The following is a 72,089-nucleotide window of genomic DNA, read 5'->3' as shown; positions in this document are numbered from 1 at the left end:
TCTCCGAAGACTCGGGGCAACTCACAACAAACGATAAAAAACAATATTATACAGGCACAAATCTAATATTAAGAAAAAACTAAAATCCCTACCATAATTAAAAACCAAACAGCACATACGTACCAAACATAAATTATAATAAACCTGGGGGAAAGGTGTCTCAAATCCCCCATGCCTGGTGGTATAAGTGGGTCTTAAGTAGTTTACGGAAGACAAGGAGGGTGGGAGCAGTTCTAATCTCCGGGGGGAGTTGATTCCAGAGGGCCAGGGCCGCCACAGAGAAGGCTCTTCCCCTGGGGCTCGCCAGACGACATTGTTTAGTCGACGGGACCCGGAGAAGGCCAACTCTGTGGGACCTTATTGGCCGCTGGGATTCTTGCGGTAGCAGGCGGTTCCGGAGGTATTCTGGTCCAATGCCATGTAGGGCTTTAAAGGTCATGACCAATACTTTGAATTGTGACCGGAAACTGATCGGCAGCCAATGCAGACCACGGAGTGTTGTAGATACGTGGGCGAATCTGGGAAGCCCCACGATGGCTCTCGCGACTGCGTTCTGCACGATCTGGAGTTTCCGAACACTTTTCAAAGGTAGCCCCATGTAGAGAGCGTTGCCGTAATCGAACCTCAAGGTAATAAGGGCATGAGTGACTGTGAGCAATGACTCCCTGTCCAAATAGGGCCGCAACTGGTGCACCAGGCGAACCTGGGCAAACGCCCTCCTCGCCACAGCCGAAAGATGATGTTCCAAAGTCAGCTGTGGATCGAGGAGGACGCCCAAGTTGCGCACCCTCTCTGAGGGGGTCAATAGTTCCCCCCATGGGCCCAGTAGGCTCATGTTTTGCCCTCCCTAGGCTCCAAAGGTTTCCCCACCCCCCTGGAGGCTCTCAGATTTTCATGGAACTCTTATTTCAATTGTGTTGGGAGGTTTATATTTAAACCATCGTAATAAAAATTGGTTTCAGGTTGATATTCCAAGATTGCAATTGAGTCATTTGCATTTGGTGGCTCCCTATACATAATTGCATCTCTGAAGTAATTTGAGTAGGGTTTTTTAAACATCCTTGGAACATAGCTGGTCTGTAAACTGATTGATTTTTTTAAAAAATCAAATACAACTTTAACAATTTGTTCCTCCGTCTTCTCAACTCCATCTTTGGTCAAAGATTTTTGGCAGATCATTTAAGAATTACTGACTAGTCAGGATTCATAAAAATCAGAGCGTTTTAGCCACCCACAGCTAAGCACACCAAGCTACAAATTACTTTTTAAAAAATAAACTATAACCACAACTTTCTATTTCTACCCTTATATTTCTCCTTCAAAGTTGGAACAAAATATATACCATACTTACTTATTCTAGCTTGCCTTCAGCAGTCTTCTTCCTTGTTGTTTAACAATAAAGAAACTGCCAAAAATGGCACAGATCTTCAACAAAGAATAACAAGCTGTGACTAAAGAGAACTTCCCTTAGCTTAATATTTATTTATTTGTTTGTTTGTTTGCTTGTTTGTTTGTTTATTTATTTTATTTATTAATCAGATTTGTATGCCGCCCCTCTCAGTAGACTTGGAGCGGCTAACAGCAGTAATAATACAATATAAACAAATCTAATATTTAAGTTAATTTTTTTTTTAAAAGAGCCCCAATTTAAGAAACCAATCATACATACTGACATACCATGTATAAATTTTATAAGCCTAGGGGGAAGGGAAAATCTCAATTCCCCCATGCCTGACGACAGAGGTGGGTTTTAAGGAGCTTACGAAAGGCAAGGAGGGTGGGGAAAACTCTGATATACTGATAATAAAGATTAATAGTCCTTAAAAATGATAAAGAAATAAAAAGCACAACTTAATATCCGTTTGAAACATAAATTCCATAATGGCTACTTTTTTAACAACATAGTTTATGGCCCCAATTTACTGGCTCGCCAGCTTGCTCCAATGGACATCTGAAGCTGCTTGTTGTATGGAAGATCTTGTGTGATGATTTTAGGGTTCTCCCTAACCCAGGGGAGTCATATAAACTAAAAGAATGCCAGTTCCTTCTGATGGTAAGTTGAAAAAGTGACAGTCCAGACCAGAGAATAATCCTTCAGAGGGCCCCAGGGATCTGTCCCTGGGCGTGCCATCAGTTGGCCATCTTCACCAGAGGCCAAGAAACTTAATTTTCTTTTGGAATATTTATTTATTTATTTATTTATTGGATTTGTATGCCGCCCCTCTCCGTAGACTCAGGGCGGATAACAACAGTGGTAAAAACAACATGCGACAATCCAATACTAAAACAGCTAAAAACCCTTATTTTAAAAACCAATCACACATACAAACATACCATACATAAATTGTAGAAGCCTAGGGAGAAAGAATATTTCAGTTCCCCCATGCCTGACGGCAGAGGTGGGTTTTAAGAAGCTTACGAAAGGCAAGAAGGGTGGGGGCTATTCTAATATCTGGGGGGGAGTTGGTTCCAGAGGGCTGGGGCCGCCACAGAGAAGGCTCTTCCCCTGGGTCCCGCCAAACGACATTGTTTAGTTGACGGGACCTGGAGAAGGCCCACTCTGTGGGACCTAACTGGTCGCTGAGATTCGTGTGGCAGAAGGCGGTCCCAGAGATAATCTGGTCCGGTGCCATGAAGGGCTTTAGAGGTTATAACCAACACTTTGAATTGTGACCGAAAACTGATCGGCAACCAATGCAGATTGCGGAGTGTTGGTGTAACATGGGCATATTTAGGGAATATTTTCCCACTCATTCTTATATAACTTTTCTAGTTTAGAAATATTCCTAGGTGTCATTGCATATATTATATCACCCTACAATTTCTCAATAATATCCAAGTCACAGGACTGAAAAAATTATTTCCAAACCTGTATCTATTTTTTCTGCAAGCACTAAATGGTTATTCCAGAGTGTTGTCTTATTAAATTATCAAGCTACTTTCCAGCTTCCATTATATAAGAATATTTCTGAGCCAGAAAAATTCTGCAAGGAAGAGTAGAAAAATGAAACCTGATGGTTGCTTAATTTTTTCCATACACCTATATTCGTTTATTGTAAAATAGTCTGCCTCTCAAAGATTCATACACTACGTTAAATCATAAATTATGGTTTATAAACTGCAGTGGCTAGGTTTATTGCATGCAAAAAAATGAAGCAAAATATTCAACCAATACTTTTCTGTGTTAATAAATTGTTTGCGTTTATATTGCACACATACACCATATTAGCACAAACATATATACACATATAGTTCATGCAAACAGTTAATTAAAAGATCTAAGAAAGATTATTTTTTAAAAACCACATCCCATAAATAAAAATTATGTGTTTATTTTTAATACTAAATCGTATGATTTGTTTCCTAGGAAAATGTGTTGATCCAATGTTTAAAAAATATGATTAATAATATATATTAAGTATAATATATCATATTAAATATGATATATTGATTAAGTTATTCCAAATTCTGTCTTTATAGTGTGGGTGAACACATAACAAGACTTTTGAATGTGATGCTTCAAATTACAGATTTTTTTAAAAAAAGTAATAAAATAATTTTAAAGCAATCCAAAAAAGTTATTAAAATCATGTTCTAAAATTATTAAAATTATACATTAAATTATATATTAAAATTGTACTTGTAAGAAAAAAAACACCCCAGCCTTTTCAGTCCAATCAAATCCAAGAAAATATGATTATAATTCTGAAATAAAATCCAAATCAGATGCTTTGTTTTTGAATATGTCACTTATTTTCCAAATAACATTTAGCATATAAAATGATATTAAATATTCATGGTTTGGTCTCCGGTGCTCTTTGAAAATTTATTAACATTTCTGCTGTTAAAATTTTGCATGCAATATATATTTCAACTTGTAAAAATCTGCAATGAAGTGACAGGGATCCACTTACGTGTGTTACATGGAAATTTTTAAATTTAAGCTATTAAAAAAGGAAAAAAAGTAATAGCATTGATAAGAATTGTTCCAGAATAATTAAATATTCCAATATTCCAGTTAAATATTGCACTGAAAGTAATTGGTGTTTTCTTTTTCCCCCTCGCAGATAATCCTGAAATAGTGAACAGGAATGGAATGGAATGTCAAGAGGCCTTGTTGAGAACAGCAAAGCATTGTTACTGTATATACAACCCCGTCTCTTCCTTAACAGAATTGCCACAAACTGCATGCTAAGAGTTCATTCATCTGGACAAACACACATATAAGAGCTAGTGCTGCTATATCGTATATGAATATTAAGATGGTATGCTTAGTATATTCAAAACTAATCTAGTTAACTACCTGATGCCAGCTGTGATGGTTCAAGACATAAAAAGGGTAATATTTTACTTTTAAAAGTTTTATATAACACTGTTTACTTCTTAGGAATATTGTCTTACCACCATAAAATAGTGAATGTAAGTAGTCCCATTTATGTACCGCAGGGTTCACCGTTTTACGACTCTTTCAATGTTAGCAATAACTGGTTTACATTGGCCACTAAATCCAGGATCTAACTACACAAATAGTTTCCCAGGAGAGCTGTGTCTTGGGTTGCGTGTTTCTTCAACTGACCTCCCTGCACCCCCAGTTTGCACAGAGAAATTCTACTTTCAAAAGTGCTTTGTAATGCTGCAAAGGAGAATCTGATGTAGGTCAAGGGGATTTAAAAGCAAAATACTTCGGGATATCATGGCCACTAGTTGCACTGGGATGATTGTTTGGTGACGAAATCAGTGATGCAGTGGTGGAATCACCACTAGAAGTTGCAAACAGAGTAGATTTCCTAGCTTGGTGTCCTTCAGATAAGTAGGAATTCTTCTTCCAGCATAAGCAACCAGCATAGGCAATGGTTATACTCTGGGTAGGTGGGTGATTGGGGAATCCGGGGAGTCATAAGAAATCTAGGTTGAGGCACAGTCAATTGGATGAAGCTGAAACAGAAGATCTAAACCAGGGATGTCAAACTTGTGGTGTCACGTCATCACATGATGTATTGTGACTTCTCCCCCCCCCTTTGCTGAACCGGGGTGAGCATGACCAGCGCATGACACATCCAACCAGTGGCCCATGAGTTTGACACCCCTGATCTAAAGCAAAGGTGGCAAATTGTGGCCCCTTTATGACTTGTGGACTTCAACTCACAAAATTCCTAAGCCAACATGGCTAGCTCAACAATTCTGGGAGTTGGAAGTCCACAAGTCATAGAAGGGCCATAGTTTCTCACCCTGATCTAAGGTAAAGCACAAATTGCAGCAATGCACACAAACTGCTTTGGGATATGTATGGAGATGTTATATGGAATCACAACATTCTAGAATTAAATCAAACCTTTGCACAGTATGATTTTCATACCCCTAACAAAAATCTTGACTATGTTATTTTACAAAGAGAGAATATTTTTTAAAGAAGTCTTTGCAGAAGTGCCTAAATTTTGTCACATAAAACTTGAAACTTAAGTGACACTGCAGTCTACAATTGAATTATGCCAAGTGATTCAGCTTTCAGATTTGCAATCAAATTACCAAAAATCATTTGTTATAAAATAACTTCTTCCCAATTAAATAAATGGGGCTTCAGATTATATAAGATTATATGAAATTCTATTTCAACTCAAAACTCAGTGCAGTCACTGTAAAAGCTAATAAGTGACTTTAATATAAATGATTATAAACAAAATATAGAAAAGGATATATAAAAGAGCTTCATTTTAATTCACACTGCCATATTTTTAAAATAAAACTTAAAAAGATTACAACAAAGAGAAACGAATTCTTTTAATTTTTTATTTAGAGTTTACTTTATGTCACAGAAATGCAAAGTTATGTATGATACAACTGTATTAAATACAGAATGTATTGTATAGAGCTGTGTATTGTTTCATATACAGCACACATATGGGCAAAACATACATATTTTAATATTTACTTTTTCAAAGCTGCATTGATTTTCAAAACAGTTATACACAAATTTGTTTGTTTGGAAGGTTGTACCAAATACATTTAATGTTTTGTATATTGCACATATATCACATAAATATATAGTTTTTAAATCAATGTTTCTAAGCAAAAATTTGTCTAAAATATGCATAATTATTGGAAACAATTTCCCTTATGAAAATTATAAATGATTGCAGTATTTTAACTTAGGCTTTTCAGATTGATATGGGTTTGGCAGCATTGCCTATTCTAAGAGACAGATCTACTAATTTATTTTTAATAACTTTATTTTTCAGTATTAATTTTGCGTTTCAAATGTCTAAATGTTGTTTATATTAACAGTAGTTAAATCATTTAAAAAGGAACACATACCATACACCCAAAAATCTTATGGAAAACATGTTGTAATCTTGCATTTATTTTCAACTCAATTGTGAGAAGAATGTATGCAATTTTTGTTTTTACTTATAAATTTGTCATTATAAATTGTTGGTTGACTTGGCTGTTTACTTAACCTCTGTACTAGTTAATAATTTTTTAATGATCCATTTAAATATTTGGTAGATTATTCAAAAGTACAAAATGGCAAATTATGTATGCTTAAAATATTTAAACTGTAGAAAAAATATATGAACATAATGCATTTAAACAATTATTTTCTTAGAATCAGTCTCATATTATTTACTCTATTAAGAAATAGACTTTTAAGACATTTGTGAGTTTTCTTCCTGGATAAAGATTGAACAAAAGAAAATGTATTTTTTAAAAATCAGAGAGATCCCCTCCGTTGGATTGAAGTTTGCTCTGTTTCTACATTAACCAATATATTAAATATTAAATTATTTCTTCCAGATAAAGATCAAGTTGATCTCTTTGGGGATATGTTGGAATAAATGGTTTAGGTCAGTGGTGGGATCCTACCGATGCAGTCCAGAGCAGATGCTCCGGTAGCAGCCGCTGATGATGCAATTTAGGCTGACAGCTCTGGTGCCATCTTTCCCGATCTGTGTGCGCTGCCATCTTTTTTCGGCTTCAAATGTCCTTCTGCACATGTGAAAAGTAGAATAGGTGCTTTTTTGCTGGTTTGGATGGCTTCTCAGCTGTATTTCGGCTTGAAATTTCCTTATGCGCATACGTGGAAGTAGAATCATGCGGCGGGATGCGCACTGGTGGAACCCACCCCTTGCTTAGGTAGCTTAAAAGTACAGTGATACCTTGTCTTACAAATGCCTCATCATACAAACTTTTCATGATAAAAAACCCGGGGTTTAAGATTTTTTTGCCTCTTCTTACAAACTATTGTCACCTTACAAACCCACCGCTGCCGCTGGGATGCCCCGCCTCTAGACTTCTGTTGCCAGCAAAGCACCCGTTTTTGTGCTGCTGGGATTTCCCTGAGGCTCCCCTCCATGGGAAACCCCACCTCCGGACTTCCGTGTTTTTGTGATGCTGGAGGGGAATCCCAGGAGGGGAATCCCAGCAGTGCAAAAACGGGTGCTTCACTGGCAATGGGAGTCCGGAGGTGGGGTTTCCCAGCGAGGGGAGCCTCAGTGAAATCGCAGCGTCACAAAAACACAGAGGTCCAGAAGTGGGGTTTCGAGGACTTCAGTGTTTTTGTGATGCTGCGATTTCACTGATGCTCCCTTCACCAGGAAACCCCACCTCTGGACCTCTGTTGCCAGCGAAGCGCTCGTTTTTACAATGCTGGTATTCCCCTGCTGGTATTCCCCTGCAGCATTGCAAATACACAGAAATCCGGAGGTGTGGTTTCCCATGGAGGGGAGCCTCAGGGGAATCCCAGCAGCACAAAAACGGGCACTTCAGCTGGCAAAAGGGGTGAATTTTGGGCTTGCACGCATTAATTGCTTTTCCATTGATTCCTATGGGAAACATTGCTTCGTCTTACAAACTTTTCACCTTAAGAACCTTGTCCCGGAACCAATTAAGTTTGTAAGATGAGGTATCACTGTATGTGTTACAGAGAATGTACAAATGGTAAAAATGATGTTGAGCATGACTGATACATATACAGTCCACTTTTGAAAATACAGTGGTACCTCATGATACGAACTTAATTGGTTCCAGGAGGAGGTTCATAAGGTGAAAAGTTCGTAAGATGAAACAATGTTTCCCATAGGAATCAATGTAAAAGCAAATAATACGTGCAAATCCTTCAGGAAAATCCCAAACTTTAGAAGGGAGGCGAACAGAGGGCAGGGAGGAGCAGCTAAAGGGGGCGGGTGGAAGAAGCAAGGCTAGGCTAAAGGGTGAGTGGGAAGGAAGAAAGGCAAGGGGGGCGCCCCTCCCTTTTCTTTCTTCAAAAGACACCGTTTCAGTGCCTGTAAACACGCTGTTCTCCTAGTTATTTAAATGCAGTCTTTTCCCCCTCCAAGCCGCCCCTCCCTTTTCTTTCTTCAAAAAAAGGGGGGGAAAAGAAACCCCTTCATCCCAGCAGCAGCGGCTTGGGTTCGTAAGGTGAAAATAGTTTGGAAGAAGAGGCAAAAAAATCTTAAACACCGGGTTCGTATCTTGAAAAGTTCGTTAGAAGAGGCGTTCATAAGATGAGGTACCACTGTATAGCCCTTAAATCAGGGGCGAGTTCCTATTTGCCTCACTGCTGGTTCGCTTCCTCCCACACCCTGCACATGTGTTTTGCGCATGCAAGAGTGCACAGTGGCAAAAAAAATCCCCCCAAAAGCCCAAAACAGATGGTGCGCAGTGCTGGAAACTGTGCTTCTTCACATGCTCAGAAGAGAAAATAAATTTTAAAAAAGATGGCGGCACCCGAGGATTGGCACCGACAGAAATGGGTTAGTGATGTCATCAGGCCGTCACCAGCAGGTCACTACCAATTCGTTCAAACCAGGAGGAATCCACCCCTGTCTTAAATTGTCTCTCACTTACCCCGTTACAGATTTTTAAGGAAATTTTGCTCCATTTGTCTCTGCCACATTATGGTCAACAATTCCATTTTATCCTGCTCTGATTCCACCTTCAGGAACAGGTTGTTTTCTTTTTTTATATAAGCCCATTAACACTCCTCTGCTTTAAAGAGGACAATATTACTTGATTTCTAGGTTATTTTAATCTTCAAGCGTTTGCATGGAAGGACTGTACCCACTTTAACAAGTTTCTTAATTTTACCAGTTTCTAAATTTTGACACTTAAACAAAACCAAATTAAACTTCATTCCAACATAATCTTTATATGAGATCACAAAACAAGTTCTGACCCTGTCCTACATTTGTATGTATTAGTGGGTATACATGTACACACACTTATGTACATATACATGTGTATATGCTAAACTAACTGTAAATGTGTATGTCAAATGTAATGTCCACTGGCAAAAGTAACCTTATTTCTATTAGTTTCAGCAAGACTATCTAGAACAGCAGAAATCATGAAAGTATAGACTTGCCCCATATGTATAGCTTTTCCAAAGAAACAATTACTAGTCTGAGTTCTATTCTGCTCATATTCACCATAATTTATTTAATCCCTAAACTTCTTGTTTGGGTCTGTATTAAGTAACAGCCTAATAACGAAATATTAAGGGCATAGTTTTATTTATTATGGATTAATTTTGTAGAATATATTGACTTGGGGACAGCATAAAACTTTTTTGGGGGTATAAATGTTATTTGCAAAAAATTCACTTATATTTTGAAAAAGAATGCATAATGATAGAAAATGGAGGGCGTGAAGCATCCCAGGCAAATGAGCAGAGCCTCCCGTCGCTACCATATATGCAAATTGACCGATATGCTAACCTAGAAATTGGAGCATAATTTCATATTATTTGAGGTATACCTATACTTTTTTTTTAAGGTCTTCACCAAACTATCTTAATCCATCTACTTTATACAAAATTATTTACACTGCTAACAGTTAAATAAATCCTTCCAATTGATTCATGTCATTAACTATTTAGTAGCATACATACCCATTTATAAATGTGTTGAGGTATAATTTAATTACCTATGTACAACATATTAAAATAAAAACAAGCCTTTTAAAATCATTCCAGTATATCAGTGTTCTCTATGAGACAGAGAAGCAAAATGCTTGAATGGAAAAATACATCCTTTTTTTGTGCGTTAAATAAACAGAAAGAAATTTAGTGGGCTTTCAGATAATAGTGCCATGCATATGTCACATTTTCAGTTCACAATGGACCAACACCATATAGTATCAAACTTTTGTAGGACCTTTTTCCCTCATTTTTGTTCCTTGATACCAGCTATCTTAAAGTACAGTAGTACCTCGTCTTATGAACTTAATTGGTTCCCGGAGGAGGTTCGTAAGGTGAAAAGTTCGTAAGATGAAACATTGTTTCCCATAGAAAACAATGTAAAATGAATTAATGCGTGCAAGGGAAAAAAAATGCCGCCGCCCGGCTGTCACCTTTTGAAGCAGCCGGGCGCTTCTCAGCATTCTCCCAATGCCGAACCCGGAAGTTCGGCAAAAGTTCGGGTTCGGGTGGCTGCCAAGAAGCCCCGCCGCCCGGCTGTCCCCTTTTGAAACAGCCAGGGGGGCTTCTCGGCGTTCTCCTGAACGCCGAACCCGGAAATTCGGCAAAAGTTCAGGGTCGGCATTCGGGTTCAGGAGGACGCTGAGAAGCCCCGCCGCCTGGCTGTCAGCTTTTCAAAAGAGCTGCGGAGCTGTTGGAAGGCTCAAACGGAGGTGGGGAATCCCAACAGGGAATTCCATGGGCGGAGCTTTAACGTCACGAAGACGTCTTTCCTGGAGTCCATGTTTCGGCCAGCGGGTTCATAAGACGGAAAAAGTTTGGAAGAAGAGGAAAAATTTTTCCGAACCCCGGGTTCGTATCTCGGATTGTTCATATAGCGAGGGGTTTGTATCACGAGGTACCACTGTACTTTAAAATTGATGATGCGACTATTTCAAAAATTGTGGACATTATTGGAATCAACGGACATTGAATGTTGAATGCAGGGGGATCAAACTCAAGGCTCATTGGCTGGATCTGGCCCATGGGATGCTTAGATCTGGCCGCAAGGTCATCCTGGAAACAGTGAAGGACCAGCCCACGGTGCCCTTGTCAGCAAACAAGGAGCTTGGGAGGGCTGCGCACGGTCCTCTCAAGCTCCGGAGGAGGATTGCAGGAGACTGTTGCAACCAAAAATGGAGTTCGGGAGCCTCTTTTAATTGGCAGAGCGCTCGAGCCACCACAGGTGCCCCCAACACGAGTGATGTCAAGCTGGCCATGCCCACTCTGGACCCCCAAGGTCAAACACAACCCCGATGTGGCCCTAAATAAAATTGTGTTTGACACCCCTGGTTCAATTTATGCCCAGCATCTGTTGCATATCTATCGCAGTGCTGAAATTTTAATGAGTCTTCCCTTTGGCCAAGATGGATGCATTGTCCTCTGCTGTCTTGCTGGAGCACTATAAAAATATTTTACTTCATTAATGCATGTATAAAACCTGGGTGTGAGTCAAGGATGAAATTCAAAACTTCCCCACCAGTTCTTTGGGCATGGCTTGGTGGGCATGACAAGGGAAGGATACTTGCATAATCTCCATTCCCACCCTCTCTGGAACCAGCCAGAGGTGGTATTTGCCAGTTTTCCGAACTACTGAAAATCTCTGCTACCTGTTCTCCAGAACCTGTCAGAACCTGCTGAATTTCACCCTGATGTGAGGAGGAGGAACAACCCATTGGAATGGTTTTTGCATTGTTCACTCTACAGGACGTACGCTATTTTAACCCAGATGTTTTATTTTTCTAGCTTGTTAATGTGTGTTTCCTGGCTCGTTACTTCTATTTGTCTTCTGATCCTTTTTCAAAATCTACTTCAAGTCTAGTAATCTGATCTATATTTTGCTGATCTATAAAGATGAAAGCAAAAAATGCATTCATGTTCTCTGCTCTTCCCCTAGCTTTCTTTGGCATACCTTTAATGGTTTCATCACGCAGGGATGACAGTGATAATAATCATAATAAAAGCAGTGCTGAACTTTAACAATGCAAGCTCAGTTCAAACACAGAATAATTAACAAATATGGTTAACATAGAACTTCCACGGAAGCTCTTCTGGAGAAAAGCAAAGTTTCAATCAATATGTTTTAAATTATGGTTATTATTTATTTATATATATATATATATATATATATATATATATATATATATATATATATATATATATATATATATTATTTATTTACTTACTTACTTATTTACTTATTTACTTATTTACTTACTAACTCACTCATTAATTAATGAATTCATTCATTCATTCACTCATTCATTCATTCGATTTTTATGCCGCCCTTCTCCTTAGACTCAGGCCGACTTACAACATGTTAGCAATAGTACTTTTTAACAGAGCCAGCATATTACCCCTACAATCAGGGTCCTCATTTTACCCACCTCGGAAGGATGGAAGGCTGAGTCAACCTTGAGTCAGTGATGAGATTTGAACCGCTGACCTACAGATCTACAGTCGGCTTCAGTGGCCTGCAGTAAAGCACTCTACCTGCTGCGCCACCCCGGCTCCCTCACGTGTTTGATCCTGGTTCCAGGCATGGCAGGTGAATGGCTCGAATAAGAACTGGTGAATTAAGCTGGAAACATGGTTTTTTTTTCAGAAATAAAAAATGTAAAAGACGTGAATTATAGCACCCAATGATCTAGTACTATGAAATTTAACCTTATAGAAATAGAAAATTTACAACATTTTCTATACCAATAAGCTTTTGTTCACTGCTAAACTTAAGCAGATATGTTATACCGAAGAGGAAGCTTATAGAAAAGATGATAAAATGCTAAATAATCAGGCCAGAAACATATTAACAAGGGAGATCAGAACAGAAACTACTCAGAAAAGCTAAGGAATTAGTTCTCAACAAATGAACCAGCAAACATGTAAAACTTAAAAATATCACCTGTTACAGCAAACCTCCTTCCCATGCTGAAGGAAATTAATAACTGGCAGAGGACTGGAATGTGTTTTACTGTAAGCTTGAGAAAACTACTGTCACCTACAACCCCCATCTCAGACTCACTAACAACAGCCAAGCCTTCTACAACTGATCCCATCCCATTGGGCCCACCACCTCTGGTGTTGAGAGAAAATGAGGTTCTCCGTACTGAAGGAGCGGGTCCAGCAGTCACATGGGTTGCTCATGTCCAATCCGGTGGAACTGAGCCTAGTGTTAAAAAAGCTTGCCGGATCCGCCCCTTCCCCAGAATTCGCTCAGTTCGCATATCCTGCGGTTGTATTGTGATAGCTCGTTCAACATTCTAACACCTTCCCTTCGATCTTTTTCTTCAAAAGTAGTAAGAATTGTTTTACCATTATTATTTACTTGCACTAATAGCGCCAGCCGTTTGCGGCTCGGCTTTTTTCCTTTGGAGAAGTTGCGGTTTCGTTTTCCCCCGGCGGTTTTGCCGTGTACGATCCCCGCGGCCGCTTGTGGATTCTTTTAATCCTTTGGCCTGGAGGTTCTGGTGCAAGTATTAATTTATTGATTTATTGATTCTTTATTGTATATATATATTAAAGGGCTTAAGAAATACCTCCTGCGGAGTGAGACGGCTTTCTAGTCTCCTGGACTTAGTCGATCGCTTCCCCTTTAAGACATATTCGGAGCGATTTTTCGGCGCGAAGGCCTTCGCGCCCTTTTTAAATTTAGGCCTCTCGTGTTGGCCTCCTGCCAGCCGCGTAGGCCTCAGTCCACCGCGTGGATCCCGGAGCGGGCCTTGGGACGCCCAGGCTAAATTCTCCACCGGCTAAGCCTCCAACCAGAGTGCCTTGGTTTACTTAATTATAAAGTTTAGGGAGGCTGGCCCCGCTGGATTTGGGGACACGAACTCTGGGTTTGCCCAGATTGTCCTCACGTCTCAGCAGCTTCGAGGCCTCGAAGCAGGATCCATTCCTCTTGGGAAGTCCTTGAAATTCTTCTCCTTATTTATTCAGTTATTGGCTCAGCCTTGTCTTCTGTTAATTGTCAGACTATGGCTACTTTTCCCAAGAGAGGCACAACTAAAGGTCCCAGAGAGGCCAGGCCTACAGGCGATGAGATTACTACTATCCCCCAGGCCTCTTCCTCCTCTTCTCCAGGGGCCCACCCCTCGACCAAGGTCACCAGGGCCGAGAAGAGAAGGGACCTAGCCCTACAAAGAATCCATGACAAATCAGCAAAACGTCTAAAAGTGCAGGCCCAAGTACTCAGTAGTCAAGACCCCCCAGAGGCTTCTAATCTACCTCCTTCTGGGGTCCCTGTGTTATCTCTGGATGAGCCTAACCTAGACAGACCCCAACCTAACCTATGGGGCATAGGTCCAGAGGAACCAGATATTATTGAAGATTCCCCCCAGCCAGGATCCTCCCAGGCCTTTAGGGATTCTTCTGCCATTCCTGCCGATATTTCTAGTTTACCTCCTGAGTTCCAATCTATTTTTGCTGTGTTGTCTAAGGCCATTGATGCCAAACTCTCTTCCATCAATGAGCTTCCCTTACCTCCTCCTCCTTCTCGTCCCTCCCGCCCCTTGGGTTCTTCCCCAGCGGTTAGAGCTCCTATTCAGGATGATTCAGATTCCTCTCAGGACGAATATGAGGATATGGAGGATGATGAGGACCCTTTTCAAGGCCTATCAGATGATGAGGAATCCCAAATAAAGGTTCCTTCTCCAATTACCATTTTCCCTTCTCAATTATTCAAATCTCTCCTCCTCAAAGCTAGGATTTCTACGGGATTAGCGGCCCAGGAGAAACAAGCCTCCACTGCCACTGATCCCCCGGAGGAGAATTTACCTTACTTCACGGAGGAACAGGAGGATAACGAGGTAATTCCTATGCCTAAATTGTTTAAAGATGCATTACTCAAACAGTGGGATTTCCCAGCCTCTGGCCTTAATCCCTCCACCAAAGACAGAAAGTTGTACAAACTTTCCTCTTCCTATGAAGAGCTTCTATCCTTTCCCAAACCGGATGAACCTGTCAAGATCCTTCACTCGGCAGCGGCTGTGCCAGGAGAGGCGGAGGAAGTCCTCCGCCCAGAGGACAAGCGTATTGAACAAATGCTCAAAAGAGGATTCACCGCAGATTCCTGGGCCATTAAAAGTTCTGCAGCAGCCTCCTTTTTCTCCAGAGCCACGCTGCTGTGGCTTCGCCAACTCCAACAGCATATTCCTCCAGATGACTTGAGAGGTCAACAAGACTTCAACAAGGTCTTTGCAGCTGCCCAGTACGTGGCTGATGCCACCTTGCAATCTACTAGATTTTCTGCTAAGTCGATTGCAGCTTCTACAACGGCAAGGAGACTCCTATGGATTCGCCCTTGGCAAGCGGGAGTACGCCAGAAGTGGCAGTTATCCCAGGGACCCTTAAAGCGCGACCTTCTTTTCGGTGATCTTCTGGATCCACTCCTCACGGAAACCACGGACAAGAAGAAAGTTTTGGGTCCAACCACAAAAAAGGCTACCAAAACGCAGTCCTTTCGTCGCCCGGGGCGCCAGCAAGATCAAGCGGCTTCCTATCAGAGATCTCCAGGTCAGTATTCCCCCCGCTTTCGTTCCCAAGGTAGGAACTCCAGGGGTAGAGGTTTTCGCTTCCAAAGGGGAGCTTCCTCTAACAGGGCCTCAAAAAAACCTAGATGGTAATCTTTCCACTATTCCCATAGGGGGTCGCCTAGCTCATTTCGCCTCTAATTGGCGTCTCACCTCCAAGGACCCCTGGGTCATTGACACTGTTCAAACAGGCCTTCTTTTAGAATTTATTTCTCCTCCCCCTAAGCGTTTTATTTCCTGCCCTTCTCCCAGGTCCTCCTCAGATTGTAACCGTATGGAGGAGGCCATTTCTCATCTATTGTCCATCAGAGCCATTCAACCGGTTCCTTCCGGTCAGAAGGGTCTAGGTTTTTACTCCATCCTATTTATGGTTCCAAAGTCCTCCGGAGGTTGGAGAGCTATTTTGGATTTGAAGAAACTAAACCTATTCATCAGATATAGGAAGTTTAAGATGCACTCCTTATCTTCTATTTTGGCCGCCATTCACACGGGAGATTTCATGGTCTCCTTAGACCTCACTGAGGCCTACCTTCACATTCCTATAGCCAAATGCCACAGAAAATTTTTACGTTTTTCTTTTCAAGGCAGGCATTTCCAGTATAGGGCGATGCCATTTGGCCTTTCCTCGGCCCCTCGGGTCTTTACAAAGCTCTTGGGGTCCCTGGCGACCTATATCCGGGCGTCTCCCATCCACATTTTATGTTATCTTGATGATATTTTGATTCATGGGAACTCCCTAGAGAAAGTGAAAACAGACCTTTCTATCACCATGTCAGTCCTTCAGGACCATGGATTTTCCATCAACTTTGAAAAAAGTCACCTCCAACCTTCCACATCCATTTCTCACCTGGGTTCCATTATCAATTCAGAATCCTCCCAGGTTTTTCTCTCTCCCGAGAGAAAACTTAGTATAGGGGAGTTAATTTCTAACATTTTATCTAATTCTTCAGTCTCCATAGTAACTCTGTCTTCCCTTTTGGGGAAGATGGTGTCATGCATAGGCATCATTCCCTGGGCTCGCCTTCATGCTAGGGAACTCCAGTGGCTCCTATTACCTTTTCAGAGATCGGGGCACAGCAACTCAAATCGGCGCATTGTCATCCCACCAAGTGTTCGCAGATCCTTCAAGTGGTGGAAGTCTCCGGCCATGGACAAAGGATCCCCGTTCAGGTGCCCGGATCAATTTGTCATCACCACAGATGCCAGTCTGTCGGGATGGGGCGCCCACGCCCAGGGGATGATAGCCCAGGGCACGTGGTCCCCGGAGGAGGCTTCCAGGCCAATCAATTGGCTAGAGTTAAGAGCCGTTTCCCTGGCTCTGAAGCATTTCTCTCCTCGCATTCCCAACCGGCACGTTCTCATTCTCACCGACAACATTGCCACAAAAAGCCATATCTGCAGACAGGGGGGCACGAGATCCAAGGCTCTCATGAGGGAGGCCCTCAAGTTAGGCCTTTGGGCGGAAAAACATCTTCGGTCGCTCCTAGCCGATCACATCTCGGGGAGCCTCAACGTCCAGGCGGATTGGCTATCTCGAGCAACGATAGACCCAGGAGAGTGGAACCTCCATCAAGACCTGTTCCATCAAATCAGCCTCAGATTCGGCCTACCAATCCTGGATCTCTTCGCGACCAATGCGAACGCCCAACTCCCTCGCTTCTTTTCCAGATTTCCATCCCCGGGAGCGGAAGCAATCAATGCCCTCCGGAGTCCATGGCCTCCAGGCCTACTCTATGCATTTCCTCCAATTCCAATTCTCCCGGACGTGATTCACAAGGTCCTCACCGAGAGGGCCCGAATAATCTTAATCGCCCCTCATTGGCCCCGCCGGCCCTGGTTCGCGGATCTCCAACAGCTGTCCGTCCAGGACCCTTGGCGACTCCCCGTTTCGGGGGATATGCTGCGGCAGGGGGCCTCTTTCCATCCAGACCCGGAGTGGTTCCACCTCACCGCCTGGCTGTTATCAGGAGAGACTTAGAACTGCGTGGTCATGACCCCGATTCAGTGGAGGTCATTTTAAAGGCCAGAAGGGGTTCGACCAATCGAATCTACGACCACACGTGGTCCAAGTTTCACCAGTGGTGTCTACAGGAAGGTCTCTCCCCTCTGTGCATCCCCATACACAGAATTATTTCCTTCCTTATGCAAGGCTTCCATAAAGGACTTTCCACCAGCACCCTCCGGCGTCATCTGGCAGCCATTTCATCTGTCCTAGGGGGTCCCCGCAGACAGCCTCTCCGATCCTTCCCTGAAGTTCAGGAATTTCTCAAGGGCATAGCCAACCTCAGACCTTCCAAGGTCCACAGGTATCCGTCCTGGGATTTGCCACGGGTTCTCCATTCCCTCACACAGGCACCATACGAACCCCTAAAATCGGCGTCCCTCAGGTACCTATCTTTTAAGGTAGCATTTCTGGTGGCTATTACCTCTGCCCGACGCAGTTCGGAGCTGGCTGCCCTCTCAATCAGGCAGGACCTTTGTCAATTCCATCAGGACAAGGTAGTCTTGCGACTGGACCCCACCTTCTTACCCAAGGTCAGTTCCATGTTCCACAGATCTCAGGATATTGTCCTACCTTCCTTCTGCCTCCAACGAGACCATCCCTTGGCAATTAGATGGCACACCCTGGATCTCATCAGAGCGCTGAGAATCTATATCCAACGCACAGGACCCTTTCGGAGGTCAGAGGCACTTTTTATAGCCTATCACCCCAGAGTCATGGGGGCCAAAGTGTCTTCAACAGTAATAGGCCGTTGGATCAGAGGGACTATATCTAAGGCCTATGAGTCGGCCTCCCTCTCAGTTCCAAGGAACATCACAGCGCATTCCACCAGGAGCGCAGCCACCTCGGCCGCTTGGGCGACTCAAGCCCCGTTGGAGGAGGTCTGCAAAGCAGCCACTTGGGCCTCGCCAAATTCCTTCATCAGGCACTACAAGATTGATTCTTACGCTTCAGCGGACGCTGCCTTCGGCAGAAGGGTACTCCAATCCGTTATCTCACACGATAGCAATCTAATCCCACCCTAGGGACCATCTATTGGGTATGTCCCATGTGACTGCTGGACCCGCTCCTTCAGTACGGAGAATAGGCGTTGATTGCTTACCTGAACGCCTCTTCTCGTACGGTGAGCGGGTACAGCAGTCACTTCCCGCCCTTGTATGTGTCTTCTTTACCTTTCTATATGTTTCTTCCTCTAACAATGAGAGTTGAACACTACAGAGCTTCACAGCTGAGCCTAGTCTATGGATTCGCGAATTCTGGGGAAGGGGCGGATCCGGCAAGCTTTTTTAACACTAGGCTCAGTTCCACCGGATTGGACATGAGCAACCCATGTGACTGCTGTACCCGCTCACCGTACGAGAAGAGGCGTTCAGGTAAGCAATCAACGCCTATTCAAGGTCTATTTCACAGACAAAAGCCAGGAAAAGCACTAGGCCCAGACAAGATACCTTCTTGCTTAAAGGAGTGTGCTGACCAAGTGGCCCCCATCTTCACTCACATCTTTAATAAATCACTAGAGATGTGTTCTGTAGGTGTGGCTTGCCAGTCATGTGATGAGCTGGGAGTGGCTTGAGGATCATGTGACCAGGGGGTGGCTTAAAGGTCATGTGACTGGTTTAAAGGTGACCAACTGGACATCACTCACGTCAAGGATTTGAGTTAGGGTTAGGGTGTCTGGCCTCTCCTCACCTCCCTATCTACTTACTATTACTGAACATCCAAAATGTACTATTTAATTCTATGTATATATGCCATATGTGCATATACATATTACACACAAGTACACAAAAATATACATTATCTAATATGAATGTGTATATAAACATACACAGAGAAATATTTTAAAATTATACATATTCAACCTCATTTACTGCAATAAGAAAAACATACCCAGAGCCCAGAAGGGGAAAAAAAGAAAAAAATTCAAAATTTTTCTACCAGTTCTGCATACCTGACCATACCCATAGGAGCCCATCACTGTGTCTTACGTGCATGCGCATCCCAGTGAGATTTTACTTCTACGCATGCGCAGGGAGCAAAACCTTGAGAGGCGACACGTGTGTGCATGAGATTATGGCATTTATTTGCTTCTGCACATGCACAAAGGCCAAAAAAAGTCAGCAAAATCTCATGCGCACATCCCCTGGTGAGATTTTGCTTCCTGTGCATGCGCAGCAGCAAAATCTCACTGGGATGTGCACACAAGACATCTGAAGCTGCACACGCAGCACACCGTAAGCAGCGATAGGTGCAATCTGCCCCTGCTTATGAGGTGGGTAAAACGAGAACCCATTGAGAGTAGTAGATGCTTGGCCCAAACTTCCAGCAGACGCGGTTGGTAAATCCACAGGAACTGAATTTAAACATGCCTGGGATAAACATATATCCATCCTAAGATAAAATACAGGAAATAGTATGAGGGCAGACTAGATGGGACCATGAGGTCTTTTTCTGCAGTCAATCTTCTATGCTTCTATTTTAGAGTAAAACAAAGCTGGGAAGCGGTATATAAGTCTAAATATTATTGCTTGTTGGGGGAAGGCCCCACTTTTAAAGAAAGCTTTAACAGTAATCTCTCCCATGCCCAAGCCAGAGCAAAGCGTGACATTTTAATAACCAGGAACAAAGAGACAATCCCAAAAGACACTTTTTATTGTCCGGCTCCCGCGCGCCCAACAGCAGCAAGAACACCCGCCGCCGTCGTCGCTTCTCGCCAGCTGATTGGCCCGCTCGGTTGCATGCCCGTGAGGGGAAATGCCCTTCTCCACGGGAGGCCTATTAGAAACGGACGGGCCTCGAAATTCGCCCTGGCCTACGTGGTGGTAGTGGGGGGGGGGCAGGGGAGAAAAAGGCGGGTTTCTGTTTCCTAGGTTACAAGGAGAAAGAGGCGGAGAAGCAGAGAAGGGGGAGGGAAGCGAGAGAGAGAGAGAGAAAAGAAAGACAGGAAGGAAGGGGGAGCGCCCGTCGCTCAGATCCTCCGGCCGGCGCCCATTGGCGGAGGCGAACCCCTTCCAACCACGTGATGGAACGATCTGATTGGTCGTTCCCTCGGTTACGGGCTAATGAGGGGGCGGGAAGTTCGGCCTCCTGGCAGCGCCAGCAGCAGCAGCGGCGGCAGTAGTGCCAGTGCCGCCACCGCCGCCCCCACCTTCGGCGTGGTCCCTCGAAGGCGGTTCCGGCCATCGCCTCGAGTCCAAGCGTTCCCGTTCCGCCCTTTGGATTCCCTCGTCGTTTCAAAGCCATGGCGGCGTCGGCGGCGGAAGATGCGATGGCGGCGGCAGCGGCGGCCGGGTGACGCCCGAGGCGGCGGATGAGCGTCGTTCGACGGCGGCGTTTCGGCGTGGGAAGAGGATGCGGGAGTACAAGGTGGTGGTGCTGGGCTCGGGCGGGGTGGGCAAGTCGGCGCTCACGGTGCAGTTCGTGACGGGCACTTTCATCGAGAAGTACGACCCCACCATCGAAGACTTCTACCGCAAGGAGATCGAGGTGGACGCCTCGCCCTCCGTGCTGGAGATCCTCGACACCGCCGGCACCGAGCAGTTCGCCTCCATGCGGGATCTCTACATCAAGAACGGGCAGGGCTTCATCTTGGTCTACAGCCTGGTCAACCAGCAGAGCTTCCAGGACATCCGCCCCATGCGCGACCAGATCATCCGCGTCAAGAGGTGAGGCGGGCGAGAAGGAAACGTGGGTGGGGATCAGGGCAGGGGAGGGAGGCAGGCCGCCTTGAACCCAGAGAGAGAGAGGGATCCCTGCTTCTTGCCCTCTTTCATAGCCCCCCCCCCCCAAGATCCTGCCCCCTTCCCGCTCCTTCCTCCTTTGGGATCCTTTGGTGGTGGCCAGCAATTTCCCAGAAGCCTTGCCTGCTTTGCAGAAAACGTGGACCTCCTTCCTCCTGAGGTCCTTCCTGATAAGGCTAGGTTTCTGCAACTCCCATCTGTTTTCCCCTATATGAATCAATCTCTCTCTCACACACACACACTCGCAGAGAGAGAGAGATGAGTTTCCCAGAAGCCTTGTTTGTTTTGCAGAAACCGTGGACCCATCATCCCCCCCCCTCTCTCTCTCACACACACACACACAGATCTCAGTTTCCCAGAAACCGTGGACCCATCATCCATCCTGTGATAAACCTAGGCTTCTGCAACTATCATCTGCATTTCCCCTGTATGAATCTCTCTCTCTTACACACACACGCGCGCACACACACACACACACACACAGAGATCAGTTTCCCAGAAGCCTTGTTTGCTTTGCAGAAACTGGACCCATCATCCTTTCCTCCTGATAGGGCTCCTATTCTGCAACTCCCTTTTGCTTTCCCCCCTGTATGAATCTCTCTCTCTCTCTCTCTCTCTCTCTCTCTCACACACACACACACACACAGGCACAAACACAGAGAGAGAGAGAGAGAGCTCAGTTTCCCAGGTGCCTTGTTTGCTTTGCAGAAACTGGACTGATCATCCTTCCTTCCTCCTGATAAAGCTAGGTCTCTGCAACTCCCATCTACTTTCCCCCTGTATGAAAATATCTCTCTCTCTCTCACACACACACACACACAGCTCAGTTTCCCAGAAGCTTGTTTGCTTTGCAGAAACCACGGACCCATCATCCTTCCTTTCTCCTGATAAAGCTAGGTTTCTGCAACTCCCATCTGCTTTTCCCCTATATGAATCACACAGAGGGGGTGTTGGGAGGGAGGGAGAGAGAGCACACTCCGTTTCCCAGAAGCCTTGTTTGCTTTGCAGAAACCGCGGACCCATCATCCTTTCCTGCTCCTGATAAGGCTTGTTTCTTCAACTCACATCTGCTTTTCCTCTGTATGAATTTCACACACACACACACCAGTGCAATTCAGTTGCCCTGTGGAACAGTTCCTCTTATTCCTCCTTATATCAAAATGTTCTGCCCGGGCAAGTGCCTCCTCCGTGATGTAAGCCCCATTGATTCAGCCTCCTTCTGACTCATGCCTGTTTTCATCCATCCATCTCTGCCTGCAGCTCTTCTTCTTTTGACTGCTGCAGAGAGACTGGCCAATAGCCTCTTGCAGAGATCTGCACCTCTGGAATCCCTATTGTCTAATCCATATCTCTGTTATCCAAATGTGCTGCCATTCGCATGGAGCAAATCGATCTTGTCGTTCTTTTTTTCTCAATCTTATGGTTATTCATCCATGGAGTGCCTTGCATCCAGCTCTCTCTGTCCTCTCTGCCCTTGTGTATATTTAATTCTTTTTCCAGGCACACAGAGAGCTTTTGGTTCCTCCTTCCATCTACTTCCGGTGCTCTGCATGGCATTTTATCAGCCTACATAACCTCTGCAACATGCCCCTAAGAATGCTGTGTGTGTGTATTTATACTGTATTATATTACTTTACATTTCTCCCCACATATTGTTTTTCAGGTTATTTTGATGTATGGATTTTAAACAATCTGAATGTTTCTGCTCCACAGATCTTGACATCCGCACCGCACTCTCTGTTCCTCTGTTTGTCATGTGTTCACACGGATGTGTGCATATGTGAATGATTTATCTTCGCATTAAACCAGTTGTTTTGCATTTCTCGTTTTCTACAGCTGAACAACGATTTGAAAAGTTGTAGAAACGAATTAAGCATCAAAACGACTGGTATAAATGATTTAATGCGATACTGGAATCCTCAGTGTGTTGCATTCGAAACTATGGTCACAAATCGTGGTGCTTTAAGCAGGTCATGATTAGAGTTGATTTTATGACATTTTGGGGGGAGTCATGAAGTGAATGCTGTATTATTATTAAGAAAATCCATTTTACCCAATGCTGGAAGTTGGCAAAAAAAGCAAGCAATTACAGTCATGACTGCAGTTCGTTGCAAACAACTTTGAATGTGAGTCAGTTGCCAAGCATCCCAAAAGCTATTACATGACTCTGTGTGTATCTATCTGTGTATGATCATGATATCTTTGAAATCATATTACAAGTAGAATTTGTTCAGTGTAACTTTGAAGTATTATTATTATTATTAATTGGATTTGTATGCCGCCCCTCTCCGTAGACTTGGGGTGGCTAACAACAATGATAAAAACAGCAGGTAACAATCCAATACTAAAACAACTAAAAACCCTTATTATAAAACCAAACATACACACAAACATACCATGCATAAATTGTAATGGCCTAGTGGGAAGAAATATCTCAACTCCCCCATGCCTGGCGGTATAAGTAAAGGACTCATGCAAAGGCTCTAAAAGGGTGTTTCTGGCCTGCAGAAGGCCTGGGGGGGGTCTTTTTTGCCCTCCCCAGCTTCCAGTAAAGCCTCTGGAAGTTGGGGAGGGCAAAACATGGGTCTTCTGGTTAATGATCCCTCGAACGTTAGAAAATAGCTTGCGACAATTGGAAACTACTGTGCACCCTTCTCTAGTCACATCCGCGGGCACGCAATCGCGCAGCCTCTGATGTTAGAAAACGGTGTGCGGCAGTTGGAAACCACCAAACGCTGTTATGTGGGCAACCTGTTTACTGGATCCGTGTCCCTCCTGGTTGGTTTCGGCCAGCAGGGAGGTGACACGGAGCTGGGCCCAGGAGATTACCAACGCTTCCTTGGGGAGGGGAGTTTTTCCAACACTCTATAAAGAAGCGCTCATGCGCCCCCTCCTCAAGAAGCCTTCCCTGGACCCAGCCATACTTAATAACTATCGTCCAGTCTCCAACCTTCCCTTTATGGGGAAGGTTGTTGAGAAGGTGGTGGCACTCCAGCTCCAACGGTCCTTGGAAGAAGCCGATTATCTAGGTCCCCAGCAGTCGGGTTTCAGGCCCGGTTACAGCACAGAAACCGCTTTGGTCGCGTTGATGGATGATCTCTGGCGGGCCCGGGACAGGGGTTTATCCTCTGTCCTGGTGCTCCTCGACCTCTCAGCGGCTTTCCATACCATCGACCATGGTATCCTTCTGCACCGGCTGGAGGGGTTGGGAGTGGGAGGCACTGTCCTTCAGTGGTTCTCCTCCTACCTCTCTGGCCGGTCGCAGTCGGTGTTAGTGGGGGGTCAGAGGTCGGCTCCGAGGTCTCTCCCTTGTGGGGTGCCTCAGGGGTCGGTCCTCTCCCCCCTGCTATTCAACATCTACATGAAACCGCTGGGTGAGATCATCCAAGGACATGGGGTGAGGTATCATCAATATGCTGATGATACCCAGCTTTACATCTCCACCCCATGCCCAGTCAACGAAGCGGTGGAAGTGATGTGCCTGGAGGCTGTTGGGGCCTGGATGGGTGTCAACAGACTCAAACTCAACCCGGATAAGACGGAGTGGCTGTGGGTTTTGCCTCCCAAGGACAATCCCACCTGTCCATCCATTACCCTGGGGGGGGGGAATTATTGACCCCCTCAGAGAGGGTCCGCAACTTGGGGGTCCTCCTCGATCCACAGCTCACACTAGAAAACCATCTCTCAGCTGTGGCGAGGGGGGCGTTTGCCCAGGTTCGCCTGGTGCACCAGTTGCGGCCCTATCTGGACCGGGACTCATTGCTCACAGTCACTCATGCCCTCATCACCTCGAGGTTCGACTACTGTAATGCTCTCTACATGGGGCTACCTTTGAAAAGTGTTCGGAAACTTCAGATCGTGCAAAATGCAGCTGCGAGAGCAGTCATGGGCTTACCTAGGTATGCCCATGTTTCACCATCACTCCGCAGTCTGCATTGGCTGCCGATCAATTTCCGATCACAATTCAAAGTGTTGGTTATGACCTTTAAAGCCCTTCATGGCATTGGAGCAGAATATCTCCGAGACCGCCTCCTGCCGCACGAATCCCAGCGACCGATTAGGTCCCACAGAGTGGGCGTTCTCCGGGTCCCGTCAACTAAACAATGTCGGTTGGCGGGCCCCAGGGGAAGAGCCTTCTCTGTGGCGGCACCGGCTCTCTGGAACCAACTCCCCCCGGAGATTAGAACTGCCCCTACTCTTCCTGCCTTCCGTAAACTCCTTAAAACCCACCTTCGCCGTCAGGCATGGGGGAATTGAAACATCTCCCCCTGGGCATGTTTAAGTTATACATGGTATGCTTGTGTGGGTGTCTGTTAGTATATGGGGTTTTTTAAATCTTTAAATATTTTAATTAATTGGATTTTAATTAATTGGAGTCTTCGGAGAGGGGCGGCATACGAATCCAAATAATAAATAAATAAATAATAACCACGCGGCTTAGAGGGAATGTTGCTTTCTGGCATCCGGGTGGGTGGGTAAGGCCATTTTCACCCTCCCCAGGCTCCTAGGGTGACAAACGGTCTACCAAATCCACCGTGCGACCATGAGGGGGTGTTCCATTGAATTATGGATGTGGGCACACATATTGATTTGATTTGATTTGATTTGATTTGTATGCCGCTCCTCTCCGGAGACTCGGGGCGGCTAACAGTAACAATAAAGCAGTGTACAATAGTAGTCTGATTAGGAACAATTAAAAATCCATTAATATAAAAAACCAACCATACATACATACCATGCATAGAATTGTAAAGGCCTAGGGGGAAGAGGATCTCAATTCCCCCATGCCTGACGGCAGAAGTGGGTTTTAAGCAGCTTACGAAAGGCAAGGAGGGTGGGGACAATTCTAATCTTTGGGGGGAGTTGGTTCCAGAGGGCCGGGGCCGCCACATAGAAGGCTCTTCCCCTGGGTCCCGCCAAGCGACATTCTTTAGTTGACAGGACCTGGAGAAGATCCACTCTGTGGGACCTAACTGGTCGCTGGGATTCGTGCAGCAGAAGGCGGTCCCTTTATACTATAAAGATTAGAACCAAAGTTAAATTCTGTAATGGAAAAATAAGGAAGACCCTACATTGCATAATTTCAATTTTTATCTCTTAAGGAAATACAAAACTTGGTAAAGTAATCTCATCTATACAGCCTTGTGTATCCAAGAACGGGGTCCCCAACCTGTGGGCTGCGGCCCATTACTGAGCCATGGCATATTTCTAACCAGGCCACAGGCTAGCCTACTCATGTAGCCTGACTCCCACAGGTGGATGCCAAGTGGGGGTGCCATCGCTTGCACCCACCACTCACGCAAATGAAGCTTTGCGCACACCTGTTTCTTGCACAAAACCATTCCCTCTCCCCACCCCAGCCCTGCATTGGGCCACAAGCTCGGAAAAATTGGGGAAGAATGCTCTAGAACAGTGATGGCGAACCTATGGAGCCATATCTGCTGGCACGTGAGCCATTACCCGCTCTTAGTCATCCCAATGTGCATGCCAGCCAGCTGAATTGTGGCTCACCTGGAGGCTTTGGGAGAGTACTTTTGGTTTCCAGAGAGTCTCCAGTGGAATGGGGGACGTCATTTTGGCTTCTGGAGCCTGGAGAGGGTAAAAAATGGGCCTACCACAGTTTAGGAAATGGGCTGTTTCTGGCCTCCACAGAGGGCCTCTAAGGGGGCATGGAGGCCATTTTTGCCATCTCGGGGCATTGAATTATGGGTGTGGGTACAAACTTGGAGTCTTCGGAGAGGGGCGGCATACAAATTTATTTATTTATTTATTTATTTATTGGATTTGTATGCCGCCCCTCTCTGCAGATTATTATTATTATTATTACTATTATTACTATTATTACTATTATTTAGGGGTAGGATGCTTGGCTGCATAGCTAGAGGTATAACAAGCAGGAAGAGGGAGATTATGATCCCGCTATATAGAGCGCTGGTGAGACCACATTTGGAGTACTGTGTTCAGTTCTGGAGACCTCACCTACAAAAAGATATTGACAGAATTGAACGGGTCCAAAGACGGGCTACAAGAATGGTGAAAGGTCTTAAGCATAAAACGTATCAGGAAAGATTTAATGAACTCAATCTGTATAGTCTGGAGGACAGAAGGAAAAGGGGGGACATGATCGAAATATTTAAATATATTAAAGGGTTAAATAAGGTCCAGGAGGGAAATGTTTTTAATAGGAAAGTGAACACAAGAACAAGGGGACACAATCTGAAGTTAGTTGGGGGGAAGATCAAAAGCAACATGAGAAAATATTATTTTACTGAAAGAGTAGTAGATGCTTGGAATAAACTTCCAGCAGACGTGGTTGGTAAATCCACAGTAACTGAATTTAAACATGCCTGGGATAAACATATATCCATTGTAAGATAAAATTCAGAAAATAGTATAAGGGCAGACTAGATGGACCATGAGGTCTTTTTCTGCCGTCAGTCTTCTATGTTTCTATGTTTCTATTACTATTATTATTGCTATTATTATTATTTTTTATTATTATTATTATTATTATTATTATTATTATTATATTTACATAATATACATCAAATCTTAGCAATGATCTTATTCAGGTATGTCTTTTTCTTTTTTTCCTTTTATGACCGATACCTCTGACATTTACTCTCCAAATTATCTAACATTTATTAACTCTCTTATTTTTGCTTTTTTCCATCCAATCATAGAACCTATCCCAACAGTTAGTATACTCTCGCTTATCTATATTTTTTAATTACTTGGGTTAGATTATCCATTTCTGCACCCATTGTTATTTCCCCTGGCTAGGGGTCATTAGGAAATCCCAGCATTATAAAATAGATTAAAAGAAAAAAGAAGCCCAGACAACAGAGATAAAGTACCCCCATATTTTTGCAAAGAGAATTGCATCTATCCCTTAAATCAGTGGTCCCCAACGTTTTTTCCACCAGGGACCAGTTTCAGCAAGACAATTTTTCTATGGCCCAGTGGGGGCGGAAAGGGGCGTGGTTGGGGGCGGGATTAAGCATGGGGGTGCTGGTCCTCCCCGCCCCTCTTTCCCGCCACCGTCCTGTGGCCGGCAGAACCTGCCTCCCAAGCCCTCTTGCCCAGCGGGAGCTAAGCACTGGAGAGAGGGGGTCAGGCTGGCCCTCCTGCCTCCCCCCAGCCAAAAACGCAAAAGCGTCCCGCGGCAGAAGCCAAAAGAGGCTTGAGCCTCTCGGTCCTTCCCGCCCCTCTGTCCCATCCATCGTCCTGTGGCCGGCAGAACCTGCCTCCCGAGGCCTCTTGCCCGGCGGGAGGCGAAGCGCTGGAGGGAGGGGGTGGCGGCATGAGGGCCGGCAGCTGCTGACTCCACGGACCGGTGCAACATGCCACACAGCCCGGTACTGGTCCGCGGCCCGGTGGTTGGGGACCCCTGCCTTAAATGACAAGCGATTCAAAAGGCTGTTTAGAAAGACACGGTGGATATGCTGATAATTCTTGTAATTGTAAAATGCTTATAGACAAGGATCAGTTGAACAGATGAATAATTTTGCCTGTTATACAACAGAGCCTTGGTATGCAACTGCTTTGAATCTCATCGAATTTGGTACTCAGTGCATTTTGATGCAATTTTTCCCCCAATACTCATCATTTGTCTGGTACTCAAGCACAAGCTAGAACCTGTCGGTGTCAGCTTCTTTGTGACTCACTACTTTATTCTTTATAGGAAAAACCTGTTTGGTACTCATCCTGCCTCCCAGAACCAATTAACAATGAATGCTGAGGTCCCACTGTACTGTAAATGAAGAAAATCACAGTAAATGCTGAGGCAGTGACATTTGTATTCTCTGTTCGGGGTTATTACTGCATCTTATTTGAAAAAAAACTTTGTAACTATAACACATTATTATACTGAATCCGGGCAGCCTGCCATCAGTTACAATAGGACAGGGACGGTAGGCACAATGGTGCACTTATGCACGCCCCTTACAGACCTCTTAGAAAGGAGGAGAGATCAATTGTAGATAGTCTAAGGTTAAAGGTTTTGGGGTTAGGAGTAGAAACCACAGAATCAGGTAGTGCATTCCAAGCGTTGATTACTCTGTTGCTGAAGTCCTATTTTTTGCAGTCAAGTTTGGAGCGGTTGACATTTAGTTTAAATCTATTTCGTGCTCGTGTGTTGTTGAGGTTGAAGGTGAAGTAGTCGTTAACAGGTAGGACATTTTGGTATATCATAGAAACATAGAAGACTGACGGCAGAAAAAGACCTCATGGTCCATCTAGTCTGCCCTTATACTATTTCCTGTATTTTATCTTACAATGGATATATGTTTATCCCAGGCATGTTTAAATTCCGTTACTGTGGATTTACCAACCACGTCTGCTGGAAGTTTGTTCCAAGGATCTACTACTCTTTCAGTGAAATAATATTTTCTCAGGTTTCTTTTGATCTTTCCCCCAACTAACTTCAGATTGTGTCCCCTTGTTCTTATGTTCACTTTCCTATTAAAAACACTTCTCTCCTGAACCTTATTTAACCCTTTAACATATTTAAATATCTTTGCTTCTTCTCATGTAGAAAGCAGGAAAAGAAGATGCAGAGTGACAATTTAGTGTATAATACAGGATGTGTTTCCCATGCTCCCAGTCTGGGGTCTTTGATGTGGAAGCATTATTGCAGGTAGACAAAAAATCTGGGAAGAAACTTGTGTCTTTGCTTAGAGATTTTGCACCTCTCAAATTCCCTGAACCCTTGTCTTCAAAGCAGTGAATTGGCTTAACACCATGAAAGAGAAAAGTGTGCAGGTTTTATTTGCAGAATCCTGACCTTGGAGGTCTTTCCCTGTTCAAGTAATAGTGGTTCTCAACCTGGGGGTTGGGACCACCGTTTCACAGGAGTCACCTAAGACCATGGGAAGAGACACATTTCCCATGGTGTTAGGAACTAAAGCTTCTATTCTGGCGCCTTGGAACATTTTTTTTTAAAAAATATACTTTATTAGGTTATTAAAAAAAGGGAAAGGGGGATGGGAGTACAAAAAGAGAAATAGGAGGGGGATGGGGTAAACAATATTTTTATACAGTAGGTTATATGTATTGTTGTACAGTGATCCCCCGGGTATTGCGATCCCGATCATTGCGAACGGCTATATGGCGATTTTTCAACCTGGAAGTAAAAACACCATCTGCGCATGCACGCCTTTTTTTCTATGGCCACACATGCGTATATGGCGCCGGGCAGATCAGCTGCTGGGCGGCTTCCCTGGGTCTTCCCCCTCTTGCTGGCGGGAGGGTGAGAAGCCCCCCCAGCGCCCGCCCTTCGCCCGCCCTTCGCCCAGCCACCCGCCGTTCGCTCGCTGCTCGCCCGGCCACCCGGGTTCGGGGGGGTGCTGGCAAGCCCCCCATGCCGGCGGCGACGTTTTAAAACAACCGCGCGGCTTCCCAACTGAGTCCCGAAGCCAAACGTCAAAGGCGAACTTCCGGAAGTTCGCTTCAGGACTCAGATGGGAAGCGGCGCGAGCGGGCGAAGGGTGGGCGCGCGGGCAGGCAAGCGGCGGGCGCGGCAGCAGCGAGGAGTTTGCGTGGGCGGCGGGGAAACCCTAATCTTCGGCTCCTCGCTGCTGCGGCGGAAGTAAAAACACCATCTGCGCATGCGCAGATGGTGTTTTTACTTCCACAGCGCTACTTCGCGAAAAACCGATCATTGCGAGGGGTCCTGGAACGGAACCCTCACAATAATCGTGGGACCACTGTATATACATTCCAAATATTTCTCTATAGGTAACTATTTTGTATTCAATATTCTTATTTGGATAGTCTTATAACTAGTATTTAGTAGTCCAAGGGAAACGGGGAAAGGAAAGATAGTTGGAAGTGGGATAGAAAAGAAAAGAAAGAGGAAAGGAAACAAAGAGAAAGAAAGAAAAGAGAGGGTGGGGGTAGTACCTGCAGATTAACAGGAGTATGTGTTGTGATGACTTAGCTTGATTCTGTTTATTATTTTTGTGAGTGAGAAGTATTTGAGAGTTATGGTATTAGTAAGTTATTAGTAATTATCAAGTGGATTGAACTCAGACAGGAATTGTATTGATTTTGGTCCAAATTTCTATTGTATATAACTTTATTTTGATTTATACTAAGAGATTTTAATTGGAACATATTTTTACAATCCGACCAATCAGGTGTTTACAGTGGGGGTGTCCCTCTGACCTTCCTGCCAATCATCTGGGAGAATTGGCAATAGACTTATGGTTGAGAGTCACCATAACATGAGGAACTGTACTAAGGGGCTGCGGCTTTAGAAAGGTTGAGAATGTCTGCAGTATACCATCTTCTTGAAAATGTCCACTGATGGAGCATCCACAACTTCAGAGGGCAAGCTGTTCCACAATTAAATCAGTTTTTCTTGACCAACAGGAAATTTCTCCTTAATTCTAGTTGGATCTCTCTTTGTTAAGTTTCCATCCGTCGTCTTCTTGTCTTGCCCTCAGATGCTTTGGAGAATAGGTTGATCTTGTCCTCTCTATGAAGACTGCTATCATGTCACCCTAGTAGTTCTCTTTGTTAAGACTAGATGGTATGTTCTCCTCTTTCTATTTTACTTTCTCACAGATCTGTAAGGTTATTTAGGCTCCCCCCAAGGAACTCCATGTATGAGTGGGTCTTAAATCAAAATTTGTTATCACCTTGCAAAGAATGAAGGTTTTTTTAAAAATATATTTTTAATTGGTTTTGCACATAAAAGTTACATAAACAAACATAAAACAGTGCACAGTGCATGTGCCCATCACCCGACTGACAATACCATCACCACCACCACCAATTGCGGGGGTTTCAAATATTTACTAGTTTATATTTTTATTTCCTTAGCTCTACTTTGCATTTGTTATTATTAAAAGAGTGATTGGAGTTTATTTTTCACATTTTCGTCACAGATTCTACTCAGCATAAAACCTTTCACCTTATTCCATCGTGCCATCAGCTTCTCCAATTTATTTTCATCAAAGTTATTTAATCTTGTTTCCATGATTTCAAAATGAATGTGATCCACTATGTACCAGTACCAGTTCTGTAATGTCCATTTTATAGACTCTTTCCAACCCATTACCACTCCCGCTTGAGCGCTTTCCAGTGCTGCAGTTTTTATTTCTTTAAAATCTCTTAATTCTCTTTGTTTAATTAATATCGCTATTTCTTTTGTAATTATCCACTTAATATTTAACATTTTATTTATTTCATTCTGCACTTATTTATTTATTTGTTTGTTTGTTTATTTATTAGATTTGTATGCCGCCCCTTTCCGTAGACTCGGGGCGGCTCACAACACAATAAAAACAGTTTATAACAAATCTAATAATTTACAATTTAAAATATTTAAAAACCCCATTATTAAACAGACATACACACAAGCGTACCATACATAAATTGTATAGGCCCGGGGGAGATATCTCAGTTCCCCCATGCCTGACGACAAAGGTGGGTTTTTAGGAGTTTGCTAAAGGCGAGGAGGGTAGGGGCAGTTCTAATCTCTGGGGGGAGCTGGTTCCAGAGAGTCAGGGCCGCCACAGAGAAGGCTCTTCCCCTGGGTCCCGCCAATCGACATTGTTTAGTTGACGGGACCCAGAGAAGGCCCACTCTATGGGACCTAATCGGTCGCTGGGATTCGTGCGGCAGAAGGCGGTCTCGGAGATATTCTGGATATACAGTGTTCCCGCGATTTTCGTGGGTTCAAACTTCGTGGAAAGTCTATAGCACGGTTTTTCAAAAATATTAATTAAGAAATACTTTGCGGGGTTTTCCCCTATACCACGGTTTTCCCCACCCGATGACGTCATATGTCATCGCCAAACTTTTATCTGCCTTTAATAAATATTTTTTTTAATAAACTTTAATAAATAAACATGGTGAGTAATAATCTGAATGGCTGCTAAGGGAATGGAAAATTTCAATTTAGGGTTTTAAAGTGTTAAGGGAAGGCTTGTGATACTGTTCATAGCCAAAAATAGTGTATTTACGTCCGTATCTCTACTTCGCGGAAATTCAACTTTCGCAGGCGGTCTCGGAACGCATCCCCCGCGAAAAGCGAGGGAACACTGTACTTCCTTCCAAGGTTAAGTGCAAAGAGTGAAAGAAAAATACTTGAGGGAAATATCCAGGCAACATAGACACTTGATCCTGCAGTTTTTATTTTTGGGCTTCCCAAATTTCTGTTTGTTTTTTTTCAAAATGTTATGCAATATGCATTTGAACATTTTATTTTGAGTTAAACAGAATCAGAATTGCTTAACCTTGAATTTTTATTAAATACAACTGTGCTGTTTCCTCTATGATAGATGGGACCAGACCTATATTTTTCTCTCAACATGCATACATTTAGTCAGGATATGCAAATATCATTACATTTTAGCTTCTTGACAATCTAGAGTTAGCAGGGTATAATCAGTCACAGAATGTGCGGGATGCTGTAGGAGGAAGGCTGTATTAATCTATGGCAGAAATACATTAGGAACACCCTAGTAGGATTTTTTTCCCCCAACAACATGTTTTATTAAAAGGCATAAGCTTTTGTGAGCTGCAGCCTTTTAAAAACATTTGATAGGTGGAAAAATTGCTGCCACCCCCTCCTGGTCATGGGGAAGAATGCAGGTAATATGAAAAGGATTGACATTTTGTTTTTCTAGTTTGGTTGACATATACCAGGGTCACCCAAGAAAGTAATGCAAATGCACCACATTTTTTTCCTCAGCCTACAGTAATGATACGAATGTGAAACTATTGTTCCTTTCTTCAAAACCGAGTAAATGTATTTGACAAGAACACATTTTTCCCCTTATGGGTTATGGGTATATTTTACTTATCATGGTAAATGAGGTTGAATGTGTATAATTTTAGAAGAGCTGCATGTGTTTGTTCTTACACATAGTATATATATATATAGTAGATAATATATAGTAGATGTTGTGGTTGGCTCTGGCCCAGCTCCTGCCCCAGGGAATGTGGAGGTGGATGCAGGGGAAACGTCAACATGTCCTAGGCCTGTTTTGTTGCCGTCAGAGTCAGGGAGTGCAGTTTCCTTGGAGGAAGAAGAAGGTGGGGGTGACTTGGAAGAGGGGGGCTTGGCACACAGCCCAAGAAGCCAATCACCATTATCTTTGGTCGATTCAGATGACGAAGTGTTAGACCCACGCAGGCGCAGACATATGCATCGAAGAGACCAATTGAGGAAATATTACAGGAGATAAGAGAGGCCACCTGTGTTTGGGTGGGGCTCCAGTAATTAGAGCTGCTGCTATAAATAGCAGTGTGCTAGTTTGCCCCTTGTGGAAGATTATCTGATTGTAGTTCTTCAGGATCGTGCCTCACTGTTTCTGAACTTTGTGGATTTTTCACGCCTTTGACACCAAAGTAGAGTAAAGTGTGTGTGTATTTCATTTCGTGGGAAGAAGGAGGGCTGTGACTTTCCTTCACAGCTACTAGCTAAGTACTTAAGGACTGATTAAGGGACTTGTACAGCCTACAAGGTTGTTTTGGGGAAGAGTGCTCTTTGCAATACAAAAAGGGTGCTTTCTTTCTTTTGAATTTTGTGATAAACGACATTGTTTTGAACTTTCAAATGTGTGTGTGTCTGAAATTTGTACCTGTGAATTTTCGGGAGGCTTCTACCAGAGAGCCCGGCAGAACAAGTAGATAATATATATTTTTGTGTGCCTGTGTATCATATTTATGTACACATATTGCATATACACATAGAATAAAATAGTATATTTTGGAAGTTCAATAATAGTAAGGGAAATTATATCTCTTTGAGGTTAGGAGGGTACTAGGCACCCTAACCCAAACCCTTGATGTGAGTGACGTCAAGTTGGCCACCTTTAAGCTAGTCACGTGATCTTTAAGCCACCCCCCAGTCACATGATCGTCAAGGCACTCCCACCTGGTGACATGGCCAGTAAGCCACACCCACAAAATAAGCCATGGCTGCAGTATGGTAGTACATTTTTTGCAGCCCTTCACTGCCTGTATTGCTTGTAGATTCTGAGCCACAAAGCTAAGTGATAAGGGACGGATTTATACATTACAATTAACTTTAAAAAATAGATTGTATAATACTGTTGCATGGACTATTTTCCAAGGAATAAAGATGATTGTTGTATTTTGGATTGCACTACTGTATATACAATATATGAAAAATTACACTTGTTTTTCCAAAAATTATAAAGATACTGGCGGTCTTTATTAACTTATTCAAGCTTTTATATGAAGAGACATTATTCTGCTAGTTAGAACAGTGAAACTGTTGATGGTTGCAAAAATAGAATTCTAAAAGGATTCAATGTCATTTCATAGAGTTCATAAAAATAATTGCAGTGATTCAGTCTGTTGAATTTTTATCCTGCTGATATGTACAGTCCCTAGGCAGTGCTCATGTATGCAAGATAGAAATTGCAACATCACTTAAGAGCTCTCTTTAAGAGAGAGCCAGTCTATTGCCCCCAACAATCGGGTCCTCATTTTACTGACTTCGGAAGAATAAAAAGCTGAGTCAACCATGAACCGAGAATTGAAATGCTGGCAGCTAGCAGTCTGCAGAAGTAGCCTGCAGTACTGCATCCAAACCACTCAAAATATACTGCTCAAAAAAATAAAGGGAACACTTAAACAACAGACTATAACTCCAAGTAAATCAAACTTCTGCGAAATCAAACTCACCACTTAGGAAGCAACACTGATTGACAATCAGTTTCATTTTGTTGTCAGCACATTCAGCTTTGTACAGAACAAAGTATTCAATGAGAATATTTCATTCATTCAGATCTCCGGTCCAGTCAGCGAAGCAGTGGCAGTGATGTGCCGGTGCCTGGAGGCTGTTGGGGTCTGGATGGGTGTCAACAAGCTCAAACTCAACCCTGACAAGACGGAGTGGCTATCCAAGGACATTTCCATCTTTCCGTCCATTACCCCAGGGGGGGGGAATTATTGGCCCCCTCGGAGAGGGTCTGCAACTTGGGCGTCCTCCTCGATCCACAGCTCACATTAGAGCAACATCTTTCAGCTGTGGCGAGGGGGGCGTTTGCCCAGGTTCGCCTGGTGCATCAGGTTCGGCCCTATTTGGACCGGGAGTCACTGCTCACAGTCACTCATGCCCTCATCACATTGAGGCTCGACTACTGTAATGCTCTCTACATGGGTCTACCTCTGAAAAGTGTTCGGAAACTTCAGATCGTGCAGAATGCGGCCGCGAGAGCTATTGTGGGCTTACCTAGGTTCGCCCACGCCTCTCCAGCACTCCGTGGCCTGCACTGGCTGCCGATCAATTTCTAGTCACAATTCAAAGTGTTGGTAATGACCTATAAAGCCCTTCATGGCATCAGATCAGAATACCTCCGAGACTGTCTTCTGCCACATGAATCCCAGCTGCCAATAAGGTCCCACAGAGTTGGCCTTCTCCGGGTCCCATCGACTAAACAATGTCGTCTGGCAGGCCCCAGGGGAAGAGACTCGGGGCGGCTCACAGCAACAATAAAACAATGTACAACAAATCTAATAATTTAAAAAACACTAAAAAACCCACACAACCATACCATGCATAAACTGTATAGGCCCAGGGGAGATGTGTCACTTCCCCCATGCCTGACAGCAGAGATGGGTTATATAGTTTTATGTTTGGTATGCTTGTGTTGTATGGTTTTATATAATGGGCTTTTAGATATTTCTTCTTCTTTTAAATATTAGATTTTTTTATTGCATATTGTTATTATTGTTGTCAGCCACCCCGAGTCTGTGGAGAGGGGCGGCATACAAATCTAATAAATTATTATTATTGTTATTAATTATCTAGGATGTGTAATTTGAATGTTCCCTTTATTTTTTTGAGCAGTGTAATATATTCTGTATGTGCCCTGGATTACGGATACTGAATTTCAGTATAGTGGTACCTCTACTTAAGAACTTAATTCCTTCCGTGACCAGGTTCTTAAGTAGAAACGTTCTTAAGCAGAAGCAATTTTTCCCATAGGAATCAATGTAAAAGCAAATAATGCAGGCAAACCCATTAGGAAAGAAATAAAAGCTTGGAATTTGGGTGGGAGGAGGAGGAGGAAGAAGAGGAGGAGGAGGAGGAGAGTCACTGCTGAAGGAAGAAGGTCAGGTGAGGAGAATCAAATCCAAAACTTTAAAGCTTAAAAAAAGAGGGACTCTTATCTAGAAAAGTTCTTAAGTAGAGGTGCCACTGTATTTCGATATCATTATTGAAATGGGCAGGATAAGAAGACAGTTGTTTTAGTCCCGTTCAATCATATCCAATTCTCAGAGACTATCTGGATAGGTCTGTCCAGTTTTCTTGGAAAGTTTTTCAGAAGCAGTTTGATGGTTTATACTGAAAGTTTTGATTGTGTGAGTAACTTGGCTACTGAATGTGTCATTTTATATAGAGGGTTTTTAAAAATTCTGTATCTTTCTAGGTTTTGTTTTTTTGCTAATTTTAAAAAATTGGTGTAAACCACCCAGAGTCATGCACGTGAACAAATCACAGTTTTTAGGGGGCGTAGAAAAAACAATTCTGAGATTGATTACCTGCCTCTGGAGCAAAACTTTAATGATCTGTCCTCTAGTTTGAATTTTATTAGATGATGCCTTTGTGCTGTAGACCAGTGTTTCCCAACCTTGGCAATTTGAAGATATCTGGACTTCAACTTATTATTATTATTTATTAGATTTGTATGCCGCCCCTCTCCGAAGACTCAGGGCGGCTAACAACAATATAAAAAGACAATGCAAACAAATCTAATATTAAAAACAATCTAAAAAACCCCAATTTAAAGAACCACTCATACATACAAACATACCATGTATAAATTCTATAAGCCTAGGGGGAAGGGAAATTTCAATTCCCCCATGCCTGACGACAGAGGTGGGTTTTAAAGAGCTTGCGAAAGGCAAGGAGTGTGGGGGCAACTCTGATATCTGGGGGGAGCTGGTTCCAGAGGGTCGGGGCCGCGACAGAGAAGGCTCTTCTCCTGGGTCCCGCCAAACAACGTTGCTTAGTTGACGGGACCTGGAGAAGGCCAATTCTGTGGGACCTAACCGGTCGCTGGGATTCATGCGGCAGAAGGCGGTCCCAGAGATAATCTGGTCTGATGCCATGAAGGGCTTTATAGGTCATAACCAACACTTTGAATTGTGACCGCAAATTGATCGGCAACCAATGCAGACTGCGGAGTGTTGGTGTAACATGGGCATACCTAGGGAAGCCCATGATTGCTCTTGCAGCCGCATTCTGCACGATCTGAAGTTTCCGAACACTTTTCAAAGGTAGCCCCATGTAGAGAGCATTACAGTAGTCAAACCTCGAGGTGATGAGGGCATGAGTGGCTGTGAGCAGTGACTCCCGATCCAGATAGGGCCGCAACTGGTGCACCAGGCAAACCTGGGCAAACGTCCCCCTTGCCACAGCTGAAAGATGTTTCTCTAATGTGAGCTGTGGATCGAGGAGGATGCCCAAGTTGCGGACCCTCTCTAAGGGGGTCAATAATACACTCCCCCCCAAGGTTATGGACGGACAGATGGAATTGTCCTTGGGAGGCTGGGAAATTCTGGGAGTTGAAGTCCAAATATCTTCAAGTTGCCAAGGTTGGGAAACACTGCTGTAGACTACTCTAATGGCTGAGAGCAGAGGCAATCTTGACTGCTTTTATCTTTGCAAAGATGCCCAAAGACTTCAACCTTATTTGTTTACCTATTTATTGCAGATATGAAAAGGTACCTGTAATCTTGGTTGGAAATAAAGTGGACTTGGAGAGTGAGAGAGAAGTTTCCTCCAGTGAAGGCCGAGCTCTGGCTGAAGAATGGGGTTGTCCTTTTATGGAGACGTCTGCTAAAAGCAAAACCATGGTGGACGAGCTCTTTGCAGAGATTGTCAGACAAATGAACTACGCTTCTCAACCCGATAAAGATGACCCATGCTGCTCTGCATGTAATATACAATAGCATTCCAAGGATGGAATTGGACCTCATTGGCTGTGTTTGGGTAAGGTGACAGAATGGACTCTTTCACTCTGCGATTTAAAGTTGGTCAAAAATTCAAAGTGGAGTAGCTCTGACCCTCCAAGGTTGAAACATAAACACGGATCAGTTTAATAACAAACAAACAAAAAAGAAATTGAGAAGCTTTATTTCCAGTACACCTTCTGCATGTCCCTACTCTCTGGCTTAGCCAACAGATTACAGGGTGAGCACAGTCCGTGCACATTGGCTTGTCAGGTAACAGCTACTGCTTTAAATTAAGAAACGTTTTTCGGTGAAAAAGGAGCGCACCAGCAAAGACCTTATGCACTCTGCCTTTTTCTGATAAGTAAAGATTTAACAAAAGGTATCTCCTTACTGAATTTCAGGACTTTTATCACTTGTGGCCAAAATCAGTGAAATATGCTAATTTTATTTTTGACGCAAGTGTTGGTAAATTTATTGGCAAACTAACTAACATATAGTTCTGTTGTTTCCTTTACATTCAATTATTTTCTGTGATCCCATAAATGCAAAAAGGAAAATGCTCCATCCGTACTTGAATGAAAAGAGCGAAGCTCTGGAGGGGGGGAAAAAAACCCCCCAACAGCTTGTAAAGAGAACACTGAAACATTTAAAATACGCTAAATATTTCTGCATTGTTGCTCAGAAAATTGGTGGATTGCTTCAGCTGCTGTTCAGTCAAGATACCAAACCAGCCCTTGCTTTACATAGCAGGAAACGCATTAATCTCTTTACTGATCCAGGAAGAAGCAAACCATGATGGGATGGAAAGAATTGTTTGGCCTTACTAATGAGGAACATTGCTAGCACATTAACAAGTACCACCTTGTAAGGAAAATGAAGCCATGTTGTATTCAGATGTTCCTTTTTGCAGAAACCTCACAGGGGGCTGTAAAAGCATCCTATATTTTTTAGTTTTAAGGATACCAGTTTATTATTTTTTAATTTTTATTTTGCCTTTTAAGGGCTGTGTCTTGGATGTGATATATTAATTGAGCTATTGGGATTTAATTTTGCCTCTTTATATCTTTAACGTTGGCGATTCTGGTTAACTGTAGAATTACTTTGTCTCAGAAGGTGAATACAAGATATTTTAATTCCATGTGGGAACCAAGAGGGAAAAAAAGGATTTGTGTATTCAGTTGACTAACATGCTAGTCAGGTGCTGCCATTTAAGTGGTCTTGTTGCCCTGGTTATTGCTGTGACAAATTGTGAGTGAAAACATTGTTTTAAAATGGTGGCTCAGCCTCTGATTTTAATTTAAATAGCAGTGAAATACTTAAAATTTGCATGACTTAACAGCACCAATTATATCTATTATGTCTTACAATCAAGGAAGTTTCCAATCAGAAAAGTCAGTAGGATTGAAATGGTGGGACGATCCTGGACCTTGATGGATAAATTGGCCTTTAAAATACAATATCACTGAGCCTATGGTCCAAATACTATCCTGAAAGATTGGGGTTTTTTTCAATCTTGTGAAGTAGTTCTGTAATTTCTTGTGTAGATGAGTGGAAAGGAGTGTATGTTCTGTGTATGGGTGTGAGTGTGTTGGTGAGTGCAACTTTTTACAAATGCTGTAATGAACTTGAGTTCTGAGATTTTGCCTTGATCAGCAGAAAAACAAACTGCAATCTAAAAGGTATCAAAAGCAAATGAATTTTTAAACGCCTTTTTTAAAGAAAAAAACAACAACCACTTGGCCACTTTATACCTTACACAGTAGAACACACTTAATTTAGACTAGATCGATTTCTAACAATAATGATGGATGGTTATTGGCTATACAGTGGTACCTCATCTTACCAACGCCTCTTCTAACGAACTTTTCAAGAAACGAACCCAGTGTTTAAGACTTTTTTGCCTCTTCTTCCGAACTATTTTCACCTTACGAACCCAAGCAGCTGCTGGTGGGATGAAGGGGTTTCTTTTTTTCCCCTTTTTTGAAGAAAGGGAGGGGCGGCTTGGAGGAGGAAAGATTTTGCAGAGAACAACGTGCTTGCAAAGGCACTGAAAGGGTGTCTTTTGAAGAAAGAAAAGGGAGGGGCGGCTTCCAGGAGGAAAGATTTTGCAGAGAACAGGGTGCTTGCAAAGGCACTGAAAGAGTGTCTTTTGAAGAAAGAAAAGGGAGGGGCGGCTTGGAGGAGGAAAGATTTTGCAGAGAACAGCTTGCTTGCAGAGGCACTGAAACGGTGTCTTTTGAAGAAAGAAAAGGGAGGGGTGCCCCCCTTGCCTTTCTTCCTTCCCACTCACCCTTTAGCCTAGCCTTGCTTCTTCCACCCGCCCCCTTTAGCTGCTCCTCCCTGCCCTCTGTTCTCCTCCCTTCTAAAGTTTGGGATTTTCCTGAAGGATTTGCACGCATTGTTTCATCTTACAAACTTTTCAACCTTACGAACCTCCTCCTGGAACCAATTAAGTTCCTATGATGAGGTACCACTGTACTTGCCTTTGTTCTTGAATTATTTTCCCCTCATAATCAAGAAAGCAAAGCGTTATCATTTAAGCAGTGAGATCCTGTATTAGAAATATAATTCCTTCCCAAACCAATTGCTCAGCTTTAAGAGTTACTGAACCTTAATGCAGCTTTTTTTTTTTGCCATCTGTTTAAGGTAAAAATGACCAATTACAATCGTTAAATTCTTTTAGAAGAAACATTATGAAGCAGTATGTCAGAAAACAGTCTCACTGATCAAATAAAAGTGGAAAGAAGAGTGTTGAGTGCATCTTATGCTGGTTGATTCCAAAAAGGAGGCCCTGTATCGCATGTCAGATTATTTAATGTAAAAAGAATGAAGAGCATAAATGGCATTTCTTTATTTTTGTCAAGGCGTTATTTTAATAGGAAGCTTTGGGGGGGGAAACCCCACAACTACTTTGTAGTGTATAATCTTTGCTTACAGATTAAACAATATACTTTCATACAAAAGTAGGTGATATGCTAAATCCAAGAAACAATTTAGATTCAATTTAGATTGTGTCCCAGAGTAGTACAATACATTTGACCAAAATGATATAAATCAGTAAGAAGGTATATCCAAGGCTATTATTATTATTTATTAGATTTGTATGCCGCCCCTCTCTGAAGACTCGGAGCGGCTATCTGTTACGTTTATGTGGATTCCCACCACACCACCACCACCCCTCTCTCAAGTCATGTATGTAGACCCACAGAGTTAGTGGCAGCTAAAAGGGATCCCTAGTGCCAATGCAAGAGTGTGTACTTTGGTCAACCCTTGCACATTTGTAACGGTGAGCAACTGTCGTTTTCTGCCATCACTGGGTTTGTAAAAGTGATCTTGCCATTGGCTGTCCCACAACACAGATTTTAAAAACTAGATCAAAACAGGCATATTATTCTTGGCCATAAGGTCATTCCGACACTATATATGCCACTCTACGAGCATACAGACAGTGTATGTGTGTTGGTGACATTTTCCAATTTATCTAATCGGCATATAACAGATCTTGGGACTGCTTGTTGGAACTAACCACAGTGGTACCTCTACCTAAGAACGCTCCTACTTACGAACTTTTCTAGATAAGAACCGGGTGTTCAAGATTTTTTTTGCCTCTTCTCAAGAACCATTTTCCACTTACAAACCGGAGTCTCCGAAACTGTAACTGGAAAAGGCAGGGAGAAGCCTCCGTGGGGCCTCTCTAGGAATCTCCTGAGAGGAAACAGGGCCGGAAATGGTGGGGAGAAGCCTCTGTGGGGCCTTTCTAGGCATCTCCTGGGAGGAAACAGGGCCTCCACCCTCCCTGTTTGTTTTCCCAAATCGCACACATTATTTGCTTTTACATTGATTCCTGCGGGGAAAATTGCTTCTTCTTTTCTACTAAAGAACCTGGTCACGGAACGAATTAAGTTGGTAAGTAGAGGTACCATTGTATCTTTATTGCATCCTAAGCCAGAGGTTTTTAAACTTGGCAACTTTAAGACTTGTGGACTTCAACTCTCAGAATTCTCCAGTCAGTATATCTGTCTGGAGAATTCTGGAAGTTGAAGTCCACACATGTCTTAAAATTGCCAAGTTTGGGGACCCCTGTCCTAAGCAAATCCAATAGACATAATTTGAGTAGGAGGAGTAACATGCCTTAAACTATTATCAGTTCATTCAAAGACCCGATATTCTTTGCATAGAGCTTTGTGTTTTTCTGCAATGGCAAGTCCCTCTTTTCCTTTGAAACTGGTTGAACAATTCCATCTGTTCAGAATGTTTTTTTTGTAAGATGATTCAGCACACCTGGAAATACCATTAGCAAGTTTCTGGGGATTCTTCATCCGGTGGCGCCAAAAATAAATACAGGTATCCCGACCATGCTGGGTGAGACATTTGTTAAGTGAGCTTTGCCTTATTTTTCGCCTTTTCTTACCACAGTTGTTAAGTTAACCGTTGCTGCTGTTGAATTAATAATCCAATTGTTAAGTGAATTTGCCTTCCCCATTGCATATGCACCAAGATAAATTCCTTGTGTGTCCGATCACTCGTGGCCATTGAAAAATTCTATTCTGTTCTATTCTATTCTTTGCTTGTCAGAAGGTGTTCACATGATATGAGGACACTACAACTGTTGTAAGTGTGAATCAGTTGCCAACCATCCGAATCTTGGTCAAGTGGCCATGAGGATGCTACAGCGGTTGTAAGTGTGAAAAATGGTTGTAAGTCACATTACTTCGAATGGTCTGTACTGTTCCTGTACCATATTATCCCTTTATTTAAAAATTGGCCTTATGGTTTTTTTTAATCAGCAAACACGCTCATATTTTCTATGTCATATATGCCACTTAAAGGTTTAGGGCGAGGTGACACATGGTCTTCAATATAACTGAAACAACTCCACGATAAAGCAAAATTGGCAAACTTCAGGATTTTATTATGAATCTTTCCTTTCTGAATTTTCAATCAGGTTTTAACAAAAGGGATTGCAGTGTGTTTTTGCAAATGTAACCATTGACAATTTGTCATTTCTAGAGTTGAATAAGCATCTTTAACAATTGACTGTGGACCTCTGTTACAACTGATAAATGGGGGGAAAATACTACATTTTATAAATTTATCAGTTGTTTAAATCGAACTATTTCAAAATAAAACAAATTGTACATAGAACTCAATGCAAACTCAGCAGTTGTATCTGGAGTTAAATTATTTTAACAAATAAATTTATTTAATAAAATGTCTGTTGGCTTGTCTTCTCGTATTCCTTTTTATTGGAGAATAAAGCAAAAAACGAACTACGTTCTTCACGTATTCCAAATTCAGATCTTTATTGAATGCCTCTTTAAAAAGGAACATATTTGTCATATTGTTAGTGAAGAAAGTTTGCCTTGATATGGATTCACTATTGTGTTATCATGACAATACTGCTAAAATCTGTCTTTATATGAATTACAGGTAAGCAGTAAGTACTGTACTACATGGTTTTGGTTCTTTAGTAATACAAGTCCCCTGTTGCCAAATACTGCTGTGGGAACTGCATATTCCCCAGCTAAGGCTGCAAAGATTGACAAATGTAGCTAATTGTATGCAGCCATCAGCTGGTCTTACATTTGATAATTGACTCCATTCATTCATTCAGTCAGTTTTGGCCCAAGTCCCTTTGGAGGGCTCTAAGTAGCTTTGCTTCCATGTATTGATGTGTGTATTGCAAACAAAAGTAGCTGTATAGAGCAGTATAGACCAAATTTTCTTGTTTGTCCCTGGTCCTCCCTCTTTTCACGAACAAATTTACATCTCTATGAAGTTTTCAATAATGCTGGTCTTTTAAAATGTTTCTTCCTGTAGCAAACATTAAAGATGACAAAATTTACAGATTAAATGAAGGCCAATTATACAATTTCAACTTTTCTCTTTTAGGCAATACAGAAGAATCCTAGAATTGGAGCACAGACCTGTAAAACGTTCCTGTGTCAGTATTTGTATTTGTATTTAAATCATTAACACCTTATTCCTTGGGTAAAAGTATAAGGTTGATGCTAAAATATGAACCCGATAGGGACTACTCTCAGGATCTAACACAGGATTTTCCTCTATGTAGGGGCACACCAAGCTTTAAAGCCACTGTGATAGAGCCATTTTCTTCAGTAACCATTCAGATTGCCAAAATACCAATATAATAAAAAAAATTACCAAGTAGAAAATAAATTATACTGTAACCAAGAATTTTGGGAAAAGAAATCCAGAAACGAGCACATTACATTATGCTGTAATTTGAATAAAGAGCCAAGTCTTCACAGCTCTTTGAAGCAACAGCAGAGTGGGGGCATCTTGTTCTTCTGGAGGGGGGGATATCTCTTTCCAGAGGGCAGGCACTGATACCAAGAAGGAAAACTTAGACGGGGGGTCCCAAGGTATGACATTGTTGAAAGAACCAAGCACGTCAACCCTACGGGATTGATTCAGCCAGTCAGCTTCAATGAGAGGCGGACAGTACCTGAATAATCCAATCCTATGTTATGTAGGACTTTATAACACCTTGAATAATCTGGCAGTGAACTACCGTGTTTCCCCGGAAATAAGGCACTGTCTTATATTAATTTTTGCTCCAAAGGTTGTGCTACGTCTTATTTTCGGGGGGTGCCTTATATTTCTCAAATAAGACAAATTCACAGGCAGAAAAGCTGACACCTCCAAAGACAGTGTACCGTACGGTACACTGATTATGGTATGGTACCTGTCAGTATGGCACCCACACACACAAACGATGCTACTTATATGGTACAACAGTATACTCCCGCTATTGCAGCTTCCGGCCACCAGAGGAACTACAGTCTACGCACTGTAGTGGAGACTGTAATGGCGGTGACACAGCAGCAGACTGTGTCTGCTGTACTGGACGGTACAAAGTGATGGAAGGGGCCAGCAGGGGATGCCACATTATTACGGTAGTGCTATGAACAGCTTTGAATGGTACCATATGTTTTTCCACCCGTACCATATGTAAACTTAACTACGCCTTATTTTTGGGGGGTGCCTTATATTAGCAAATTCTGCAAAACCTCTGACATGCCTTACTTTCAGGGTACGTCTTCTTTTCGGGGAAACAGGGTAGTAACCAATTCAACTCATAAAACACCCCCCCAACCCAGTAGTTAAATCATTTTAGCTCCCACCTGAGTCCCAGGGACAGGATGGAAAATGAAGGCGTGGATATGAGGGGTAACAGCCCAAGCTGTTGCATTATTGTTACGGTTATCGTTAACTGCAAAATTAAGTTACCGTATTTTTCAGTGTATAAGATGTACCTTTTAACCTCAAAACAGTGCGCCAAAAACTGGGTGCGTCTTATACACTGAATGCAGTTGGGTGGTGGTCAGCAACAGCGGCAGCAGCCTTCCTGTTGTCCGGCGGTGGCAGCTTTTCATGCAGTTTGGCGGCTGGCGCTGGCCGCCTCTGCCAAACTGCATAAGAAGCTGCTATCGCCGGGCTATGGCAAGGCTGCTGCCACTGCTGCTGACCACCACCGCAGAAGCCGCCATCACTGGACTTCGAGACTACACGCCAAATTTCACCAAATGGGGAAAAGCTGAGCTTCTGTCCTCTGTAACGTGGGCGCCTCTCTCCCTTGGTAGATTCATCTCATGGGGAGACCGAGAGCGCCCATCTTTCCTTCCCCTTTCTGACCGCCGAGGAGAGCAGCAGAGTTGTGCCCACCTTTCCTTTCCCCCCCCCATTGGCCGCCGAGAAGAGCAGCAGAGAGTGGGGGAAATTGAGGGTTGTTTAGGATGAAAGGTGCGCGGAGTGGCGGGTGACAGAGAAACACCGCAGTGAAGTTTTTGGCTGGAGCCGGGAGAAGGAGATGAGGATGAGCTGTCTTGGCCCTTCAGAGACGCGGAACCAGGCCTTTGTGATTTGGCAATGCAGCGAGTGGATCTTATACACAGGTGCATCTTATACACCGAAAAATATGGTACAGTGTTCCCTCAATTTCCGCGGGGGATGCGTTCCGAGACCACCCGCGAAAGTCGAATTTCCACGAAGTGGAGATACGGAGAGAGGTGGCATACAAATCTAATACATAATAATAATAATGATAATGATAATAATAATAATAATAATAATAATAATAATAATAATAATAAATACACAATTTTTGGCTATGGACAGTATCACAAGCCATCTCTTAACACTTTAAACCCCTAAATTACCATTTCCCATTCCCTTAACAACCATTTATTCACCATTATTACTGGTACTCACCATTGAATAAGACACTTAGCAATCCTGATATTTATAAACATAATTATTTATTAATAATTATTTTTTTTGTTATTTATTTGCAAAAATTATTAGTTTTGCGATGACATGACGTCATTGGGTGGGAAAAAAACATGGTATTAAAAAAAACGAAGTATTTATAAATTAATATTGTTTGAAAAACCGTGGTATAGGCTATTTGCGAAGTTCGAACCCGTGAAAATCGAGGGAACACTGTATATGGCTCCTTTTCGCTCCCAGCTCACAAAAGCTGGACTCATTTCAGAAACTTTCTAAGAGGACATCCTTGGATTTTTGGTGGGAGGCAGAATTTTATTTCATTGTGCTAATCAAACTGCTGAAACTGGATGCAAGGAGGTAAGTCAATAACTATAAATGTATGTAAAATGTCCAAATTATTAGACTTATTTTTTAAATACTGTTTTATTATTGCTCTAGACAACAAAACTAAGAAACTTTTAAAAATTAAATGGTTGATCTGCAGAGGCCCAGTGCTTTTGTGTCTTCTTTTAAATAGCAGAGAATAATGTATGCTTCCAGAAAGCCACATCAAATTCAACAGCATTTGTACAAGTATAGTCTAAAATGTAACAGTGTCCTACTTTAGTATTCATTCATTCATTCATTCATTCATTCAATGTTTATGCCGCCCTTCTCCTTAGACTCAGGGCGGCTTACAACATGTTAGCAATAGCACTTTTTAACAGAGCCAGCATATTGCCCCCACAATCCGGGTCCTCATTTTACCAACCTCAGAAAGATGGAAGACTGAGTCAACCTTGATATTAAAATAAAGCAGCTGAGTTAGTCATGCTTGGAGTAGATCAATTTAAATAATTGGGAGGAGTTTGTGTGACTACATTTAATAAAACTTTCTGGCATTAATATACTGCCATAATGTAAATTTCTCCAATTGTTTGCTATTTCTATGCGTCAGGCATTCATGCGCAGAAATTCACAGCAAACAATGTATCATTTGTGCTGTTTGCTGGGATGCAAATTGCTGTGAGGTAGAGGCAGAATTTCCCCCCCTTGTTTTCCTGCCCCAAAAACTAAGGTGCATCTTATACTCCAAAAATACGGTATGTAGATAACACCATTTGGTACAGCAGCCTATAACAGAAAGAACCGGCTGTGTTTCTCTCCGCTGCTAGTGGAGATTTATTTTTGGTTGAGAGCAATCATTGTTCTTCCATAGCAACCAGAATGGGATGTAACACCAGAAGTTCCTAAAATTAAATTCATTGACATAATGTGTTCCGATGTTAACATTATTATAAAATATAATTTGCAAATGTCAAAAACAGATTACTGTGATTATCCTAAAGGGTTGATACCTTTTAAAACTGTCAGAGGACGAATGTAGGTTACAGCAAACCTACAACTTCTTTCCTGAAATTCTGAATAAATTTTATTTATTAAGGTAGATATATGTGACATTCCTGGCAGGAGATCTTGCCTAGAATTATAAAATATATTTTTCAAATGGACTATTATGTTTGAAATTTGTTCTGTCGGGCTCTCTGGTACATTCCTCCCAAAAATTCACAGGTACAAATTTCAGACACACACACACGTTTGAAAATTCAAAACAATGTTCTTTATAATGAAAATTCACTTAAACTAAGCCCTCTTTTGGTATAGCAAAGAGCACTCATCTCCAAACAAACCGGTAATTTGTACAAGTCCCTTATCAGTTCTGTGATACTTAGCTTGCAGCTGTGAGGCAATTCACAGTCCTTCTTTCACAAAGTGAAACACACTTTGCTCTGGTTTAGTTTCAAAGCATGGAAAAATCAGCACACAAAAGGTCAAATTCAGTAAAGCAGGCACGAAACACAACGATCAGATAATCCTCCACAATGGCCAAACCCACAGGCTGCTATTTATAGCAGCCTCACTAATTACCACAGCCCCACCCAACCACAGGTGGCCTCATTTTCTTTGATAATAATCTCTTAGTTGTTGCTGCCTATGCATCGCTCTCCACATGCGTGGCTGTACCATTAACTCTTGTTCCGAATCCATGGAGGAGCTAGATAATTGATCTCCTTCTGAGCTGTCTGCCACACTGTCCTCCTCCCTGTCACTCATGTCTTCTTGGTCAGAGGAGCCTTCATCATCAGATTCCACGGGGGGGGGCAAAACAGGCCTGCAGCATGTGGATGTCTCCCCCACATCCACAGTCCTTGGGGCAGGAGCTGGGCCAGAGCTAACCACAACAAAATTTAGAATTTAAATCCTTCGTCAGCTAAAATTCTTCAAGGAGATCTGATTCCAAAAAGCAGGTATGAATGATTGTCCTAACTATTTCATCTGCACAATATTCTCGGTAAGTAATGCTTACAAACAGTAACTGGTGTTTACAACCCTCAGTAAACTTCATGACTGAGTTGGGAATTTAAATTTTGCTATCCCCAGTCCTAGTTTGATGCTCCTTGCACTTACAGACACATCTGGATCTGATCATTTCTTACGCCTATGATATTTTTACTCATCAACCGATTTAAATTTTACTGTGACAATAGCACTGCGCACAGTAAAACATACCTTAGAATAAATTTTAGATCTCCATCTGAAATGATACAGTTAAAGCTACTTCTGCATCAAAATACATTGTCAATAAAGAACCTGGTAGATTGTGGTGCAGCGGCCCTTACAAGGAATATCGTCAGCCATAGTGACCAAATCAATAAAATCAATAAAATCCAAGGAAGCAGAATCCCAAGATCCTTTGAGAGAGATTTATGGATCCAAGGCTTGTTAAAGATTTGCTTTGCTTGCAGACTCTGCATATTGCAAGAGAAAACATTAAACTTTCACCAAAAATACCCGCTAAGCAATAAATACATTTTATTGTCATGTTCCAGATTTTTTTTTCACTGACAGTTTCAGGAATATATAGACAATCCTTATGGCAGTGTTTCCCAACCTTTTTTGAGCCGCGGCACATTATTCATATTTTCAAAATCCTGGGGAACACTGAAAGGGGGGGGGGCGGGGCGGGGTGGGTGGGCTAAAGAAATGTTTGGACCAAAAAACCCTCTCTCTTCCTCCCTTTCGCTCTATTTCTCCCTCTTTCTCTCTTTTCCTTCCTTCCCTTCTTTCTCTCTCTCCATCCCTCTTTCTTTCTTCCTCTCTTTTTTGCTCTCTTTCTCTCTCCCTCCTTCCCTTCCTCTATGTCTTTCTCTCTCCCTTGCTCTCTCTCTCTCTCTGTCTCTCTTGCTCTCTCTCTCTCTTTCACTGTCTTGCTATATGTCTCTTTCTTTCTCTTTGCCTCTCTTGCTATCTCTCTTTCTTTCTCTCTTTCTCTCTCTGTCTCTCTTGCTATGTCTCTCTTTCTCTTTCTCTTTCTCTCTCTCTCTGTGCCTCTCTTGCTAAGTCTCTCTTTTTCTCTTGCTATGTCTCTCTTTCTTTTTCTCTCTCTGCCTCTCTTGCTGTCTCTCTTTCTCTATCTCTCTTTCTCTGCCTCTCTTTCTTGCTCTGTCTCTCTTTCTCTGCCTCTCTTGCTGTCTCTCTTTCTCTCTCTTTCTCTATCTCTCTTTCTCTGCCTCTCTTTCTTGCTCTGTCTCTCTCTCTCTGCCTCTCTTATATGTCTCTCTTTCTTTCTCTCTCTCTCTCAGCTGACTGCAAGCGGGAGCCCTGACGGCGGCAGCTGGACGTGCTGCTGGACACCGTATATGGCAGGCCCGCAGCGCCAGCATGTACGATGTCCAGCAGCACGTCCAACCACCACCGTCAGGGCTCCCACTTGCAGTCAGCTGAGAGAGAGAGAGAGAGCACTCCCTCTCGCCGCCATCTCCCTGCGACTGCCTGCGGCCGCTGCGGCCACCCCCCCCCCGCTCCCATCGCCAGTGCCCTCCCGCTGGGCCACAAAGGACACTTGCCATCGACACCAGAGAAGCTCCAGCTGGGCGGGGCGCTGCCGGTACTTCCGTCCTGGGGCTCCCGCTCGCAGCTGTCAACCGGCTTCTGCTCGATGCTGCGGTTTTCGGCGCTCTCCTGCTGGGCCCCAAAGAAGGAAGGCGGGAAAAAGGCGCGAAGAATGGAGCTCTCCTTCTTCCTGCCTTCCTTCTTTGGGGCCCAGCAGGAGAGCGCCGAAAACCGCGGCATCGAGCAGGAGCCAGGGGACAGCTGTGAGCGGGAGCCCCAGGACGGAAGTACCGGCAGCGCCCCGCCCAGCTGGAGCTTGGCGGCACACCTGGCCATGTCTCGCGGCACACTAGTGTGCTGCGGCACACCGGTTGGGAAACGCTGCCTTATGGAACAGTTATCTTCCTTTGCAAGAAAAGGAGAACTGTCCAAAGGGCTCCGTGATGATTGAAACTTATACATGTTGTGGTTGGCTCTGGCCCAGCTCCTGCCCCAAGGACTGTGGATGTGGGGGAGACATCCACATGCTGCAGGCCTGTTTTGCCCCCGGTGGAATCTGCTGATGAAGGCTCCTCTGACCAAGAAGACATGAGTGAAGGGGAGGAGGAGAGTGTGGCAGACAGCTCAGAAGGAGATCAATTATCTAGCTCCTCCTTGGATTCAGAACAAGAGTTAATGATACAGCCACGCATGCGGAGAGCAATGCATAGACAACAACAACTGAGAGATTATTATCAAAGAAAATGAGGCCACCTGTGGTTGGGTGAGGCTGTAGTAATTAGTGAGGCTGCTATAAATAGCAGCCTGTGGGTTTGGCCATTGTGGAGGATTATCTGATCCTTGTGTTTCATGCCTGCTTTGCTGACTTTGATCTTTGTGTGCTGATTTTTCCCCGCTTTGAAACTAAACCAGAGCAAAGTGTGTTTCACTTTGTGAAAGAATAAGGACTGTGAATTGCCTCACAGCTGCAAGCTAAGTATCACAGAACTGATAAGGGACTTGTACAAATTACCAATTTGTTTGGAGACAAGTGCTCTTTGCTATACAAAAAGTGCTTCGTTTAGTTGCATTTTTCGGTATAAAGAAAATTGTTTTGAATTTTCAAACGTGTGTGTGTCTAAAATTGTATCTGTGCATTTTTGGGAGGATTCTACCAGAGAGCTTGACAGGACAATACATAAGAATTTTGGTACTGAAGATAAACTTGTTAGAAGATATAGGTATAGAATAATCTTGGAGATTGATATAGTACCGTTGGCTGCATGTTAATATCCAATATACTTCCCAGTGACATAATTTGAAGTAGTTTTCCACTCTAACGATTAATCCTGATATTTGGATTACTTGATCTTAACAGGATCAGAATAGCTTGGTCGGATATTTACATGTCCACAATACTCATATTAGGTGGTCAAGGTAATTTTCCGACTGCTAACTTGCCCAGAAGTATCATTACTTCAGCTGTCAATTGAGCTAAAATAAACCCTGAATGCTTGCCATTGGTTACCAAAATTTGCACGAGACAACTTAAAGATAATTCAACTCCTGCTTGTGTTCTACTCGGCCTAATCGGATCAGAACAAAAGGAAAATCCACACACTGAGACTTCAAATCAAACACTTTTATAAGTAAAGTAGGATTTGTAAAAGCAAGTTCAACCCTTTCATCCATCTTGGCAGCTTTCCTGCTTAAACTTGGCTAAGAGATAAAGGATCGGACTGCAGCTGAGAAAGCTAATTAACATTCCTCACTGAGATGTTTCTTCGGTCACACACACAATTGGGAACCTCCAGGTTCCCTCAGACATATGCATCTCTGCTTGATGAATTTAGAAGAATAAGAACAGTGTTTTCTAGTGAAGCATTTCTGGAACCCCAAATCTAGGACTTCCACCATTACAAAACGTTGGAAATCCACACCCCTTTACCCAGAAATGCTCCCTTATATACTGTCTGGGTGTGGTCAACTGTTTCCTAGAGCAGTGATTTTCAACCTTCTTTGAGCCGCGGCACTTTTTTACATTTTAAAATCCTGGGGCGCACCGCCAACCAAAATGACACCCTAAGACACTTTCCTCTCTTTTTCCCTCCCTGTGTCCTCCCCACCCTTGTGTGTGTGTGTGTGTGTGTGTGTGTAGACACTCTTGAACCATTTCCAAAAACAGGTGAGGGCTGGGGTTTTTCTCTCTCTTATTCTTTGGGTGCTTTTTATCATATGCTTTAAATCAAGAGTCACTTCTCTGTCTCTATTGTTTCTCTCTCTTTCCTCTCATTCTCTGTCTCAATCATTTTCTCATTTCTCTTTTTTCCCCTCCCCTTTTTGCTCATTTATCTCCTCTCTCTCTTGCTTGCTTTCTCTCTTTCTCTCTCTCTTGCTTTCTTTCTCTCTGATACTTGCTTTCTCTTTCTTTTCTTTCTCTCTCTTGCTTTCTTTTTCTCACTCTTTCTCTATCTCTTTCTCTCTCTCTCTTGCTTGCTTTTTCTCTCTCTCAGCAAAAAGTTGCGAGACTGGAACCTGAGTTTCCTTTTTCGCGGCACACCTGACCATGTCTCGCGGCACACTAGTGTGCCACGGCACACTGGTTGAAAAACACTGTCCTAGAGATATAATTGTCTAGAGACTTTCTTTCATAGACTCACCTTCTGAACCTTTTCCCATGATATTCCTGTCTGCTTTGTGACCTAACCTGGGCATCTCCCATGTCTCCTTCCTCCTGTGACTCAGATATTACCATCATTGGGGTTTCTACAGTCTTTGGAGGTTCCTCAGGTTCCAATTCTCCCTCACTCTCTGACTCTTATCTATGGAGCAGAGTGGAATACAAACACGAGTAAAAATTTAACTTGCAAATAAATATTCTAGAGGTGGTCTTTAGTGAGAATTATCATATCATGGAGTTGTTATTTTTAAAAAAAATTAAATATTTACATTAAAAGAAAAGAGAAACATAATACACAATATGATAATAATATAAATTGGAGAGAAAAAAGAATGAAAAAATATATTAAGAATAAAGGAAATAAAGTGAGAAAGGTAAGAACGAGGTTAAATAAAAAGAGAAAGATCTTTGTCAACTATATAGATGACAACTTAATCATAAACGACCTTTGATTTCAGTTGTTAGGTAGCTGTAAATTTCCCCTCAGTTTTAGTCATTTGTAGTAATGTTACTGAATCAACTCATTTGATGGGCCCGTTTCATCCTCCTCAGAATCTATGACTAACAGACCCGATCGTGGACCACTCACAATACATAGTACAGTGATACCTCTACTTAAGAACTTAATTCATTCCGTGACCAGGTTCTTAAGTAGAAAAGTTTGTTAGTAGAAGCAATTTTTCCCATATGAATCAATGTAAAAGCAAATAATGCGTGCAAACCCATTAGGAAAGAAATAAAAGCTCAGAATTTGTGTGGGAGGAGGGGGAGGAAGAAGAAGAGAAGGACAGTCGCTGCCCAGAGCGAAGGGAGCGTTTCTTTTCTCTGGGCGCTGGCAGAGATTTATTCCCTCTCCAAGCACCCAGAGAAAGGAAAATGCTTTGTTCGCTCTGGACTGCCAAAGCCTCCTTAAGTGCCACTGAAAGGCTCCTCTGACAGCCCAGAAAAGCCCGAGATGGCTGGGATTAAAGGGGGAATGGCAGGAAACTGGCTGGGCCTTCGTGCCACTCTCAACTTTCCTGGGAAATTTTTCCAGGCTCGGGTTTGTAAGTAGAAAATGGTTCTTGAGAAGAGGCAAAGAAATCTTGAACACCAGGTTCTTATCTGGAAAAGTTCTTAAGTAGAGGTACCACTGTACTTTATTTTCAAACTTCAGCCTAATGTAAAGAGATGAGAAGAAAAATTTTACATAAATGGTATTATACACCAGGACAACTTGCACACTTCCAGGGGAAAGGGAAAGGTAATTGTTGGCATGGTTGCCAAAAGAAAGGAATCTTCATGCATATGTTCTGGGAGTGTGTTGAAGTTCAGAAATTTTGGAAGGAAGTGCAGAACGAAATAAATCAAATGTTAAATATTAACTGGATAATTACAAAAGAAATAGCGATACTAATTAAACAAAGAGAATTAAGAGATTTTAAATAAATAAAAACTGCAGCACTGGAAAGCGCTCAAGCGGTATTGGCTTGGAAAGAGTCTACAAAATGGACATTACAGAACTGGTACTGGTACATGGTGGATCACATTCATTTTGAAATCATGGAAATAAGATTAAACAACTTTGATTAAAGTAAATTGGAGAAGCTGATGGCACGATGGAATAAGGTGAAAGGTTATATGCTGAGTAGAATCTGTGACGAAAATGTGAAAAACAAACTCCAATCACTCTTTTAATAATAACAAATGCAAAGTAGAGCTAAGGAAATAAAAATATAAACTAGTAAATATTTGAACCCCCCGCAATTGGTGGTGGTGGTGATGGTATTGTCAGTCGGGTGATGGGCACATGCCCTGTGCACTGTTTTATGTTTGTTTATGTAACTTTATGTGCAAAACCAATAAAAAATATATTAAAAAAAACAAACCTTCAGCCTAATGTATATTGTTTTATTTCTATTATAATATTTATCCATCTGTCTCTTTCTATAAATTAAGAAGCATCATTAGAGATTTTAAAGAATTTTACAGTACATCCTAACTAGAACCAATGCAGGCATTTAGCTGCCTACAGATTTGTGGCAGTAGAATTAAAGTCTAGGAAACATTTCGTCTCACTCTCTCACCTCCAAGAATCAGGACATTCGGGTAATGTATTTTACCCACTATATGAGACAGCCATGGGGTTTTTTAGCTTATCTTGTTCTTTTCACAGGAACATAAGACGGTTGCAATTTACGGTGCTTCCTAGTAGCCCAGCGAGATATGTAGCATCTTTTTAAAGGACTTGTGTTTCAACAAGCACAGTATTTTTTTAAAATGTTATAGCACAGCAAATAGAAAAACTTTCCGTATGTTCTTTAATGAATAAGGTTATGTCGAACCCTTGCAATATAAAAGATCTTGAGCAGAAAAATTTTCTATGGCAGAAAAACCAAGAGAAGCCTGCAAAATTAAGCAGATCAACAGAATGGGAAATGTACTTGGTGAGGAGGAGGAGGGGCAAAGCTAAGAAAACACAGCTGGAGTGAATGGGTGACATTGTCTGCCGCCCACTTTCAGCTCAGAGCAGCAGATAAGAGAATAAGAGAGAAAGGACTTCTGTCCTAAGCCATATTAAGCCATTCCAAGAGGATGGTCTCAAACGCTTCCTTCTGATGTTGATTGATTAGATTAGATTAGATTTATTGGATTTATATGCCGCCCCTCTCCGCAGACTCGGGGCGGCTCACAACAATGGTAAAGAACAGTACATAGTAACAAATGTAATCTTTAAAAATCTAGATTACAGTTTTAAATTAAAAAGTCCAAAAAAGAAACCCCAATATATAAAAAACAATACACAATCGAATCATACGTACATTGGCTGTAGCATGGGCCATCCTCCTTGTCCTCTAGAGCAGTGTTTTTAACCAGTGTGCCATGGCACACTAGTGTGCGGTGAGACATGGTCAGGTGTGCCGCGAAGCTCAGAGAGAGAAAGGAAGCAAGAGAGAAAGCAAGAGAGAAAGAGAAAGAAAGCAAGAGAAAGAGAGAGAAAGAAAGCAATAGAGAGAGAGAAAGAGAGGGAGGGAAGGAGAGAGAGAGAAAGACAGAGGGAGGCAGGGAGGGAGAGAAAGAGAGGAAGGAAGAGAGGAAGGAAGAGAAAGAAAGAGGCATGGAGAGAGAAAGAAGGGAGAGAAAGAGGGAGGGAGAGAGAAATAGAGCCAAAGGGATGAAGAGAGAGAGAGAGAATTTTTTTGTCCAAACTTTTTTTAGCCCCCTCCCCCGCTCAATGTGCCCCAGGGTTTCGTAAATGTAAAAAATGTGCCGCGGCTCAAAAAAGGTTGAAAATCACTGCCCTAGAGCAGGGGTCCCCAACCCCCAGTCTGTGGACAGGCACGGGTCCATGCATTGATGGGCTGCCAAATTTTTTACTACCACACTGTGAGCATGGCTTATTTTGTGGGTGTGGCTTGATGGTCATGTGACTGGGTAGGAATGGCTTACCAGCCACGTGACCAGGTGGGAGTGGCTTGACAATCATGTGACCAGGGGGGGGGCGGCTTAAAGGTCATGTGACTGGGAGTGCTCTACTGACCAAGATAAGTTTTCAAATAGGTGCTTGGATTGTTTTTCAGTTGATTTAATCACATTATTTGAATAGCCACACAAAGGACAAATGATAGACAGCATTATTTGTTGAGGAGCACAGTAACATTTTAAGGTTTTGTACTGAACCCACAAGGTTCAGTATGATAACATATTGGGCAAGTAGCTCAATTTTCTTTAATTGCTATAAAAGTTCAGTTCTAGATAACGATTAAAATGATTAAAGAGTTTATGGGTATAAACGTGCTATTTAATTATTTCTTATTTTAAAGGTAATTAAGGATCATACAGCTACTAGAGGACAATAAAAAAACTATTGTATATGATGTATTGCCTGTTGTGAGCCGCTCCGAGTCCTCGGAGAGGGGTGGCATACAAATCTAATAAATTATTATTAATTATTATTAAATTAATAGTACAGTAAATTAACTGTGGCTTAATTTAACTGTGCATGGAATTGTGTTGTAAATGGTCATGCTGAAAGAAACGAGCAAACAAAAATGAGAAACATACCGCCTGGTCAAAAATGTGTTCCTTAGCATCAGCTTTACATGCAAGGAAGAAAAATACAGTGGTAACTCATGATACGAATCCCTCGTCTTACAAACAACCCGAGATACGAACCCGGGGTTCAGAAAATTTTTGCCTCTTCTTACGAACTTTTTTCTTCTTACGAACCCACCGCCGCTGCCGCCGAGAAGCCCCGCCGCCCGGCTGTCGTCTTTTAAAACAGCCGGGGGGCTTCCCAGCGTCCTCTTGAACCCGAACGCCAAACCCAAACTTCTGGTTTCGGTGTTCGGGAGGCCTCTGAGAAGCCCCCCGGCTGTTTTAAAAGATGACAGCCGGGCGGCGGGGCTTCTCAGCAGCCTCCCGAACCCGAACTTTTGCCGAACTTCCAGGTTCGGGGTTCAGGAGGCCGCCAAGAAGCCCCGCCGCCCGGCTGTCACCTTTTAAAACAGCCAGGGGGGCTTCTCGGTGGCCTCCCGAATGCCGAACCTGGAAGTTCGGGTTTGGCGTTTGGCGTTCGGGAGGCCGCCGACAAGCCCCCCAGCTGTTTCAAAAGGTGACAGCCGGGCGGCGGCGGTTTTTTGCGGGTTTTTTTTTATGTTGCACGGATTAATTGACTTTACATTGTTTCCTATGGGAAACAATGTTTCATCTTACAAACTTTTCATCTTACGAACTTCCCCCAGGAACCAATTAGATTCGTAAGACGAGGTATTACTGTATTTCTTTCTTCCTTGATGTGAATATACGAATGGCGAAATGACAACCTCTGTGTATCCGAAGATCTGTGCACATAAACCAAATCCTCAACTTCTCTAACAACCACCCAGACCCCACAGCACACCAAAGAAGCAGACCTTCTTTAAGAGAGTCAAACACACCACAGCACCAAATCCCTAACAGAAGCAGAGGAGAAATATCCCTCCAACGTTTTTTTCCTGCAATAATTATCCCAGGAACTTTTGTTCTGTGATGCATAATATTCAAAGGCACACAAAGAAGCAGGGCATAGAAATAAGTCCTGCCATACATCAAAGGCACATCAGATGTGGCTGCTACACTACTGCAACCCCTAGGAATAATAATAGCCCACAAACCCACATTCACAGAGTTGGGAACTTACAAAGATCAAAAGACAGAAAGAACACTGAAGGAAGATAATATAATACACAAGAATCAGTTGCAAAAATTGTAACCGCTTCTATATTGGGCAGACAGGATGGCAGTTAAAAAATAGAATCCATGAGCACCAGCTGGCTGTCAAACCACGCGACCCGAAGTCCCCGATCACCAGTCGCACTGACACCACCACCAGTTTGACGGGGAGGAAGTGTGATGTCTTCCTTGGATGACTCCCCAGATTCCTCCTCAGGGGAGGACTAACCCATTCCTGGCACGTCAGGAACTGATTTGATTGATGGCTCTGAAGAGCCGACTCAGAAGAGATTTGAAGGTGGCTTCAGATTGGGAAAGCTTGCAGGGGCAGATGGTCAGCAAAGAGGAGGAGGAACTGCCTTCTGCACCTGATCCAAAAACAGAAAGCCTAGGATAGCCTAGAGAAAAGGAGGGCCAGAGAGAACATGATAACAGTCTACAAGTATATGAGGGGATGTCACTAGAGAGGAGGGGATCACTTTATTCTTCAGGGCACCAGAGGGCCGGACGAGGAACAATGGCTGGAAGCTGACCAAGGAGAGATTCAACATGGAGATAAGGAGGAACTTCCTAACAGTCAGAGCGATCAACCAATGGAACATCCTACCAGTGGACGTTGTGAACTCCAACACTGGACATTTTTAAGAGAAGACTGAACTGCCACTTGACTGGTGAACTATAGGGTTCATGCTTGGGCAGGGGGTTGAACTCGATGGCCTCCATGGTCCCTTTCAACTCTAACAATAAATAAATAAAAAAGGGCAGGAGCAGCAAAAGTTAGCCAGCCTACTTGAAAGGAGAAGGCCCTGCCCATCTTGATGGGCTGCACTGGAAAGCTGGCTATTTATCGCAACAGACAGAGGGAGGTGTTGCTGGCAACAGTTTATTTTCTAGTGGTGGGTTTTTTGTCTGCTTCATTCTGAATGGATACGAAGTTTGGATTTGATTTGTGCCTTGTTGACTCCATTTTGGCCAGCAAAATGCTGCAGTTGGTGTCCATCCTGTCTGTCCTCCCTAGCCGGCCCATGGAGAACTACAGTGCTGATCTCTCGAAGAAATTCAGTTTGACACCTTGTTCTAGAATTATTAAAGTAATATTTACCATTATTTACTTTGGTCAGATTTTCTTGAAAGCATAGGAATAAACACATTTAAGAAAAGGAAAATGAGAAAATAAAAAAGGATCTCCTCTGAATATTGTCTGGGTTATGAACCGTTGTATTTTTATCTACTTTAGCAATACAAGGACAGATCGGCTGCAAATCCTTTCGCTAGAATTTGAATGAACCTAAATACAAAAGCATACCAAGACTATTTAGGGTCTTGAATCAGCAATTACTTAGTGCTGTCTCTGACATTTTGGAGGTTTGTTTTTCCTTTTTTAAAAAAAATAATCTTTATCTTTCTATAATATATCTTCTTAAAGTAATAACTTGTCACTTGTCTTCTTCTCTTTGAAGTCATATTATCTCAATTCTTTTGTGGGATTTTGTGACCAAACCTTATTTTTCTTCCATTCATTCATGTCCAATTTTCAGAGAATGCCTGCAGAAGTCCCTGTAGTTTCTTGAAAGTTTTCAGAAGTGCTTTGCCACTCTTTTCCTGAGAAAGTGATGGCTTTCCCAATGCTTCTTACCTAAGGTGGGCCTTGACCATTGCAACAAACTGCAACACATCCTAGATCTGAATGAATGAAATATTCTCATCGAATACTTTGTTCTGTACAAAGTTGAATGTGCACAACAGCATGTAAAATTGATTGTCAGTGTTGCTTCCTAAGTGGACAGTTTGATTTCACAGAAGTTTGATTTACTTGGGAGTTATATTGTGTTGTTTAAGTGTTCCCTTTATTTTTTGAGCAATGTGTGTATGTGTGTGTGTTATATATATATATGCATGTTATATGTGTCACATGTTTTTGCTGAATTTGAAAATTAAGGGAGACTAGGATAGATATTTCGGCCTTATTTCGGCCTCATCAGCTAGCCATGCCCTCACTGGGGTTTGAACCTGCAGCTTTTGCCTTGTAAGGCAAAGAATTAACATCTAGGCTACAGTATCCAATCCCTTCAGCTCGGTACCAGGGAAGGGTTACATATTTGTGTCGAATCACCCTGGTGTATTGAAGGAACATCACAGCTCCTTTTTTGCCTCTCAGCCCAACCCAGGGCCATTTCCAAGGCAGTTAATTTATTCATAGCCGACAAATTATATTCTGTATGTGTCACGTTTTTGATGAATTTGAAAATTAAGGGAGACTAGGATATACAGTACTGTGTGTGTGTTCAAATCTCAGTAAGGATATGGCTAGCTGATGAGGCCAGAACAAGGACGAAATAGCGCTATCCTAGTCTCCCTTAATTTAAAAAAAAAATTCAGCAAAAACATGTGATACATATATGTATGTATGTATGTATGTATGTATGTATCACATGTTTTTGCTGAATTTTTAAAATTAAGGGAGACTAGGATGGTCCCATTTCGGCCTTGTTCTGGCCTCATCAGCTAGCCACACCGTTCCTTACTGGGATTCGATCTGGTGGACTCTGCCTTGTAAGGCAGAGAATTAGCAGTTGAGCTATCAGACCTGATCCCTTCCAGCTCTGTACCAGGGAGGGGCTATATGTTTTTTATGTCAAATCACCCTGGTATATATAATATGTACATATTATGTCACATGTCTTTATGTACCAAATGTCTTTATGTACCCAAAACAATAAATATAACTTTTTTAAAAACCAATAACACAATGTCTCACTTAATGACCATATCATAGCAGCAGAGTTGCTGTTATGGTCATTAAACGAGGACTACTAAGATATATTCTTATTTTCGATAGTACATTTTGTACAATATGTAGGCAGGTTATAAATATAGTATCATTACAATTGTTGGATATAAATTTCATTAAAAATGCATACAGAAAGTACTCTATCACTTTCTGCATTTCTACTATAAGCTCTGGAATACTTGTAAAAAGCCATGGGGGAAAAAGGAGATCTTCCATTAGTACCAGTAGACATCTAGATTGCTCTAAAGACCTCCCTGTATGTCCAATCAAGCCAATTGCAAGCTAAGTGGAAACTTAATAATTCATATTCACCAAAGAATTAAGAATTAATAAGCAATTTCTAAGAATATAGGCAGTTCCCAGAAGGATAGCTTAAAAAAATGTTTGGGTCTGGTAAAATCAATATTTCTAGATTTTGCAGAAGTGCCTTAGGCATTATTCTGAGGTCTCCAAATACATTGTGTAACATATAAAAAGTCCTAATTTTTCATAGCTTTTAACGATATTTTGTCATTTTTAAACAATTTTTTTTCCTTAAAGCGAACATCACCTGGAATAGCAACATCAATGAACCACACTTGAAATATTAGGCATGTTATGAACAAGATGTCTATCGCTTGGGCCTTAAAAAGTCCCATAAGATCGCAACTTGCTCATTTTCCAAAATTTTGTTCCCGTGATGTAGTTTTTTCACATTGAAATGTAGATTTAACATTTATACACCAACACTCCGCAGTCTGCATTGGTTGCCGATCAGTTTCCGGTCACAATTCAAAGTGTTGGTTATGACCTATAAAGCCCTTCATGGCACCGGAATAGATTACCTTAGGCACCGCCTTCTGCCAAACGAATCCTAGCGATCAGTCAGGTTCCACAGAGTGGGTCTTCTCCAGGTCCCATCAACTAAACAATGCTGCTTGGCAGGACCCAGGGGAAGAGCCTTCTCTGTGGCGGCCCCGGCCCTCTGGAACCAACTCCCCCCAGAGATTAGAATTGCCCCCACCCTCCTTGCCTTTCGTAAGCTACTTAAAACTCACCTCTGCCACCAGGCATGGGGGAATTAAGATTCCTTTTCCCCCTAGGCCTTTAAAATTTTATGCATGGTATGTTTGTATGTATGTTTGATTTTTTATATTAAGGGGTTTTTAATTCGTTTTTAGTATTGGATTATTATTGTACACTGTTTTATGATTGCTGTTAGCTGCCCCGAGTCTTCGGAGAGGGGCGGCATATAAATCCAATTAATAATAATACTAATAATACTAATAATACTAATACTACTACTACTACTACTACTACTACTACTACTAATAATAATAATAATAATAATAATAATAATAATATACATTGTGTAATTCCTCCATGCTTGCCAGATTTAATATTACGGGCCCTAAACATCAGTCTAGAGAGGATTTCCATTTAAAAAAAAAGATACTCAGCTTTTAAAACTGCAGCTTCTTTTCCATTATAGTAATTGTTACACTCCAAGTTGAAATCAGATGAGAGAAATGAACATTGTGGAAGTCAAGAAAATCTGACGAACTTGGAAAGGATACCAGGAAATTCAGCAGAGCTTTTCCCATGGTCTTAGGCGACCCCTGTGAAACAGTCGTTCGACCCCCAAAGGGGTCCCGACCCCTAGGTTGTGAACCACTGCTTTGCCGGGATGTTATGGTAACTCTTCCCCTCTTTAGCCCCACTCTTTTCCCCCCAGCACTGTCAGTACAGCAATTTGTGTCTCAGGGTCTTCCGAACATTTTAACAGTATACATATTGCTAACTGTGCACCGATTTAAAATGTAGCCATGAGCGAAATGCCATTAACGGTACTAATTAATGCTATTAGCTATTAAATATTAATGCCACACCATGGCTTACTTCTAAGTTAGCCCAAAGCGAGAGAAAATGGTTTTTAATTTATCTCAAGAACAGAAGCTGTTCCAGCTTAAGTTTCTTTTTTCACATAAGAAGCAGCATTGACGGCAGAAAAAGACCTATGATCCATCTAGTCTGCCCTTATACTATTTTTTGTATTTTATCTTAGGATGGATGGATGTTTATCCCAGGCATGTTTAAATTCAGTTATTGTGCATTTATCTACCCCGTCTGCTGGAAGTTTGTTCCAAGGATCTACTACTCTTTCAGTAAAATAATATTTTCTCATGTTGCTTTTGATCTTTCCCCCAACTAACTTCAGATTGTGTCCCCTTGTTCTTGTGCTCACTTTCCTATTAAAAACACTTCCCTCCTGGACCTTATTTAACCCTTTAACATATTTAAATGTTTCGATCATGTCCCCCCTTTCCCTTCTGTCCTCCAGACTATACAGATTGAGTTCATTAAGTCTTTCCTGATACGTTTTATGCTTAAGACCTTCCACCATTCTTGTAGCCCGTCTTTGGACCCGTTCAATTTTGTCAATATCTTTTTGCAGGTGAGGTCTCCAGAACTGGACACAGTATTCCAAATGTGGTCTCACCAGCATTCTATATAGCGGGATCATAATCTCCCTCTTCCTGCTTGTTATACCTCTAGCTATGCAGACAAGCATCCTACTTGCTTTCCCTATCGCCTGACTGCACTGTTCACCCATTTTGAGACTGTCAGAAATCCCTACCCCTAAATCCTTCTCTTCTGAAGTTTTTGCTAATACAGAACTGCCAATACAATACTCAGATTGAGGATTCTTTTTCCCTAAGTGCATTATTTTACATTACTTTCTACATTATTTTAAAGGTAGGCGATAGTTTATTCTGAAAATAATATCACAAATAGGAAAGTATAATTTTACCCAAGGAGGATTTGCACTCCTCAATAAGCCTGTGCAGTTTGAAGGCAGACAGGAGTACAGTTGTATTATTCTAAGCTGAAAAACACCATGGCTTTTTGAGAACCTTCATGTCAACAGCTTTAAAAATTTAAAAATTCTGATTTGTTTTAATGCAAAACAGTTTGTACTGTTCTCACAATTTGTATTTCTTGGTTACTTTGACCTATGTTGATCAGATGGCACACCATTGAGATCTGACCAGAAAAGACATACTGTACATGTTTTTTTAGCTGTTTTGGTTGTTAATTGTGGGTTTAAAATTGTTTTATACTGTTTTTAATGGGGTTTTATATTGCATTTTATGTTTATTTGGCTGTGAGCTACCCAGAATCCTGTGGGAGTAGGGTGGCATATAAGTCCAAATAAATGAATAAATAAATAAATGAATAAATAAATAAATAAATAAGCAAGCCAGTTAATAAATAAATGTTCATAGATGTGTGTTCCTAGTAGCAATGATTTTGCAACAACAAAACACGTGCCATGTGCTCAAAATGCAAACTCTATAGAAACATAGACATAGAAACATAGAAGATCGGGATCGGGAGTCACTGCTCACAGTCACTCAGGCCCTCATCACCTCGAGGCTTGACTACTGTAATGCTCTCTACATGGGGCTACCTTTGAAGTGTTCGGAAACTTCAGATTGTGCAGAATGCAGCTGCGAGTGCAATCATGGGCTTCCCTAGGTATGCCCATGTTACACCAACACTCCGCAGTCTGCATTGGTTGCCGATCAGTTTCCGGTCACAATTCAAAGTGTTGGTTATGACCTGTAAAGCCCTTCATGGCACTGGACCAGATTATCTCAGGGACCGCCTTCTGCCGCATGAATCCCAGCGACCAGTTAGGTCCCACAGAGTGGGCCTTCTCCGAGTCCCGTCAACTAAACAATGTCATTTAGCGGGACCCAGGAGAAGAGCCTTTTCTGTGGCGGCCCCAGCCCTCTGGAACCAACTCCCCCCAGAGATTAGAATTGCCTCCACCCTCCTTGCCTTTTGTAAGCTCCTTAAAACCCACCTCTGCCGTCAGGCTTGGGGGAAATGAGATCCTCTTTCCCCCTAGGCCTCTACAATTTATGCATGGTATGTTTGTATGTATGTTTGGTTTTATAATAAGGATTGTTTTAGTATTGGATTGTTACATGCTGTTTTTATCAGTGTTGTTAGCCGCCCCGAGTCTACGGAGAGGGGCGACATACAAATCAAATGAAATGAAATGAAATCAAATCAAATCAATAAGATTGACGGCATAAAAAGACCTCATGGTCCATCTAGTCTGCCCTCGTTTGTACTTTTGTTCTTATGTCACAAGGTCACCCACAACTATATAAGAGGTTGGATTTGTATTGCAATGTCATAAGTGTTGTGGCCCACCAGCTGCGAACAGATCTGGCGGCAGACTCGGATGAAGAACTTGGGCCACTTCTAGTGTCTGAAGAAGGCTCTAACGGATGCTCTATGTCGGACGCAGAGATAGAGCCAGGGCCACCAGACGTTTCCCAGCCACCAGAGAGGCAGCTGCTTTGGAGGTTGATTATGAGTGAGGAGGAAGGACAGCTGGGGCCTGTTCCAGATTGCACATATCCATAGAGCAGTTAGAAGAGGTGAGCAACGGAGGAGAAGGAGTCAACTCGGGAAGCAAAACATAGTGGACGCTGAACGGCCCCTCCCTGGCTGGGGAATAAATAGAAGGAAAGGGGAATGGTGGTCAGTGTTCCCTCTAATTTTTTGGGGGGGTGGGTGGGCGGAAAAGTATAGTGTCTGAGCGGCAGTCTCTTCGGGACTGGGCGGCACAGAAATAATAAATAAATAAATAAACAAACAAACAAACAAACAAATAAAAAACCACCCTGTTTTGCCTCAGATAATTTCAAAATAAAATACTGCACTGTGTGTCTATAACAGTGAACTCATAATAGGGCAACTCTATCAATTTCAAAATGCCACTTAAATAGTTGAGCTAGTTTCAAACTAGATTTTGATTTTTCTTTCTCTCTTCCTTACTCCCATTCTTTTTCTTTCTCTTTTCCTTCCTCTCTTTTTTCTATCTGTTTCTCTCTCTTCCTCTCTTCCTCTCTCTCTCCCTCCCTCTCACTCTTTCCCTCTCGGCTTCTGGGCAGGTTTGGAAGACTCTGAGTTGATGATGATTTTTAAGTGAGCGATTGCTCACTGCTCAGCTTAGAGGGAACTATGATGGTGGTTGTGGGAGACAATAATTCGGATTTCTGAAGATTTGGCTCATTGTGTTTTGTGCCTCAGAGACTTTCCAGAACTTAACTTGCAGCCTTTTGGCTGGGAGTTCACGGCCTTCTCTTAGCAGGAGGGTCTAATAGTTAAAAGGTAATTTCTGAAAGTATTTGGAAAGTAAGATTTCTGAACTTAGGTGTCCTTTAAAAAGCTACACCAAGGTTGTGAGCAAGATGGTTGATTTCTTTGTTTCCTGTCTATGAAGATTCTCAATCACTGAGATCATGGTTGTGTGCCAAATATGCTTTTTCAAGAGACAACTGGACTTTCTGGATCAGCTGCCTGTAAGGTATATAAATCCTTCCATTCCCCACCACCCTGCTGGAGCTGAAAAAGCTTCTTGGATGATGTTCTGTCTGGGTTCCCCCAGACGTCAACACCAACTAAAAAGAGTAGCCAGACACGCTGGTAAAAAGCAAAGTCATTTTATATCTTTGAAAGCAAACACAGGTAACAAAAACTGTTCTTACAAACTGGAATGCTATGAAGCTTCACAGAAGAGTCACGACGGCCAGACAATACAACAGGCTTCTTGCTGGCACACACACCACTGTAGATAATAAAACCCACGCCTCCCCCAAGTTTTCAGCCTCCGAGGCCACAAGCCAGAATCAGAGACGCCAAGGATCGAAGCAAGGTCACAGGACTCCCAAAAGATAACTCTCCACAATACAGGAAGGGCCTGCCTTTTCAACCTTTCTGAGGAGAACCACACCCAAACCCAGCTGTTGCCTATTAGGGATGGAAATACCTGGCTAATTGTCCCCTTCTTTGTGCTGCCCTTCTCTGCCTCATATCTATGATGGCTTGTGCGTTCTCATCTAGTGACTCCAGGCTACTTGCTGGGGAGAGCTCCCCCCCGGGGGTCTCAGGCTGTTCTCCCTCCTCCTCGTCCTGACATTCCTCTTCCCCGTCTGCCTGGTCCTCCTCCTCCTCCTGTTCCTCCCCCTCCCCCTCTAAGCATGGAGCCAGCAGAGTTCCAGCCATTCCCTGAGGAGCCTCAGACTGAATCACAACAGATGAAAAGCGAGAAGTCTTCAACAGAAAACCAGAAAGTCCAGTTGCCTCTTGAAAAAGCACCTTTGGGACAACCATGACCTCTTCTGCTAGAAGAGGGACCTGTAAATTCGAAAAATTCAAAATTCGACTAAGAAATTCCATAGATATTCATAGGGACATATGGACAGAACACAGTTGCTTTTCCTGAACATTTGTTTTTTAACATTTTACTTTATTAAATTCAAATGGAGAAAGATTGCAGGGAAAAAAATACAGGTGAACTCAAAAAAATTAGAATATCGTGAAAAGGTTCGTTTATTTCAGTAATGTGACTTAAAATATATGAGAGAGACTTGTTGCTTGCAAGGCAAGATAGCTCAAGCTGTGATTTGTCATAATGGTGATGATTATGGGGTACAGCTCATGAATATCCTAAATCTACAATCTCAGAAAATTAGAAGATTACATGCAATCAATAAAACAAGGATTGTACATAGAACAATATTGGACCTCTGAAAAGTCTAACCATGCATATGTACTCAGTAATTCGTTTGGGCACCTTTTGCAGCAATTACTGCCTAATTGATAATGAGCCAGGGTGGCGCAGCAGGTAGAGTGCTGTACTGCAGGCCACTGAAACTGACTTGTAGATCTGAAGGTCAGCGGTTCAAATCTCATCACCGGCTCAAGGTTGACTCAGCCTTCCATCCTTCCAAGGTGGGTAAAATGAGGACCCGGATTGTGGGGACAATAGCCTAGCTCTGTTAAAAAAGTGCTATTGCTAACATGCTGTAAGCCGCCCTGAGTCTAAGGAGAAGGGCGGCATAAAAATAAAACAATCAATCAATCAAACAAACAAACAAACAAACAAATAGCGGCGTGGCATGGAAGCTATCAGCCTGTGGCACTGCTGAGGTGTTATGGAAGACCAGGATGCTTCAATAGCGGCCTTCAGCTCTTTTGCATTGTTCAGTCTCGTGTCTCTCATCTTTCTCTATGCAATGCCCCATAGATTCTCTATGTGGTTCAGATCAGGAGAGTTTGCTAGCCAATCAAGCACAGTAATTCCATGGTCATTGAACCAGGTTTTGGTGCTTTTGGCAGTATGGGCAAGTGCCAAGACCTGCTGGAAAATGAAGTCAGCATCCCCATAAAGCTCGTCTGTGGAAAGAAAGTTGCGACCCCATTTGGACCGGGAGTCACTGCTCACAGTCACTCATGCCCTCATCACCTCGAGGCTCGACTACTGTAACGCTCTCTACATGGGGCTACCTTTGAAAAGTGTTCGGAAACTTCAGATCGTGCAGAATGCAGCTGCGAAAGCAGTCATGGGCTTTTCCAAATATGCCCATGTCACACCAACACTCCGCAGTCTGCATTGGTTGCCGATCAGTTTCCGGTCACAATTCAAAGTGTTGGTTATGACCTATAAAGCCCTTCATGGCACCGGACCAGATTACCTCAGGGACCACCTTCTGCTGCACGAATCCCAGCGACCAGTTAGGTCCCACAGAGTGGGTCTCCTCCGGGTCCCGTCAACTAAACAATGCCGCTTGGCGGGACCCAGGGGAAGAGCCTTCTCTGTGGTGGCCCCGGCCCTCTGGAACCAACTCCCCCCAGAGATTAGAATTGCTCCCACCCTCCTTGCCTTTTGTAAGCTACTTAAAATGCACCTCTGCCGCCAAGCATGGGGGAATTGAGATACCCTTTGCCCCTAGGCCTTCACAATTTTATGCATGGTATGTCTGTATGTATGTTTGGTTTTTTTTATTATAATGGGTTTTAATTATTTTTAGTATTGGATTATTGTTATACACTGTCTTATTATTGCTGTTAGCCGCCCCGAGTCTCCGGAGAGGGGCGGCATACAAATCCAATCAATCAATCAATCAATCAATCAATCAATAAAATAAAGTGCTCCAAAACCTCCTGGTAGACGGCTGCCTGGACCCTGGACTTAATGAAGCACAGTGGACCAACACCAGCAGATGTCATGGCTCCCCAAAATCAACACAGACTGTGGAATGAGCTGTACGCTATAATCATCACAATTATGACAAATCACGGCTTGAACTATCTTGCCTTGCATGTAATGAATCTCTCCTATATATTAAGTTTCACCTTTTAAGTTGCATTACTGAAATAAATGAACTTTTGCACAACATTCTAATTTTTCGAGTTTCAGCTGTAAAGGTTCAGACTTTTAGCTTGCTCGGGGTAATGTGTCCACTTTCTGCTGTACAGTTACTTTATTGGGTGGAACTTGAAGGAGCTGCAATTCAGTGGTGGGATTCAGATAATTTAACAACCAGTTCTTCCAGGGTCAGATTGGTGTCGTGGGATGGGCGGCCCATCCGCAGCTTCAAGCTTTGTTGCACATACAAGATGAGCCTCCCACGATGGCCAGATGCTCTATGACCCTGAGAGAGCATAGAAACATAGAAGACTGACGGCAGAAAAAGACCTCAAGGTCCATCTAGTCTGCCCTTATACTATTTCCTGTATTTTATCTTAGGATGGATATATGTCTATCCCAGGCATGTTTAGCTTCAGTTACTGTGGATTTATCTACCACGTCTGCTGGAAGTTTGTTCCAAGGATCTACTACTCTTTCAGTAAAATAATATTTTCATACATTGCTTTTGATCTTTCCCCCAACTAACTTCAGATTGTGCCCCCTTGTTCTTGTGTTCACTTTCCTATTAAAAACACTTCCCTCCTGAACCTTATTTAACCCTTTAACATATTTAAATGTTTCGATCATGTCCCCCCTTTTCCTTCTGTCCTCCAGACTATACAGATTGAGTTCATGAAGTCTTTCCTGATACGTTTTATGCTTAAGACCTTCCACCATTCTTGTAGCCCGTCTTTGGACCCGTTCAATTTTGTCAATATCTTTTTGTAGGTGAGGTCTCCAGAACTGAACACAGTATTCCAAATGTGGTCTCACCAGCACTCTATATAAGGGGATCACAATCTCCCTCTTCCTGCTTGTTATACCTCTAGCTATGCAGAGCAACGCTGTTAAATTATCCACCCAACCCGCTATCGAAGTGGATCCTGGGTGCTGTGCTGCAATGGAGAATCAAGCATCAGAGCGCCAGGCACGAGTGGAGAAGGAAGAGCAGAGAGAAGAAAGAGGAAGAGTGACCTGCTCTTTCCTTTGTGCCAGCCGCTCCATTGCCCATTGTAGCACAATGTCCAGAATCAACTTTGATGGAGGAGAGGGGTAGTTTAAAAATTGGTTCGCTTGAACCAGTGCGAACCAGCTGAATCCCATCACTGATAGCTGCGTGACCTACAGATGTACCAGGTACTTCTTTCTTTCTTTCTTTCTCTTTCTCTTTTTCTTTCTTTCTTTTTTCCCCTTTCCTTTCTTTTTTCTTTCTTTCCTTCCTTCCTTCTTTCTTCCTTTCTTTTTCTATTTTTTCTTTCCATTTGTATCCAATTTTCAGAAATTTCCCAGATACGTTCCTGCCATTTTCTTGGGAGGAAAACTCCTAACCACGGGTCAGGCAGCTAGGTATCTTTAATTTACCTTGTCATTAAGGGATACTCACCTCAATCAGATTGTATACTTATTAATTGAATTAAAAAACGGAGTAGAGCAAACACAGATGGCCCGTTTCTGTTGCACATCCCAAAATATTCTATTGCTGGAATAAATTTCTTTATTTCTGAAACTTTCGAGATCAGCAGAATGCAAAGCTGTAGTCAAGTATTCAAACCGTCCTTTTTAAATAAGAAAGCATTTATTAGTGCAATTCAATGTTTTGCCAAAGTTTTATCAAAAATGTAATACTTCCATGAAAACATATTCATTTCCATCATATACAATTGTTAATAAAACACTGCAAGTGTATTCTTTGTAATAAAGTATTGAAATTTGACTGTACAAGTAAGAGTCCACTGCAACATTTTAGTGCAATGCAATTTACACATTTCCTTAGAAATAGAACATTGTGGTAATAAATTAACAAGGAGGTGAGGGAACAAACTCATGGCAATTTAAATTAAAAGCCTGTTAAGTGCATACTGTTATACATTCACTATCATACTCCCCATCCATTCAGT

The 72,089-nt window shown here is 42.7% G+C and overlaps 2 protein-coding genes across 9 annotated transcripts in view; both read left to right on the top strand.

The window, feature by feature from the left end:
- Positions 1-6,606, top strand: part of MBNL2 (muscleblind like splicing regulator 2) — a 65,512-nt gene extending 58,906 nt beyond the window's left edge. For all 8 annotated transcript variants that reach the window (XM_070751283.1, XM_070751284.1, XM_070751282.1 and 5 more), the window contains one exon: positions 4,068-6,606. In XM_070751283.1, the coding sequence (XP_070607384.1) occupies positions 4,068-4,195 (128 nt within the window). In that variant the 3' untranslated portion in view covers positions 4,196-6,606. The remainder of the gene's footprint in view (positions 1-4,067) is intronic.
- A 13,948-nt stretch (positions 6,607-20,554) lies between these two features.
- RAP2A (RAP2A, member of RAS oncogene family) lies at positions 20,555-40,440 on the top strand. The gene is made up of 2 exons (XM_070751275.1): positions 20,555-21,147; positions 38,928-40,440. The coding sequence occupies exons 1-2, from the start codon at positions 20,834-20,836 to the stop codon at positions 39,163-39,165; spliced, it is 552 nt and encodes a 183-aa protein (XP_070607376.1). The 5' UTR covers positions 20,555-20,833; the 3' UTR covers positions 39,166-40,440.
- The last annotated feature ends 31,649 nt before the right edge of the window (positions 40,441-72,089 follow it).

This window comes from Erythrolamprus reginae, chromosome 4 (assembly GCF_031021105.1).
Source record: "Erythrolamprus reginae isolate rEryReg1 chromosome 4, rEryReg1.hap1, whole genome shotgun sequence".
Lineage (NCBI taxonomy): Eukaryota > Metazoa > Chordata > Lepidosauria > Squamata > Dipsadidae > Erythrolamprus > Erythrolamprus reginae.
The sequence above is the reverse complement of the archived record's forward strand: the minus strand, read 5'-3'. Positions and strand labels throughout refer to the sequence as shown.

Bases quoted from the DNA above. Each gene is read 5' to 3' on its own strand.
- RAP2A (XM_070751275.1), top strand. From the start codon at position 20,834: ATGCGGGAGTACAAGGTGGTGGTGCTGGGCTCGGGCGGGGTGGGCAAG. The intron at 21,148-38,927 runs GTGAGGCGGGCG...TATTTATTGCAG, and splicing joins CAGATCATCCGCGTCAAGAG to ATATGAAAAGGTACCTGTAA.